We start from the raw sequence: 69864 nt of genomic DNA on the forward strand, positions 1-69864 counted from the left end.
TAATTTTACATGATGAACTTGATTCGTATACCTCGCATGATGTCATCAACTCAAACCCACATAAAGTGGAACATAATCTTTTCCTTTTTACAGAAAACACCAAAATTCAGTTTGAGGTGCAAAGCATTTTTGCTGTAACACCTTTATCCTGCATATAATTTTTGCAAAATTGGTCACTCATTTACTTAATGTAAAAAAAAATAAGGCAGAAAGAAATATTTAAGATTAGTTAGAATGAAAATATGTTTAGCTAAGTAAGCTATGGCATGCTAACTTGTCAATTGCTATGCTTCCTTCATGCAAATAAATGCTTTGCGCAATGTAAGAACAGAAACACTGTGACTACACAATTGTCCAAATGTATATTAGATGAGATCAGACAAATGAATGCTGACTCATGTTTATTTTCTTTTGATTGACTCAGTCAAGCCTTCGTGTCTCTGGGTCTTCTCATAAACCTCGAAGAATCATCAGAGCTGCCCCGAAATTAGGAATGAAAATAAGAGAGCTTCAGATTTTTCTCTGTTTATCTTAAATCCACGAATGATTTATTTTTTGCTTTTCTTCATTGCTGAGTTTCTTCCCTGACCACCATCAGAAATAATTTCATAAAAGATTCTGCTCAGCATGAGGACATTATCTGCACTTCAAGCTTTCCACACTTGAACAGCCTACCCCAATATTTTCAAAACAAGACACAGAAACATGCCTTATTACGCTTTTTGAGGCATCAATTGTTGCCTGGCAACTGTGCAGCCAAGCATCCCTTCTGCTGACGTAATTTATGACCTCTCTATGGATGCTGGAGAATATTTTTTTAGGAGCTAAAAGAAAAACAGTCTGATATTCTGATAAAAAAAAAAATAAAAAAATCTATGCCAAACAGATCAGATACCCAATGCAAACTTTATTACACACTCATATTAATGTTTATATATTTATATCCATATGTTTCAAACTTCTTCATTGGAAGAAAAGGCCACATGTAATGTGATATCTTAACTATTTTAACCAAAGGTCACGGCTCTTTAGCAGCATCTGATCCATGAGAGAGGCGACTCAAAGTTCACTTCTCCAACTTGTGACAGCGTCAGATGACCAAACATCAGCTCCCGTGTGTGACCTCTCCAAACAGGGTCAGAAACCGGATGTCCCGAACAGCAGAAGGTCAGACGGAGACCTGACACACGAGCGCATGACGGAGGGCACACTGACTAACGGCAAACATACAGCCGGTGTACCAGGCTGAGCGGTTGTTTTTGTCCTCCAGCTCACTTGTGACTCATCTCCACCGCACAGCTGTCGTGGCCTCCAACCATTTCACGACGCTTCTCGTCTCAGTCTTTTCCACTTTACGTCAGCAGAGCTCAGTCTTTAAATGACCATAATGGACCCTTTAATCTTTTCAGCCTCTTATTCCTAACAACAGACCACCGAAGAAGTTTATGCTCAATGACAGAAAATGACTTAACCTTGAGAGATAGTCTCTAATGTCTTCATTCCTTTGAAATCACAATTAGTAAGTGATTGCCACTAAAACCCATTATGTGGATTCCCATAAAAACCAGTCAGAAGTTACTGGTCATGTGACAAAACATTCAAAACACAATTCAGAAGGCAATTTGGCTGAATCCCATTTACTACCATTACTCTTTCCACCAGCTCTCCTAATCCCCCACTTCCTGGGGAATAAAAAACAGGGACATTATTTCAAGACCCATGAAAATGTAAACACCTGGAATAACAGAGGTTATTTTTCAGTTTTTGTGGCAGAATATATTTTAGCTAATATTAGGAGTCCACTCCCCCTTTTATTAAGATTAGAATTTAATTAAACAATGTACAATAATTTGTATCAAACTACACTTTCTACTGAAAGTAAAACATTTTAGCTTGAGAAGAAGATATAAAGTGATTGGCAATAATCAGTTACACTAAGTTTAATGTCAGAAAAATTTAACCCTTTCATACATAATGCTCACTGCAGTGGGCAGCAATCTAGAAGCCATTTTTTCCCATGTGTTCTTATGAATTTTTATGTTAGAAATGCACATGAACCACTGACGTGGACAATATGGCATCAAACAATATGCTGTCATATTGGCCATTTTTGTTAAATCCAATATGGCAGACAGATGAAAAAACAACTCAGGAATATCCAGTCCCTTTTTCTAATGCAGAGGACTTGTACAGGTAAAAAAATATATTGTGACATCAAGTAACCCTTTAAGACTAATACTGCTGTACTAATGTGTTTTACAAAAAACTTTGTATTTGGAGAAACTTACAAATGATCATCTACAAAAAAAATCTGGAATTTATTTCATTTTTTTTTGTAAACATTTTTCCCCCCAACCTTATTTTTGTGCCTTAAGAAAATGAACAAAAACAGTTTGTAAAAAAATAAAATAAAATGCTGAACGGGTTAAATTAGACATAACAGCGGTGATTGTGCCTTAAAACGCACATTTGCAAGCCTGATTACTTTGTTTCCAAATGCTCTCCTAAGAAATGTCCTGACGCCACAAAAACAGCTGCTTCACTTTAACTTTTAGAAATGTTTGATGAAGGGCCAAGAAAATGGGATTTATCCCTACTGCGGTAACTACAAACCAGTCAAGCTTTATAGTTTTCTGAAGCTGAAAACCTGTAGAAAAGAGGGTGTGTATGTTTTGTATCAGCCATTGCCATCAGACATGATAATTGCAAACTGTGCAGCTGATCTTCACAAAGGACACACAGATTTACTTTAAAAAGCTTTTTGTTTATTGTTTTCATCATGTCCATCTGAATTATAAAGGAAAGAATCGGGATGGTTTTGAGATGACAGTGATGCCAAAAAATGTAACAAATCATAGTTTTAAAGCTTGATAGCTTTTAAAACCCAGTGCCCCACATAAATATAAACTCTCTGGTAAAGCTGTGTAAAACCCCTTAAGATGAAATAATATTTTATTGCAGTTGCATATTTCCTCACTAAAAACATACGCCCAAAAAAAATCCATCCATTAGCATGACATCATTTATCTTATTATTTTATGTGCCCGCAGTTCAGAAAACAAATCGCGCACACACAAAACATGTGATGCATTGTAACACTTCCACTTCATTTTTTTAATGTGGTCAGAACGTCAATCGACTGTCAATAAGTTATCCGTAACTTCTTGTTTCCTGGAGTTAACGTTAAATGCCATTAAAGTTCTCTTATCCCTCCTTCAAAATGGGAAAGACAAGAGAACAGACTGCTGTTGACCTTCATAAGTCAGGAAATGGCTGCAGGAAAACACTGCCATGTCTATGCCTGCCCATACCCGCAGTCATTTATTAAAAAGCATCAAACATCTGGAACTGTGGCAAACATCTTGCACTACATTGTGACTTTGCACACTTCAGGAGGATGTCAGGGAGGCGAGAAACCTCGCAAAAGAGATCTGCGTAGCATTTTCTGTGTAACATTATGCAACTGCAAAACAAAATGAAGTCATTTTAAGGCGCTTTACACATTTCTACATGTGGTGCCAGTAAACATGGACCCGCACTTGTTTAGAATAAACAAAAACATGAAACTCACTTCCACAAGAAGCATAGTAAAGCTTGTACTTATATACACATATATGTTCCTCATATTATAACACTGGAGTGCAAAACTTTCCAAAAGGTTTTTCTTTTTTTTTGAAAGGCATAAAGTTGAAAAGCAACATTCAGATCGAGGCTTTGAGTCTTTTCTCTGCCTGTGCTCACTGTGCGTCAGAGATCAGGAGTGTATTGAGCTAATAAACAATGACGGGTGATTTTTGAAAGGGAAAAAAAAGACTCCTGCAGTGCTTTGCTTTGACAGATGCAGATTGAAGAGACAGAAAGCCAATGGTGTCTGTACAGCAAGACACCATTGACAAGAACCAGTTTTTGTCTTAGCCAAAAGATTGAAAAGGGAGCGACATTACGTTTCCTTGAAATGAAAAAAATATATACGCTTTTGTTGTGAATCATAAAAATCGAATCAAAATACGAATGTCAGGTTCAGCAGGTGTGTCACCTGGCTTCCTGGAAGAATAAAAAAAAGCCCGACCAAACCAGCCGGGGAAGCTTTCACGAACAGGTAAGAATGCTGCGCCTAATTGTAGCCGGCACATAAAATTAAGTCATTGCTGCGAGAAAAGTGAGAAAACAACACCCATCGGCCAGGACACAGAGTCCCACCACTTTCGGTTTGTAGCCAATAGTAAAGTAGAGCATGCAAATTTGTTGTTTTGCTTCTTTCCTTTTAAAAAAAAATATATATATATATACTGGTCAGGCCTCTGCAGCTGCACCTCATAAAGCCTCAACTCAATATTCTATCCCTCTGACGTGTGCACCACACGACTGGTGGACACACAAAAAACAGCATGTGCAAACCCTTCTTCTCTTGTTGACTTGGAACAAATATGTGAATATGCAACAGTCTGGTAAGTGTGACACCAATCACAGGCTGGGAAATGTCCTTGTGTTTGCTTGGTCAGTTCATAGTACCGTCCGCCTCTCTATCTGTATTTGGCATCAAAGAAAAGACAAGCCAACTTTACTAATAAACAATTCCACAAATTATTTCATGAAAAGACAACTTAAATAAATAAAGAGTCTTCAAAGAACTGAATTTGGAAAGAGTTCAGATGAAGCAGAAGAACTTCTTCCAGCTGCACCTCGAGAAAGCTTTGGTGCGCCTGTCGGAAAACCTCCTTTTCTTCCCCTTGCGCGTTTTGTTCTTAATGGCAGCAAAAATAGCCGCATCAAACGCCTCCTTCAGGTTCTTCTGTGTCAGCGACGAGCACTCGATGTAGTCCGTGGCCCGGATCTTGTCCGCCAGGCTCCGGGCCCGTGAGCTCAGCACCGGCTTGACTTTGCACTTGTCCAGGTCGATGAGGACGTTGACATCCAGCAGCCGGTCCAGCTGAGTCCCAACGAGGATGATGGGGGAGGACGCGTTGTGGGCCCGGATGTCCGGCACCCACTTCTTGGTGATGTTGTGGAACGAGTCGGGATCGACCATGCTGAAGCACAGGAGGAAGACGTCGGCATGGGCGTAGGACAGAGCCCGGAACTCGTCAAACTCTTCCTGCGAGGCAAACAAAGACACACAGAGCTGTTTGAGTATCACTCAAGATCTCTAGACACGACCGGGGAAGCGGCAATCACTGACTCACTGGAAGTGAGCGAAAAGATTAAAATTAATTGAGAAATCTTGCTACTGAGTCACAAACTGGTTTCAACAAAGAATGTCAAGGTTTTCAGGCATTACACCTTGAAATGATAAAAATCAACCTAAAAAACCTTTTATCCTTTTCATACTTAAAAAAGTAACCAATATTATGCTTTGAAATTATAAAGTAAATTCAGCAAACAAATAATGACAAATATATTTATAGCTGTTAGGATATTGTGCGTGTGTAAAAATATCCAAGCATGCATTTCCATAGGATTTTACTGTCCAGCTTCGTTTTGGAAAATAATTCAGATAATTTCATAGAAGGCAAATAGCTTTTGTCTGACATGGTAATACAAAACACATTTGCAAAATTGGAAAAAAGTCTAAGAATTGTAACATAAAAAAATACTTTTTCTTTTTTAAGTACTGTAGATTTTGTTTTGTAGACATACAGGCTTGGAATCCCACTGAAAATAAAGGAATCACAAGATCGTCCCATTTATGTATCAAAGCAAATTATGTTCCTTCAAATTTGGCTCTGACGAAACTCAAATGAATGTTGGTTGATGTGTGGCTGAAGTTCTTATTTTTGACGCATTTAATGAGAGGAAAAACTATAAATATTCCGTTTTGACCTGCCAACCACCGTTCAAAGGTGATCGAGAGAAAACTGGCCATTTCCAATCTGTGGCCGACTGATTGGTGCATCTTCATTTGTAACAATAACTTCTTCAATAACCCTTTCAAAAGTATCTACGTTCACAAACCCAACTTGTGTGACAATTCTGGTGCTCTTTGTTGTCCCCTATTGGTTTGGAGGCCCTATGCATCTTCTTAGTTCACTTATGCATTTTATCTGAGTGCTTGTGAAAAGTCAATATTCCAAATGGTTCTTTAAAAGTGTAACTTTAAGTGTCTCAAACAATATCAACAAAATCTACATCATTCAGCATGAAGTACTGCTGAAAACACATGTACAAAATAAGAACCTTACCTGTCCAGCTGTGTCCAGAAGTTGAATTTTTACTGGAGACCCTTCCACTTGGACCTGACCTGCAGCAAGCAACCTGATCAATGAGTTCCAACGACAGACCAAACATTTCTCAGTGGGAGAAACAACTCACAAAAAACAACTCACCAGAAAACACATCAAACCCTGTCTGCTGGTACTCCGCCGGGTATCCGTTGGAGATGTAGCTGATGATCATGCTGGTCTTCCCCACCGCTCCGTCTCCGACCAGCATGCAGCTGATCACATCGGGGTCCAGCTCGTCCTCCCGGGTAAGCCCGCAAGCTGAAGGGACTCGGGACTCGTGGTAAAAGTAATCCATTTGGGGTGGCATGTCGAGGTGCGAGCGTCAAAGTTCGGCACGCCAACTCCGTTTGCCTCCCACCTGCCTGTTCGCTGCGGCCGGTAAATCAGAGAGCGAAGCGCCTGTGCGTGTCCGCGCCGCGCATCACTGCCGCGACTGAAGGGTCGCGACTCCTTCCGCGAGACGCGCAGCAACAAGTGTGGGAGGCGCCTTTCTTAATGCGCCCTTCTGCTCCGACAGGTTGGTGATTTGCATAGGCACTCCCATGAAGATAAGAGAGCTTTAAACAAAGAGGTTTAGCAGAGCATGCGTTTCAAAGTCAGGGTTAAAATCCCACATGATGGTTTAAAATGTATGCCCTTTTTTATCATGTAAAAAATACAAACTCCAGTTTTATTGGGATTTTAAGTCGCACACCGACACTACAGTACATTGTAAATTAAAATCTGATTTCTTTGCAGGTCTTTAAGTCTAATAACTCTATATTTTGTTTATTATTATTATTATTATTATTATTATTATTAGTAGTAGTAGTAGTAGTAGTAGTAGTAGTAGTAGTAGTAGTATTGTTGTTATTATTCATGTCAGCATATACAATCAACCTCATAAGGTATCATAACTTGTAAGTTATATATTCACAACACATACAGCAGGCCAAACAAAACTAAACAAACAAACAAACAAAGAGAAACAAAACAACAACAAAAGACCCACAAATAAACAACCCAAAATGAATCAAGACTTTAGCGGCACAACTTGAATTTATGACATAAAAACAAAACAAACTAAATAATAATAATAATAATATTTTCAACAAAGTAGTCATCTTTAAAGAATTTTGATTTTGATTTTACAAAATGATACCCCTAAATGAAACCCATTAATGTTAGAGTATGTCAGTGCACAAACAGCAAAGACAGGCTATGGGGGGGGTTTGGAAAGAAGGTAAAAGGAAAGTTTGGTGATGAAATGATAGTGAAAAAAAAATTACAAGAAGAAAGTCAGTATCAAAAGAAGTTCAGCTTCCTGATTGGCACGAGGGCTGCAAACATGCGGAAGACAATTGGACTGGTTGGATGACTCTGAAGCTTTTAACGACTATGTTCAAGATGCTTCCTGTGACAAAAAAATAATACACTTCACCCTGAACAGACGGTGGTAACAGTGAAACATAGTGGTGGCAGCATCATGCTGTGACACATGGGTGAATGGGGGTTTAACGTTATCGGAGTTTGTGGGAAAATTGATGGATACACAATACACAATACACACTTAATGTTGTCAAAAAACCTGAGACTCGGGGTGAAGACTCACCTTTTCACAAAAGAGCAACTTTAAACACCCATGCACATAAGAACAATAACATGACAGATCAAAGCATATGCATGAGTTAGAGTGGCCCATTTAAAGTCCAAACCTGAATCCACTTAGGAAACTTTAGTGACAATTGTGTATTGCTCTTAAAGCAGAAGCTCTCAATTCACGATGGCTGAATTTAAATTATTTTGGAAAGCTACAGGGGCAAGACTTTCCATCCTACTTCAATTTTATTTATACTCCATGTTGTGTTGACTATGCACGGAAAACCCTCCACGATGCTTGAAGTTTTTGATGGTAATGGGACAAAATGTGGAAACATTTGTGAACATGTTTGCAAAGCATCCTAAAAGTCCTTAAATTGGCCTTTATTTGGCTCACAGTAAGATTCAGATACATAAAAAAGAGATATCTGCACATTATACACAAATCACATACATAGCTTCATATCGTATTAGATATTACACTTAAAGAGCAACTTTTCTAGTTTTGTATTTTAATATCTCAATTCACACCATTCTAATCTACACTCAGTGCGCCCTCTGTTGGTTTAAGGCGGCACTACACCCACAATGATCACATGATTCCCTGATCACCTGACTCTGAGGTTTCGCCTTGTGTTGTGCAGTCGGAAGCTATTTTGGATGCTATTTTTTTGCACGAGTGACTGAAACGTACTTTCCCCAATGCCTTTGAAGTTTAGGTGAACATTTTACGGCTTGCTGTGCGTATTTATTTCCAATTCAGATAGAAATCGAGAAAGTAAACAGGTTAGCTGAACATAGAACTGTTGCATGTTGCCAAACCTAGCTAGCTAGCTAGCTAATGTCGAGCATCTGAATTGTAGGGGGTAAAATAAGTGTTCCACTGCTCATTTTTATGATGGCTTCTATTCTTGATGAGTATGAGGATTCTCAAAACATCCGGCAAAGTTCTCAGCAACACAGCCGCCTGGGCTCTGCTAACATCGGGCTAACGCATTCAGGTAAGGTTTCCATGCTCTCTTTAGCAAAAGAGGAACCAGTGCATTAAAGAGCACTGCTTTGTAAAGCTACGTTCAAACCAATGTCTGCAAAAGTTGAACCGCTGCTCTTGTCGTCTGCCCCAGGCTTTGTGAATGTCAGACTGGAGGAAGAAAAGCCAATATTCAACAAGCAGAGGATTGACTTCACTCCACCTGAGAGGATAAATCACCTGGCAGTCTGCAACAACCAGCTCTGCATGAGTCTGGGAAAAGACACGTTGTTAAGGTAAAAAGTTCTTTTTAAACAGGGAAACAAAGGCTATACGTTCTTGTGGTTATTATTAAGGTGTTCTGCTGATATCTGTCAGTTATTTGCCATCCAAGTCAAGCTTTTGACAGTAATGTTGTCGGTTCTGTTCAGGATTGACTTGGCAAAACCAGATCAACCCAACCAAACCGAATTAGGAAGGAAAGATGACAGCAAAGTGTACAAACTGTTCCTGGACCCGACAGGTAAACTGTTAAAATGCATAAGGATATATTATCATGAAAAACAAGTGGTCCAAAACAATAATTTAACAACATGTTGCTGCAAAAGTATTATGAACCCTTGTACTTTTATTTTAACAATTTGTCCAATTTGAAGCACACATAATATATTTAATTGGAAATTCATGCAATAATGCATTACAAACAAGTTCATAATTTTGATCTCATATTATGAGATATTCCTACCTTTTCACAAGCAGAATTGGTGCATTTGTGTTTAGCCAGAATTACTCCAAAGATTCACAAAAGACATTCACCAAAGATTTTTGCTTATTATATTTGTTGTTGTTACTCTGCAGCTATAAAAAAGGCAATTTACTACGTCGCTACACCTTTCTGTACTTTATTCTTGTTTTTCAGATGTGTTATTCCAAACGCAAATGCACAAGCTTCACACACCATAATTTATCACAATAATGTGACAGTGGTATGATTACGAGATGCATAAAACAGCTAAATCCTCCTCTGTATTTTTTGTCCGCAGGCTCCCATCTGCTGATCAGCCTGAATACCAGCGAGTGTCTGTACCTTAATAGGAACACCCAGAAGGTGCGCAGTCTGTCCCGCTGGAGAGGCCACCTCATCGAGAGCGTGGGCTGGAACAAGCTGCTGGGCAACGAGACCAGCACTGGGCCCATCCTGGTTGGCACCAGTCAAGGGATCATCTTTGAAGCTGAGATCTCTGCGAACGAGGGCAGCCTGTTCAATACCAACCCGGATCAGTACTTCAGACAGGCAAGTGTTGGATTGAAGTTTCCCTTTCGTTTTTGTGAATGTTTACATTATTTATTCCTCTTGCATGTTTACTTAAATGCTTACTTAATTTTGTCCTGTGGCAGGTCCACTCCCTGGAAGAGGATGGCAGGCCAGCACCAGTCTGCTGCTTGGAGATAGAGCGAAGCCCAGAAAACAAGTACTTCATCATTGCCACCACCCGCAAGCGCCTGTTCCAGTTTGTGGGTAAGGTGGCCGAAGGGTCGGAGCAGCAAGGTCTCAGCACCATCTTCAGTCAGAACCAAGACCTGCTGCCCAGTTTCCAGGAGTTCCCAGCCAACATGGGATACAGTGAGATTACCTTCTACACAGCGAAACTTAGAAACTTCCCCAAAGCGTTTGCCTGGATGATGGGTAATGGCGTTCTCTATGGCCAGCTGGACTACGTCCGGCCCGATTCCCTGCTGAGTGATGTCCAGGTAAATATCTTCTAGATGGTTCTACCTGTTCAAGATTAAAGGCTCCCACATACATGACAGTCAAACTTGGTTGTCATTGATGTAGACACGTGATGAAAATTTCAAAAATCTTTTTGACTGCGTGCCGCACTCGACGCCAGGCCCTGGTCGAACTATTCCAGAAGAACTTTGTGCGAACTGTTGTCTGATTGATCAGATGTTTGTTGCTGTGCTTTATGGGGAAATGCATTCACACAGCAAAGTTAATATTTTCTTTCGACTCGTTCACTTTCCCTGTGCAGGTTTTGTATCTGCAGGAGATATGAATACTTTTGAGGAACGTTTAACTTGTGAGGAATTATGTACGTTTGTAATATTCTTCACTATATGACTACTATAATTATATGATTGGTGAATGGTAAGTTACTCCTGGATGGAAATTGTAACGTCAAAATTTCCATTCAGGAGGAGGCTGTCGGTAGAAATGTGTGGCGCTAACTGACTGCGTGCCGCCTGTTCAGCTTCAGATGAAGTATGTGGGGGTCTTAACTTTCTCTGCAACAAACCTTCTGCTAATCTGTTCTCTCAGGTATGGGAATACACACCAGACATTGACATTAGCCAGAACAAACCCATATCCATTGTGCTGACACAGTTCCACTTCCTGCTGCTGCTTCATGACCGAATAAAGGCTATCTGCACTCTGAACGGACAGGTGGTGTACGAAGATGTGTTCCCAGATAAATTCGTCCCCCTTAAGAGAATGATCAAAGATCCGATTGGGGGGTTGGTGTGGATCTACACGGAGCAGGCGGTTTTCCGATATCACATCCAACGCGAGTCTAGGGACGTCTGGCAGATGTACATGAGCATGAATAAGTTTGACCTCGCCAAGGAGTACTGCCGCGATCGGCCCGAGTGCATGGACATGGTGCTAGCTAAGGAGGCCGAGTACTGCTTCAAGAACAGGAGATACCTGGAGAGCGCCAAGTGCTACGCACTCACTCAGAACTACTTTGAAGAAATAGCGCTCAAATTCATTGAAGCAAAACAAGAAGAAGCATTGAAGGAGTTCTTACTGAAGAAACTGAACAATCTGAAACAAAGCGAGAGAACTCAGATCACCCTGCTGGTCACCTGGCTGACCGAGCTGTACCTGAACCGACTCGGGCAGCTGGAGAGCGACGACAACACCCTCATCTTCCAGGAAACCCGAGACGAGTTCCGCCAGTTCCTGAACAGCTCCAAGCACAGGGACTGCCTGTTCAACAACCGCGGCACCATTTACGACCTGCTGGCCAGCCATGGAAACATGGACGACATGGTTTACTTCTCGGTCGTCATGCAGGACTACGAGAGGGTCATATCCCATTACTGCCAGCACGACAATTTCAGCGCTGCCCTGGACGTGCTTGCCAAGCACTGTGATGAAAAGCTCTTCTACAAGTTCTCGCCGGTCCTCATGCAGCACATTCCCAAGAACGTGGTGAATGCCTGGATCCAGATGGGCAAGAGGCTGGACCCGAAGAAGCTCATCCCGGCTCTGATGAACTACAGCCAGATGGGCAGCGCCCAGCAGATCAACGAGACCATCCGCTACATGGAGTTCTGTGTTTACGAGCTGAACGTCACTGAGGAAGCCATTCATAACTACTTGCTGTCACTTTATGCGAAGTACAAGCCAGACTCTCTATTGCAATATCTAAGACAGGCGGGTACTCACCCCTCAGAGATCCACTATGACCTGAAGTATGCACTCAGGTTGTGTTCGGAGCATGGCTTTCTTCAGGCCTGTGTGCTGGTTTATAGAATAATGGAACTACATGAGGAGGCAGTGGATTTGGCTTTACAAGTAAGTGATGCTCTTTCTTGGTTTGTTAAAGGGGGCCTATTATGTAAAATTTACTTGCTGCACTTTCTTGCACTTACATTTGGGTCTCAACTGCTTCCAATAATAGCCCAAGCACTTAAAAAAAACACCCAAGTATTTTGTTGTTGACTTACAATGAAGAAAGCACTTGCTGCATTCTTGTTGGTCATGCAGGAGGCTCCACTTTTGCTTTTCAAAGATGTAGAGTTGTACAATTGGATATCTTTTTGCAGTCATTTTCATGTGCAATTGTAAATGTTTAGTTGGGGGGCATGGCCAGCAGCAGCTTATTTGGATTCAAAGTGACAAGAGGCCCTAAATGAACTCAAAATAGGCATAACTCTCGAGACTAAAATCACACTATTTCAGAATAATTTTGTGAAAAAAATTTAATGAATGTGTTTTGTACAGCCAAAAGACCTATCAGAACCTATTCAAGGAAGCGTATGTCCCCTTTAATGCTCACGCAGCAAGTTCCAATTCTTCACAAGAATTAAATGTGGTTTTAGAAAAGTTTTCTTGTGTCTATAGGTTGACGTGGACTTGGCCAAGTCCTGCGCAGATCTGCCTGAGGACGACGAGGAGATGAGGAAAAAGCTTTGGCTTAAGATCGCCAGGCATGTGGTGCAGGAGGAAAAGGATGTGAAGAAAGCCATGAACTGCCTGTCCAGCTGCAACCTGCTCAAGATCGAAGACATCTTGCCTTTCTTTCCCGATTTTGTCACCATTGACCACTTTAAGGTCTTCATCGTCAAAGATTATTTTTTAATTTTTTTCCGTTAGCCATAATTAATTGGATTAACGCACTTTTTAGTGAACAATGTAACCAATACTGTGTGACAGCCTTTGCACAAGAAAGTAAGGTGCGATTTTAAGAAATGATCAGCTTCCGTGGGATGTGGCGGATACAAAATGACACAGTAGAGTATATTTAGGAACTTTGCTTACCATCGTTTTAAAACATCACAATGTTGAATTTGTTTTGTTTTAGAAATGCAATCCTTTTTTCAGGAGGCAATCTGCAGCTCCCTGGAGGAGTACAACAAGCACATCGAGGAGCTGAAGCAGGAAATGGAGGAAGCCACAGAGAGCGCTAAACGAATCAGGGAAGACATCCAGGAAATGAGGAATAAGTACGGCGTTGTGGATTCCCAAGAAAAGTGTGCGGCATGTGACTTCCCGTTACTCAACAGGCCCTTCTATTTGTTTCTGTGTGGACACATGTTCCATAACGACTGCCTGTTTCAGGTAAAAAGCCTGTCTAAACTTCCTGTTTTTCTGGCTACAGTACAGCTGTAGAAATGTCTCATAGGAAGGCTTTATAAACTGAGAGATCTTTAACCAGTAACCTTAAATTAGCAACCGAGATGTGATTCGTTTTGCGCATTTTGTTTTCCTACCATATAGGAAGTGACCCCTCACCTGTCAGCCTTCAAGCAGAATCGCCTGGAAGAGCTCCAGAAGAAACTGGCTACTACAACACAGTCCTCTAAATCTCGCCACCGTCCTGCTCAAAAGGAGGAAGGGGACACAGCCAGTCTGGGAAAGGGCATTGGGGCAACGAGCCGTGAACAGATCATATCGGACATCGATGACATCGTTGCATCTGAGTGCGCGTATTGTGGCGAACTGATGATCAAATCCATCGACAAGCCTTTCATTGATTCACAGAAATTTGAACAGGACAAATCCAGCTGGCTGTGAAGGAAAACAAAGAGGCAAAAGCCTTTTTTTTTTGTCTGTGAAACTTGTAGGACCAAGGAACCCAGTAGAAAATGATATTTGCCTGATTGCCTGTTGGTAGTGCCTATTCTGATTTACAGAATCCTTCTGATTTTGCTGTCAGTGTGTCAGTCTGATGGAACAAACTTTGCACTTTGAACATAAGTATTTAATGAGCGATTGTCAAGAACTGACTTTGTGAAAGATGATGCAAGACGAAGTAATATCAAACATTTTCCGTCAGTACAGTACATTGCATAAATGTGACAGTAACTGCAGCTGTCATCACACAACATAAGCTTTAGCTTTTAGCATTACGTCGGGTGGTTGTTTCGCACTTAAAACATAACACACAACAGCATCTGTTTCTGTTTCTTGGTCTGTAATAATTTACTATTCAGTAACTGCGGAAAATAAACTGTTACTTCACATTAAAGCTATTTTGGGATTGAATTGCTGCAACATCAAGATTTTGGTTTTTTCAACGTCAAAACCCAAGTTTTGAAGCTGAAAAAAAATGTTTAAAACTGATTAAATAGTCACTCGTTTTAGGCTGACGGTACAAAATTATATGCACATCAAAGTGGCTGTAGAGGGAAATATGTGGAGATGTGAAAGCACAGTATAAGCAGCAGATTAAGGCAAAGATTCAGAAGTTTTTAGTTTTGAGCTCAAGTTTGTCAAATTTTAAGTCACTGAAATCTGAATGTAAATTGTACTGTTTAGATCCCTAAAACATGAGCGCTTGTCTTAACTTGTACTTATATTTAAGGAAAATGGTTAAATGAAAAGCAGTAACTTGTTTTCTTCAATATTAGTTATTGCATATTTATAACAAGCAAAAGTATTCCATCTGTATAAAAATGTATTTTTTGAACTGAGTATGATAAATTTAAAGATTAATGTATCCAGTAAGCCATAATCACAACAAATAATGTAAGATGTATTGTGCTTTCTGGGAACAAGCATATTGTACATTGTAGAAATGAAAGACACGTTGCTTTATTTTACTCAAGCAATTTTATGGAGGGTTTTTTTTTTCTTATTTTACTTCGTATTTTAAAGCAAAATCCGATTCGTTCTACCCTAAAAATCCTTAAACGTTGCTCCTGCCTCATCTTACCAAAAACGGAGTTCCCTTGTGGTGACGAAAGACGTAGTTCGGCAATCTTCGCAGAAAGCAGACGCTATCAATCGAAATCGAAAATTCATCGTCGTGCTCGTATTATGCATATGTATATGACTTGCAATGTCATATGTGAGAGTAATATAACATCTTTTAACCGTAGAGAAATTTTGACAATTTCTTTGGTTGCTGGTGTTGGCTCAAAGAGACCGGTTGACTCTCGTCTCTCTATCTGGCATTGATTAAAGCGCCTGCCCCTTGCTGTAACCTGGCCATGGCGTCGTGTCTCTGCTCTCTCAGTAACAGAAAGTGGCCGCCTCTCTGCTGCTGCTGCCGACTCAAAGCTCACAGACTCGCTTGGTGCCTCAAACCGCCATTTTGGAGCCACAGAACCGAGAGTCGGCAGCAGCGACGAGAGGGACCGGAGGGGGGACAAGGGGCTGAGGTGAGAGACTCCGCGGTGGTTGTTATGGCGAAGGAGCAATGGGGAAGATGGCCAGGAGGGAGAAAGAATTAAAAGATGGGGATCGTGCAGACACCAGGCAGCCGAGCCTCCGCTGTTACCCGCTGCAAGGGTACGAGAGGCGCGGGAGGTGGGCCTCGGTGTCGTAACAGCAAGCAAGCCAACAAATTATTATTAAACTGATATATCTTTATACATTGTTTAGGCTGGGAGGTGGTGGCCTTAAAGAGACAGAACCAGTTTGAATACTTCATATTTATGGCGTGAGACGATGTCCTCGTCAGAACTCCTTCGTTTCTGATAAGCTAGCCAGCTAGCATTTCTGATAATAAACCACGTTAAACAATATTACGACGAACAGTTGTCCCGTTACATTTGGTGGCTACTGAAGGAATCTACCAATGTTGACTTAACTATTAGGGCTGGTTTAATAAACAGCTGTCAGCGCATGTGTGCACCAGCACCTTGACCCCTTTCTATAACTGATCGGAGCCAGCTAACGGTCGTTAGCTTGTATGCTAACCGAACGAAGGTTAGCTAGCAAGAGGAGCCCTCCATCAGCACTCACCTGGATCTGCTTCTCTATAACGAAATATGACAGACAAATAGCAACAATTTATGTGCTATAAAAACAGCAAAGCCTGCATTTAATTTAATGTTTAACACGCCTAAAGCAAACCAGGCATGCCAATTCGCATTAATAATTACAAGTGGCAATTCTTTCTTATTTTGACCCACACATACAAACACACACCCACAACAATAGCATGTTAAAATATATTTCTGGCCTTCTCAGTTATTGTAAAAAGCTACATTGACATCACAGGATTCGAACACTGAACCCTCTTTTTCAATTTTTCTGTCACTAATCTTTCCTGCCACTGCCACAGATTCTTTATGTCTTAGTTTGGACTCCTACAGGGAGACTCAAAATAATTTGTTTCAGTCATTAGAAATGTTTTAGTCAATTAAAAGAATACTTTCAATATTTATCTGCATTTACAGATCCTCAAACAAAACAGAGCAGTTTTACTTATAGGATAATCTTAGTGTTACCAGTTTAACAGAATTAGCCAGTAATACAAAGGTTATGTCATGGATTCTGTTTGACTCATGAGCTACACTTATATTAGCGAGGTATCTCATAATGGGTGGGAAAATTTGATCAGCTATTTAGAGCCTATGCTTCAAAACATATCTTGTTTTTTCCAAATGGACTGTCTGTGTTTTACTCTCTATCCACATCTTAATTGTTGGCACTTTCTTATTTTTCCATAATGTGAGCATTTATTTGTTCCCCCTCCTCTCTGCTGTAATGAGACAATAGAAAATTAATTGTGGTCCAATTTTGGTTAATGTTTACGAGGTTTCAGATACTCCAAGAATAATAAACATTAGATGTGACTTGATCACAACTCCCATAATTTGAGACATTACATGAGCCAGAAATTTAAAACCTTTGTCGCTGAAGCCCTGTAGAACAGCAAGAAATTTGGTAGTGCCAATCCTCCCGAAATTTTGCACCGCATAAATGTGTTCTGCTTATTTTATGAGTTATACATGCTCTCAAAAATCGAGTCATTAAAGAGCCCAATTGTTTAATAAAAACCTTTTTGAGCAAATCAAGGTATATATCCAGAAACTTGAAAGTCTCCAATTACCAATTTGTCTGTGAAATATAAAACTATATATATATATAAAAAAAAGGGAGTTTCCATATTAGAAGCGCATATGTTCACTAATGTAATGTTATGAATTTATATATCTAAAAAAAATAAAATAAAATTCCCTTCTCACCCACCGCGGGTGGTTCTTATCCTCTGCACTTGGGTCCTCTACCAGAGGCCTGGGAGCCTGTCATCAGTCTTTCACCCCAGAGGGTGGGGTTCAAATCCAGTCTAGGTCCTTAGGCATGACCCTTCAAGCTACTGCCTACCTCATACCATGAGAGATACTAAGATGCGTAACATGCCGGCTCAGACGTCGCCCGGCCAAACAAGGTCTGCGTCAGGTGCTGGGGAACAAGAGTGCCTTGATGACAAATGAGCTACTGGAACAAGACGGAAATGGGCGAGAGATGAAAATGTGGATCTGTTGGAATGCTACTTACATGCAAAGACTGGGGAAGGAATGGTTACGTAGACATCCCCAGTCAACACTAAGTGCTAAACAATTAGTAGCTCAGTGTTCCAACATCTGCAAACGACAATTTTCATGCTGAGCCATATCAACATCACATGTCCTCAAAGGGCCAGTTGTGGCAGAATTAACAAACTGTTAGGATGTAGGTTAATAGCTGTCTCCGTACTTTTAGATTTTGAAATATGACAGGCATTCATGCATCACATGCAATAGAAAATGATTGGATTTCTTCTCTCCTAGAATCTTTTACCTTTGTGAAGTAATTCATCTTGGACTCAAGAGGAATGCCATTTCTCTCCCAAAAGGTAAAGAGCCTCTGTGTCCTTGTGCATGGATTATGTGCTTCTAGAATATTGTTTGTCCTGGAATTAGCCTCTCGGCCGCCTCCAGATGTGTATAACTTACTCATCTTCAGTGTGTGCATTTCTTCAGTAAAGGGTTCTGCCCTGCCGGGCAGAGGAGTTTGTGCTGCATGGCGTCAGGGCAGGATGGCGGCCAGGAGGACGGGACGCCGGGGCTCTCTGGCCTGGCCAAGCCTCTCTATCTGCAGCGCTTGGAAAGATCTCTGAAGTTGGACAGTTTTCTGCGACAAACCGCTGCTGTCTTTAACAGAGACATAAGGTATAGTGAAGAGGAGAGGGGATGTCACAGGGACGGACTGCAGTGGTTTACATGCACTAAAGTTTTATGTTATTGTAGCGACAATAGTGACGATAGCGATGACAGCGACGGCGCTTTGGGGACGGGCCTTTCCCTGGACGCCTCCAACCAACATGCAGCATTGTCCGTGAAAAGTGAGCCATGCGAGCAAGAAGATGCACTGTCAGACTGCAAACCCCTTAATGGAGTACTGCAAGGGAAAGGTAAGAGGACGTTCAGAGACGCATGTTTTTTGTCCTGCACAAACCTCAATGCATCACGTTTATTGATAAAAATATAATATTCTTCCTCTCATTTCAATCCAGCAGACCAAAAGGCCGATAAAACGAATCTCTACAATTTTTCAAAGTTGAAAAAGAACAGAAAATGGCTCAAGGTAATAACAGCAGCTTTCGTTTATGCATGCAACCAATGAAAGAACCAGTTAACTTATAGTTAATTATACTGTAATTAGTTAATTATGCTCTAATTAGCAGTCAATAAAGAACTATTTGATAGTTTATTAGTGAAGGATTGACAGTGATACAACTTAGCGATCTGGTATTAATAGTTAATAACTACTTGAAGTGCTGCTTCCATTTTCTTATTGACTTATTTTGAACCGTTTGCATTCCGCCTTAGCCTCCTTTCTTGTGTTGTCTGCAGAACATCCTCCTGAGTGACGACACCACAGACTCTGACGCAGAGTCTGACGACGCCAACTTCAGTTTGTCTCGGGAGGAGCTTCACGACATGCTGCGGTTACACCGTTACAATCGGCAGCATCAGAGCAAGTTCTACTCCGACCGCGAGGTGCCAGCAACCAGGGTCCATGCTAAGAGTCCTGCCCGTTTGAGAGTTCCCCTTCTGATAATTGTGTGCATGTCTCCATGCAGCTCCATCAGTATCAGTACTACAGCACAGGACTCCTGTCAAGTCATGATCCGTTCTATGAGCAGCAGCGCCACCTGGGCACGAAGAAAAAGAAAATTAAAGACGAGAAGAAAATCAAAGGTGAGAAAAGACGTGATGACGTCGCTGCTAAAACGCGTAAAATATTCCACGTTTTTTTTATTTTTTGCTGTTGTTGTTGGTTTTGTTTAGCAAAATTAAAGAAAGTGAAGAAGAAAAAGAAAAGAGGCGAAGAATTTCTTGACGAGGAGCGTCCATATATCACCAAGGTGTTTGCTAAGTTTTCCCACGACGCCCCGCTGCCCATGGTGAAGAAAAAACATCTCACTGTTGAACAGCTGAATGCACGGCGGCGTAAAGTGTGGCTCACCATCGCTAAAAAGGAGATTCCTAAGGTTAGTGTGTAAGAACCAAGGGACAAACCCGCATTTGCTCTACAATGATGGACAAAATATCACCTGAAGATTGTTCTCTGTCCTTAGTAACCTTTACTTTTCTTGATCTTTATCACAGTCTTTCAAGCAGAAGACTTCTGCCAAAAATGTAGTACTCACCAACGCTAAAAAAGTGAGCAAACACACAACTACATGCTAAAAATAAACTTTTACAGACATTGTGAAATTATTTTACGGCAGTAAGCGTTAACAGCTGCTTGGTGTTTTTCCAGCTGGCCCACCAGTGCATGCGAGAGGTCCGGCGTGCCGCCATCCAGGCTCAGAAGAACTGCAAAGAGACGCTGCCCCGCGCGCGACGCCTCACCAAGGAGATGATGCTCTACTGGAAGAAATATGACAAAGTGGAAAAAGAGCACAGGAAGAGAGCTGAGAAGGAAGCTCTGGAGCAGAGGAAACTCGACGAAGAGATGAGAGAGGTAGGTCACCACAAGGTCAATGTGGGTTGAGACATTAGAACAGGGTTTCTACACAGCTGAAAAAGGCATTCAATTGGATTTAACTATTTTCTGACTAAAAAGGACTGAGAATGAGATTTTTTTTCAGCGAAGGAATTTAATTTTGACATAAAAAATGTTTTACAATCTTGGATGCACTGAAGTTTACTCTCTCCGCAGGCTAAACGTCAGCAACGTAAGCTGAACTTTCTGATCACTCAGACGGAGCTGTACGCTCACTTTATGAGCGGCAAGGCCAGCCTGGGGGACACGACGCAGGAGGACATTTTGCGAAAGCTTGAAGACAAATCGTCCCAGAGGCAAATTGATGTGGGAGGAGGCGTGATGATCAATGTTGGACAGGAAGACTATGGTATGATAAGCAGCTTGAGCAACTTATTAGATTTATTAGACAAACATCGTGAGGCATTTTTAAGACAAAAACGATACCAAAGTTCCAGCTTTACTTTGTTTTGCTCACCCACTACCGTATATGGACAATAAAAACCTTATATTTAATTTGATTCTAATTACACAAAACCAAATGATTTTATGTGCTTACAGATAGTGAATACTACAAATCGCAGGCCTTGAGGAATGCTAGAGAAGCTTATCAGATTCACCAAGAGAGAGTAAGCTGATATTCCTCCATCTATTGAAATTCTGTCCTTCCCTACAAAAGGAAGAACTCTTAAATATCCCTTTATCGTCTCTTCACGTAGACAAGGATGTTTGACGAAGAGGCCAAAGACAGCCGCAGTGCCTCTCTGGATGTTGCGGGCTGCATGTCCTCAGGACTGGCCTCTGGGTTTGGAGAGAGCTACAGTCTGTCAAACCCCTCCATCCAAGCAGGCGAGGACATCCCTCAGCCCACCATTTTCAATGGAAAACTTAAGGGTTATCAACTCAAAGGCATGAACTGGCTGGCCAACCTCTATGAACAGGTAAGTCCGTCTGTCTCTCTCAGTAAAAACTTGACTGGAAAACTGAAAGCATTTCTTTTTTGCTACATTTTGGAACATTGTTTTGTTTTTTTGGTTTCCAAATCACATCTTTAGCACTCGCCTAAAAATGTAACCAGGCCTCAAATATATATACATTAGTTTACACATACTTCAAAGAAGTAATATGACTTTTTGTAATTTAATATCATCTGACTTGCTTCACCAGCTGATTATTTAATTTATTTATGACGTTTCATCTACATCATGTAAGGGACAGCTTCTGAAGGTTGAGTCTTTCCAAGCATGGGCTGGGTCTGTTCTCACCAGTATCACTTCACATGACGAATTATCCTTTCGAAAAAACAAACAATGTATACCTCGAAGATGAATAGTAAAGAAAACAAACCTTTGGTCGTTCAGCAGCAGTACTGTGAAATATTGCAGAAGGTTTTGGGAAGTGTGAAAAAAGGAAGAAAAAACAAAATCGTCAGATACTGAGTCTAGCTACACAGTACGCAGCAGAGATGTAAAGTGAAACCTTATTACACAAGATGGAAACCATAAGCAAAAACACTGCAGAGGCTTTCTGGGCACAACCTCATCTCGGATTGTTAGAAGGACATGTGTTGTGTGGTGAGCTGATTCAGCATTGTAGCTTTCCTCAGGGGAAAATGAATCCCATGCTCCCGATTATAACGTTATGATGTTGAAAAAGCACTATGTACTGATCTGGCATCGCAGTCAGGGTTTGAGAACAATAAAAATCCAAAACACACTTTTCAGATAAAAAAAAAAGTGTTTTTTTTTGTTTGTTTTGCTTTTACTTCACAACTGTGTTGCGGAAAAACTTAAAGCGGTACATCTACTCTTGCATATTGGTAGCTTTTCTGTCTGTATTACTAAAACCAGCGAGTGTTTAGACGAGAGAAGTAAGAAACAGGACCATAGTGTGCGGTCAGGGTCCGTCAAAACACAAACCTTAAGGTATTTTAGTTGTGCAATCCTTGCTTTGTATCCTTTTTGGCAAACCGTAAAATTACGTTATTAAACACCCACATGGAGTAATTTAGCCCTCCGTTTGTTTTCTTCTCTTTGCCACAGGGAATAAATGGAATCTTGGCAGATGAAATGGGACTTGGGAAGACGGTTCAAAGTATCGCCTTGCTGGCCCACCTAGCGGAGGTGAGAGACAGTGGACTGGGTCAAAGGGGCGGCGGGCTCATTCACACAAATCCTCCATGACATGCTGGAACATTATCTCGTCTCTATTGTTTTTCACTTGTGGAAACATCAACTGGGCTGCCTCTTTGTGCACCTGCTTCCTCTAAAGAGTTCCTGGCTTTTTTTCTTTTTTTTTTTGCAGGTGTTGGAACATTTGACCGCATTAGTAAATATGTCAGATTTCACAAATGTGAATAGCGAAATTGCCAGCTTTAGTCTCTTTCCTCTTAACAAGGGAAGAAGTGGTAACTAGAGGGTGTGCGGCTTGTTTAGATCCATGCCAGAATGACACACGCTGCGTTCCTCGTAGGACTTCCTGTTTTCGGGTCCCTCTTTCAACCGCATACGCAAAGACCACCTGGTGTAGCAGGTGATGACGTCTGCTCTTTTCCTCCGCAGAGAGATAACATCTGGGGTCCGTTCCTCATCATCTCTCCAGCGTCCACGCTCAACAACTGGCACCAGGAGTTCAGCCGCTTTGTGCCCAAATTCAAGGTGGGAATCTGAAATGCCGACTGAATGCAGAAACAAAAACACCTGGAGAAAATGTTCCTCTAAAAATCTCTATTTATGTGTCAAAAATGTTTAACTGGTTTTTTTATTTTTTGTTCTACAAACATCCATTAGGGGACAGTATTGTAACATTATTTTTTCACTCAATAGAAGGCTATTTTGAATTTTTAAGATTCTTTTGAAAACTAATCTTTTTGCATAGCATAGCTGGCCTTTCTGGCCCTTGGATGGATGTATTTGCCAAAGTTTTCATAACCCTTAGCCCTTCCTTTTTTCCCATTTTTTTCCACATTGCAAGCACAAATCTGAGTGTAATTTAACTGTATTTTACTTGATAGACCAACACCAAGCAGTGTATAATTATGAAGTTAAAAACAAAAGGATACATGCATGTTAAAATGTAAAAAAAAAATTGTTTTCACCACTTTTGTTCCTGTGATACCCCCAAACAAAAGTGAGGCACATTGTTTTCAGAGATTACCTAAATGCTAAACGAAGTCCAAATGTGTGCAATTTAATCTCAGCATAAATACCTGTGCAAGACATTTACTATCACCTACAAGTTGGCTCACACACACACGCACACCCCACCCACACGCACACACACACACACACACACACACACACACACACACACACACACACACACACACACACACACACACACACACACACACACACACACACACACACACACACACACACACACACAATATGTCTTTGTTATGCTTAGCATTCAGCCTGCTTTATCATTAGTTCTGGAAGCAAATCAGTTCCAGTTTGTTTTGCTAATGGGGTGCAAAAAGACCCCATTACACAATCTGAAGATAAGCTTCCTGAACTGTGAGAGCAAACCTGACCGAAAACAATGGAATGACAGCTGCTGTTGAGTTATTTAGCGACATTTACATCTTTTCACATCATGTTTGACATCAGCAGGTTAGCCTGTGATTTACTGTGAGTGCTGTACTCTGAATGTTTCCCCTGTGAACATCCCTGGTGTTTATGTTTTTTTCTCTCTCGCTGATCATCAAAGCCATGACGGGTTTAGAGAAGGGTAGTTTCTGAGGGAGTAGATTAACTCTGTGATTATTTTGATCAGCGCCTGTTCGCCGATAACAGCAATGCAGCTTTTTGCGTTTTGTCACATTGCTGATTTGTGTCCCGCAGGTGCTGCCGTACTGGGGGAACCCCCACGACCGCAAAGTTATTCGGAAATTTTGGAGCCAGGTACTAATAAGATTACACTGAATATATTAACCATTTATTTAATTGGTAAAATAGATGACACTTAAAATCCAGATTGTCTGGTCCTAAAGTCTGAGGGTAACAGGTAGTAAGAGATCAAAATAGACTCCCACTGTTTTAAAACCACTCAGATGTAAAGGAAAAAGCTCATAGCAGTTTATGAGAACAAGATTTTATTAATCTTCAATCTTGTGGCTGTTCTTTTCTGTGTGTTTATTTATTTATTTTTTTACATGGGGACCATTAATAATACAGAAAATGGAGGTAGGAGACGATCCACCACCAGTAACTGTCCTTTTCTAAACACTTATTTTAAATGGAATCTGGTGAAACATTTCCAATCAGATTAGCAACCTGTGTAATATGCAAAATCAGAGACATTTCTTTTTTTGTACAGAATAAAAAAAATTTCTGGCCAGAACATTTTAGGCCTTTCAAGAACCCAAGTGCAAATATTATATGGTGCCTAATCATGAACACTATTATATTAATCTTTACACTGCTTTACTTTTTTAGGTCGTTACTTTAAATGGTTTAAATGTTCTGGATCCAGTTCTTGTTTCACTCATGAAAGTTTTTAGTGCATCCAACCTCCATTTTCCTGTGTAAATGATCTTTGGCTTCTACATAAAAATATGGCTGAGTGGAAACATGATGACTGTTTATAGGTTGTTAAAATAGCATTCCATACAACGGGAGGATTTTGTTGAAATGGCAGAAGTTGACTTTGTCTCTCTCTGTTTAGCTGTTAGCTTCAGGCTAGCTGATCTGGATTTATGCTAAACAGAGATACTAAAACAGATATCTATTCAGATAATAACAGCTTATAATTTTTTAAGCAGTTATTTTCGCTTCTGTCATTTTTTGTGCTCTTGTAGTTTGTAACAGTCTATCTCTCTTTTGCCAATTCTCACTTAGAAAACACTTTATACACAAAACGCACCTTTTCACGTGGTGATCACGAGCTACCAGCTGGTAGTTCAAGATGTAAAGTACTTCCAGAGGGTCAAGTGGCAGTACATGGTTCTGGACGAGGCCCAGGCTCTGAAAAGCAGCTCCAGGTAAAGCAGATTTTTCATATGTCTGTTTTGCTACTCGTGCTTGTTATGTTACTATTTAATCTGGGTTGTTTTAAGACTCAGTTTAGCAGAGTTAAGACAAAAGGAGAAATGTTGATTTCTGCGATCCGAAACGATCTTTGGACAATGAAATCAAACAGAGTTTGCCAATTTATTTTTGAACTCATGCTTTCTAGAGCAGATACAAAAGTTAAGCTATTAGGTGAGGTCGGCACATCATAAATCAGGCAGGATATAGATTTCAGGGACACTGTTCTTAAGCTCAAAATCAACAAAAACATCTGGAAAAATGTTCCCACAGCTGTTCTGCTATGCATCATGCAAGTTTTTATTGGAGACGGATCAAAATGTGCTTACTTTATAAAACACATATTGTAAGTGGTGGATCATATGTTAATATCAGTGACAAACTTTTTTCTTTTTTTTTTTTGTTAGCGTTCGATGGAAAATTCTCCTGCAGTTCCAGTGTCGGAACAGACTCCTGCTGACCGGGACACCCATCCAGAACACTATGGCTGAGGTTTGTAGTGTGTGTATACGTTTAAATGTATGTGTTCTTATCAGAAGTGTTAACAACTGTATGTCGTTACTATTTCTCAGCTGTGGGCCCTGCTGCACTTCATCATGCCCACATTGTTCGATTCCCACGAAGAGTTTAACGAATGGTTCTCCAAGGACATCGAGAGCCACGCTGAGAACAAGTCTGCCATCGATGAGAGTGAGTGCAACAGAAATGTTCCTCTCAGTTTGCTATTTATACTTTTGCATGTAATATGTTGTGTTTGTGTTCTTGTTTTTTTTTCTCTTTTAAGATCAGCTTTCCAGATTGCACATGATCCTCAAGCCGTTCATGCTGCGCAGGATCAAGAAGGATGTGGAAAATGAACTCTCAGACAAGGTGAAAAAAAAAAAAGAAAACTTGTTTGTTTGACCAAACTTCTTGGTCAAACTATCTTTTGGATTAGTTGCAGTTCTGAACTGGCTTCAAGAAGGAATGTGGGTTTTTAATGATTAGGCATATTTTTATTGTAAAAATGTAATGAAAACTGATATATTTTTGAGATGTGTTCAGTCTAAAACTGTGCGGTATAAAACCTCATATCCTAATTGTGTGAATTATTCCGGCTCTCCACTCTTTCTGCCTCTTTGCTCACCTCAGTGACACGTAAAGTGTTGCAATAAGCCTGAGAGTGAAGCTTTTATTGTCAGATCCTCCTGATGTGTGCTGGACTCACACACACTTAAGTTTTGGTATGCAGAGGAGTGGCAGAGTTCATCACTCCCCCACATCTGTCTTTTTTCACTTCTTCATCTCGGCGCCCACGAACAGCCCTGCCAGCTACTTCTTCTCTTCCTTCTCCACACTTATTGGTCGTCTTTTGTTTTGCTGTTGATTTTTTTTTTTGCTTTTCCTTTACTTTTATTGTGCTTCTGCACAGTGAGATCAATGAAAACAGTGAATTGAACTTTTGGGTCTTGAAGATTTAGTTTTTGGAAAATCTGGATAGTTCAGATTGATGTCAGCACACCTAAGGCCACCATCTTGTTTTTAAAATATTTTCTTTCTATACAGCTTCTACTTATTTGAACTCTGAATTCAGATCAACGCAATGACAGAATATTTGGGGGAGGCTTATTTATTTATTTTTATTATGAGAGTAAACTCATGATATTGCATAAATACATGTGTAAAACCATAGAGTTAAAAAAAAGTACAAGAATAACATTGTAACATTGGGAAAATATAGTAACAAAGAAATTACAAAAAATTTAAATGAGCATCTTGTGAAGTTTTACTTTGGTAAAAATAGATAATATTTAGTAGAAGTACTATTAGTTTAATACATCAGTATCAAATTATTATCAGTAACAGCACTTTGAAACAACTGTGTCTAATTCGAAGAAAGAATTACACAATCTGAGCTGGTCAGATTAGAACCTGAAAACCAAAAACTTTGTTCTCAGTAAAATAACTGTTCTTTTCATATAATTTTAAGATGTTTTTTTTTTGGTCTAGTAACATTGTGGCTGTTTTTGGTTAATATTATCAGTATTTTCTCTTAATTGAACAAAAAATTCTCCTAGATAGGCTCCTAATCTGCCTTTCAATTCACAGAAGGTCTGATTAAAATCAAGGCCACTTTTTGAAAATATTTTCTGTAATTTCTCTTTTAGCAAGGAAAGTGAGCAAAATATATAAATCTATCTTTTTAAGACATATCATGATAAACTGAGTCCCGTTGATGAACGTAATGGCTTTTATTGATAGTTACCAGACAGGAAATGGGCACATTGAGGACTATAGCCACCGACCCTTACATCATGAGAGAGGCCCAATCAATGTGCTGCTCAAAGCAACGTTGTCTTCTCCCGCTCTGCAGATTGAGATCCTGACCTACTGCCAGCTGACGTCCCGTCAGAGGCTGCTCTACCAGGCTCTGAGGAACAAGATCTCCATCGAGGATCTCCTGCAGTCTTCCATGGGCACGGCCCAGCAGGCCAGCAGCACCACTTCCTCGCTCATGAACCTGGTCATGCAGTTTAGGAAGGCATGTGCTGTTGCTTTTGTTTTTCTTTCTATCCAGTCTCCAAAGTAAACCAAATTAAGTGAAGCGACTTGACTGTACAAAGTGGACTTTTTTCTTCTGTGTATTTTTCTAGTTAGCCACAAAATCATGTATCCATAAATTGTATTTTCAGAGAGAATCACTTCTAATTGTGCTTTTGTATGCAGGTTTGCAACCACCCTGACCTGTTTGAGCGTCAGGAAACCCGCTCCCCTTTCCACATGTCTGTCAAGCCATACGTCATTTCCAAGTTTCTCTACCGGCATGGTCTCGTCCACACACACAACCAGGCCAAGAACAAGTACGCTCTTCTTCACTCAAACCTTCTGGAAAAAAAAAAAAAAGACAAAACAAAACAAAAAACACCAGCTCAATCAAGGCTGATGCCTAATCTCCAAAGTCGTTAAAAACTAATCATTCCCTTTTTTGTTTACTTCAATCTATTTCAATAGGATTTATGTGATAGAGTAAATGATTGTGTAGAATATGAAAAAGGTTAATGGCTTGTATATTTTTTATGCATGCTAAGCATCATATTTTTAATCCACAAAACATTCTAGAGCGAGCTTTTAACCCAGTCACAGCTACAAGTTTTTAGTGTTTCTACTACTGTTTTTTTTTTTTTTCAAAATACATTTATCAGGTTCAGTCAGATTGAATGGAGACTGTCTAGGAATAGGAATGTTCAAGTCTTGTCACAAAACCTCAGAATTAGTTCTGGACATTATTCTATTTTGTCTTTTTGCAGCTGGTAATAGCTGTAATAGTTATATTGAGCAAAAATTTCACCCACATGAAATTTATTTACTGACTATGGGACTTTTAAATATGATTGGTTGCACTGGATTTTATTTAAGGGTATCAGAATAAAGACGGTGGGTACAAAACCACCCCCCACACTTCTCAAATGTATTTATTTTTAAACGTTTAAAGCCATGCATCGCCTTCTTTGGACCTTACTTATAATTATGCACTCCTTTATGTTGGCTTGTCACATAAAATCTGAATCAAATCCACTGAATCCTGAATATCTAAGGGTCTAAATAGTTTTCTAATACATTGCATTCGGATGGTGTTACTCCTCACAGTTGGTGTTATAACCTGATCTTGCATCTCTTCTCATTTTTCTCAGATTACTACAAGTGCTTTTTTCTCCTTTCTCGCCAAATCACATCCACCAGTCCCTTTTTCATAGGAAAGGTGAGCACCAAGCAGAAAACATAAAACGTGGCAACAACTCCATTCTGTGTGCCAGGTCATTTCCATTTGTGTTTTGGCTGTTCTCTCTCAGATGACGAAAAAGGAAGCTGCTTCTCCTTCTTGCGCTTTATTGATGTGTCACCAGCAGAAATGTCCAATATGATGCTGCAAGGCACCTTAGTGAGGTGAGTATTAAAAGTCATCCATTTACTAGCTTGGAATTTATTATGAGGGAAGCGATTATTCTGCATTCTGCACCCTACTTTTGTTTTGGGGGTTAAATTTTTATAAATAGATTTTGTGTTTTTGTGTCCGTCTCTCAGGTGGTTAGGTCTTTTCCTGTCCCTGAAAGCTGCTTACCGGCTCTACTATCAACGCCTGTTTGACTCCATCGGGGAGCATCAAGACGAAGGCGACACAGGGAGGATACAGCGCAAAAGTGTGTGTCTTTCTCACAGGGATCTGATCCTATGGCTCAACAAACCAACCGCCTTCCCCAACACACAAACCAGTCCTGTCCTCCAGGTTAGTTAAAGAAAACAGATACACAGAGGCACCTTCCGTTTTCTTGTGAAATGTTGAAGAGTTCGTAAAACACTAAAAAACATAATTAAAATTTGATTTTAAGGCGATAATGAATCCAATATCCTCTGGGAAAAATTTAAGGTGTACCGATTTCTGTTTTCGTTGATCCTTAAAAAGCCTGACCTGATGATTTTTTAATGCCATATATAAAGTTGCTAAGTCGACAACAGTGAGTTGAAAACGATTAACTGTGCAAGTACAGATGTGGCCGAGTCTGTCAGTCAGCCCTCTAACACAGCAGAGCAAAATGTGACAGTGCCAGATTTTCAGTCTTACGCAGATGTAGACAAGGCAAGATTGGTTTCATATGTAAGCATTGGTTGATTGCTGATCATTCAAAATTAAGGAATGGTTGTGACTGCATGGCGTAGCAATCAGAGCCCCATACACACAAATGCTGCCTTTAAATATTTGGAATATGCTTCTTTAGGCCGTCAGTTTCATAAAGAAATGTGATTTGTATTACTAAACATCTCACAGTAACTGTATTTTGCTATATTTTCAAATTTATTGATACACATGGGTAAGTGCAAATTTATTGGCTGAATGAAGACTGAACATTTCTGTGAGGATATTGGTCTTAAATTCTAGTCACGATGGTCTTAAAAGGTCATAAATTTGAGTTAGTGGAAGCTGCAGAATTCCTGGAAACGATAAACCAAAATTCCTATCGTAAGAAGTTTATCATGACAAATAGCAAACAATACAATAAATGCCCAGCCTTACACTCGACAGAAATAAACTTAAAACAAGTGTAATTTTTCCCATATAAAATAACTGAAACTTAGCTTGTCTGCCAAACAACAGGCAAATGAGTCTCATAACAATGATTGGTTGTTTTGGTGGTTTGTGGGAGAGAACAAAACATTCAGTGAGAAAAAAACGACATTGTATTGTTTTTTTGTTCCCTTAAAACTGCTTCGGAGTTTGAAATGCTTGCCAGCATTTTACCTTGGGGATAGACGCAGCACAACACAGCTCTTCTCAGGCGCACACAAACTGTTTCATGTGTGTAGGGCTCTGCAGCTGTGAGGTACATGGCTGGTTTGAGACAGTGCATTATTCATAGTGTTTTGGGGCTTTTAAAAAAAATTTTTATGGGAATCGTCGCCTCTGCCAGTTTAAATATACAGACCACCAGGGGACAAAAATGCATCTGATTTGTTTGCTAGGAGCTCAAAGAGAAGTCCAGCAGTTCATGTCCAGTCAACTTTTACCCAGTAAAGAGTTGCATGTGGTCAGATTTGTGTCATATCACCAACCCTTGTCACTTGTGTTTTAATGTGTTGGAAAACACTACTGGGGTAATTTCATCCTCCTCTTCCTCTGACAGCCTCATCACAGCTGAATTACATGTCAATTTTGTCTCCTGGTGCAGCCAAAATAAAACCTGGAATCCTGTGGATACCAGGAGAGTTTAGACTGTACATGTGCTGTTTGACCACGCTAACCCCCAGGCTCTCACGTTTATTCGTAGGAGACGCTCACTCCTGTGATTTTGGCCCATTTCCGACAGCTGCTCCTTTTTCTTGTAAAGCTCGGTGCCGCTGGCACAGAGAGCCATGGCTCTCTTCTTGGCTCATCGGTGTTGTCTGTCTGAATGATTGACATTGTGGTCAGTTTTATAATCGGTTCTTCTGGCGCTCCTGTGGAAGAACAGGGTCTGAATATTCCTGCACGTAACCACTGAATATTCCATTTAGAGTGCCTAGCAAAAGTTCATGTTATGAACACAAACTTCAAGGTTTTAAATGTATTAGACCAACATGGAGTAGTGCGTAATTAGTGAATGTAAATTTCTAAGAGTAGCACACATTTGTTTTAAGACACCCTAATGCATTAGTTCCCAAAGGGAGCCTAACATCAAGTTTACCCCCTTATAGGGAACGCAATGCCATTGCAGAGGGAATGCGAGAAGGGGTGCGGATGAATAATAATAATAATAAAAAAACAGTTAAACAAAAGTGTTTCACTGTAAAGATGGTTTGAAGTGTGTTTTGTCGCAACCTGAAGCGTGAAATGAACTTCAGTGGAGTTTGAAAACAAAATATGTGCATAGGCTTATGTCTGGTTGAACGATGTGTGTGCCCAGTTGATTTTTTTCTTTTTTCTTTTTTGGGGGGGATTTTATTGTAATCCATAGGGGTCCCAGAAGAAAATCTTTGGGAACCCCTGCCCTAATGGGAGTTCTGAGCAACAAATTAGAGCAGTTTTAGAAAAATCATTTTAACAATCGCTTTTATGTTTTAAATTAAAATATTTGAATTAACAGATGTTTTTGTGAGTGTGACTAGCTTTTTAAAATTGGTCATTTGTACCATTATAAATTATTTCTTTTCAGATGAAAATTAGCCCTTTGTTCCAATCTGATTTTTATGGTTGTTTTAATGTTCATGTGTTGATTAACATACACTGGTCCTTATGAAATCATTGACCTCTAAAGACTTGCACTAAAACGTGATTTTAAAAAGCCAAATTCAAGCCACATTTTTTAATAAAAAAACATCATATGACTACAATTTGCAAATTTTGCACGACTTCATTTTGATCTAGCGAGTAAAATCCTTATAAACTACTCTGAAGTTTGGAGCTGTAGTTTGAGTTGCCAAAAAACATATAAATAGCTTTTTTAATGCACTGCATTTTATGTAGAGAAACCATCAGCATTGGTGTCTGTGCCTACATTTGGTTAAATGTTATCTGTGAAGCTGTTTTTCTGTCTGCCACTAGGTGGCAGTCTCACCAAGTGGCAGACCACTACGTGTGTCGTTTCACTGTCGCCACAGTGAGCCTGCACACCAATGGTAAACACTCCTACATACTGCCCGAAAATGAACCTCTGCATTATTCTTAGATTACTTGTTATCATGAAGTACGTTTGTTCCAAAAATGTATTGATGTATGAATTTGTTTCACACCTTCTTGCCCAAATGTCATATTCAGTCATACAGTCAATTTTCACTCTCACACATTTTAATCAACACATTTCAGCTTTGGCATCTTCGATTTACCATAGTGATTTAAGGCTTTATGGGTCTTATTATGTAAGCGTTTCAGTAATTAGTCAGCTCAGTTTAAATATGCAGACAGAGAAGTTAGAAAAATCATGAGCCCCTCTGCACTCAGTGACCCCTGGATACTCTTACTTAGGCTTACAAATCTTTTTATTTATTTATTTTTTACAATTTTTCTCCAAGGTTTTTTGTTGGCTCTAGTGGCCCGTATTTTTTGAAAGTAAAATAACAGGAAAGGGGATGGATAGAGAGGGGAAGACATTCGGCAAATATCGGCGGGCCTGGGAGTCGAACCCACGACGGCCGCGTCAAGGACCAAGGCCTCCATACATCGGCTGTGCAAATGCCACCACAGCATGCCCACAAATCTTTAATATCTTTTTTATTGCTCCATTTTTCCACGGTTCAACTTAAGATTAATTGCGGTTTTAGGGGTTCGGGAATTTAACTTGCCTCTCATCATTTATACACTTTGTGTGTGTGTGTGTCCTTCAGGATCTGGTATTTACAGCCTCCAGGCCCGGTATCTTGGGTCACGCAGATGTGAGGATCCACAACAGAAACTCTGCCACCTCTACGCTCCGACCCTGTGAAGCCATGCTGCCACCCAAGTTTCTCCTGGCCGCCACGCCCAAGGTCAGTGCGCAAAGAAAATGCGCCAGCACCGATTTGTGTGGATGGCCGCTGTTGTCGGTTTGACTGCGTTTGGGTGGTCGTAGAAGTAGAAGAGGGAAGCGCTGCTTTGTGTTGGTTTTTAACAATGAGAAGCTGTCATCTATGAAATGTGTGTGTGTGTGTGTGTGGGGGTGACCGTCAGGCCCTTCAGCTGCACTTTAAACAAACAGCCTCAAAAGAAAGCTCTCCACACAGGTTGTTCTTCAGTTGTTAGGCTTCCTCCCAATGTACCCCCCACACACACACACACACAGAAACACACATGGACACACACAATCAGAACCTGCTGATTCATTAAAACCGTAATGACATTTTAGTTACAGGAGCATGCATCTAATCTAATTTATTCAGATTCAATTTTATTTTAAAAAGAAAAAAAAACAAATCTCAATCTCTCTCTATCACTCAAATTATCTCTGGTTGCCTAGGTGACGGCAGTTCCCATGGAGCGGTATTGTGCCGACCGGAGTGCTGAGTACGAGTGGCGGATGATGCGCGGCGGTGGGGGGACGGTCTACAAGCAGTGCTTTCTGTACGGCTCCCCTGACCTCGCCTCAGATTGGCGCATGAGGGCTAACACCATCCACCCACAATCCCCCGGAGGGCTGATGGCCCTCCAGCCTCGCCACGGATGGTCCTTCATACGGATACCTGGTAAGCACTGGTCGCTTCGGGACACAGGTTTTAGTTCTCCAGTTTGAAACAGATTACTTTGTGATTTTGTTGAATAGTGCCAATTAATTCTCCTCAACCTTTACAAGCTAAAGAGCCATATTTGCTTTCGGGACAGCCAAATAAAACTCAGAGCCGCAAATGTCAGATGACTTTTTGAAAAAGACAAGTCAACTTATAGATTCATATAACGTGTCATTGTTTTTATGGAACCACCATTTTATTTCTGGTTTTAGGATTTAAAATGAAGATAAACATAAAATAATATAGATCTACTTTTTTCTAGTGGGACGGAAAATGATGAAACACATAGATAAGAAAAAAATTGATCTAAAAGCGTGTCACTGGTACTTTTATTGTCAGTTTTTGTGGAAATTTAGTGCAAATGTAGTGGGAAGACTTAAAAAAACATTAAAAACCTGCATTTTACATCTATATTTGAAAACACCAATTGGCTATTTTAAATTTCATCATTAAGTTATAAAGTTATTAAGAGCCGTGTCACTATGGAAGGTCATCATTGGCTCAGTTACTGCATTCAAATGGACTGAATGTTTATTCCGACATTCGAAAAATTTCAACCCCACCAAGACGAGCAACCAAGAGGCCCATGGTAACCAATGGTAACTATTCTAAACCAGCTATGATATCTCTTCCACTTTCTTGTTAGTGTTACCTCATGGATAAAAAGCCCATGAAAGTTTGTTGCGAAGAATTTAAAAAAGTAGAAAAATTCAATGGCTATGAATACATTCCCTGGCACAGCAGCTCTCAACCTAACATCAAGTTTACCTGCAAAAGTCGTTTGCTGAAATTCACTCGCATCAATCAGAGCAGCTCATTGGCTCAAGGCATTAGTGCCAGTTGTGTCCATGTGCGGGTTTTCCAGTTTACCAGAATTTTATCAGTGGGGCGGAGGGAAGGGGTCGGCTGAAGTGGAGTGGAAGATGATTTGCTGCCAGGGTTCAGAGGACTGATGGATGTCTGAGGTCACGGAGGCCATTGCCATTTTACAGACAACATGTCCGTTCTCACTGACCCGCTTACCCGCTCTCGCTATGATAAAGCGTCTGTCTTAGATTCTGATGACTGCTCTTTTTTGTGATGAATGTCTGCACAAGTCCAACTTGCCAGGTTTTAAAATGACTAAATCATATAGCTGCAATATCCGAAGGCTTTTTATTCAGCCTTTTTCCTCCATCTCTGCAATGCATCTGCTCGTAACGAGTGTTTGTATGTAAATGTGAGAAACCAAACAACTATTTGTGTGTCTGTGTGAGAACAGCCTGAAAGCTCTTGTGAAGTTCTACGGAGGCAGACAAAGCGAGGAAGTTTAGCCACTGCTCATTGTTCAAGTGCGTAGTTAGGTAACACTAATAAATGGTCCGTCCGTGCACGAGTGAGTGTGTGTGTATGCGCGTTGTTTGTGTACAATCTGGCCCATTCAGGGACTTGTGCAGCGCTCACACGGGGGGCCCGAGGTGTCTCTCCCAGCTCGCCGCGCACACTCTCCCACGCTCGTCGGCATTGGCTGTCCTCGCACACGAAAACCGAAGACGGCCTCACCTCTGTTTCTGGATTGAAAAAAAAAAGAAAAAAGGAGCAGACAGCACCAAGCGCTGTTCTGGAATCGGTATCTGGCCCGTGGCCTCTCGGCCCGTCTGGTCTCCCACTTCTTTCTCAGCCCCAGTAGGAAGGAAGTGACCCAACGCGCCGGCACCCGTCCTGCGCTGAACACATTGTTGCCACATCAAGGCTCAGATATGTACAGTAGCTCAGCTGAAGTTTCCCACCCTCCCCGCTCCTCTGCGCTCCCAGCCCCACACCTTAGGAACAAATGGCAGAACTGAATTACTGTTTGTTTGAGCGCCATGGCGTGAGTAGGGCTGCCTACTGATATCGATGGAGGAATCTAATCAGAGGACCTATTAGGAATCAGGACACAGAGGAGGAAAAAACAATTGAAGCTGTAATGATTTGGGCCACAGATTTTGTTTGTTTTTTGATCTTATTATGCAGGCAGGATTTCCATGACGGAAAGATGTTTTATAAAAAAAGAAGCACTTTTTCTAACAACTGCCTTGACATAAGTAAAGATGACCAAGATCTGACAGCTAGTCCCATGGATGAGGCAGGATAGAGGACACAGTTTGATTTAGAGAAACTGTCACACAGTTGTTTGGTTCATGGGAATTGAGTCGTCTTTAGGCCGCAAAGACAAGGTTATTTGCACCAAAGAGTGAAGAGGAACATTAGAAGTGATCAAATCATCTGTTCTGTTCTTCCAAATAGAAATAGGAGTCTCTGATGGAACCACATCACACTAATCTTCAGCTGCCTGTACAAATTCTCTTAGCGGAGTCGAGTTGCGATTCTACCTGGGCTGCTCCACAGTTTTACTTTCAGTCAGATGGAATATGTTGGCAAAATTCAAGTTTTACTTTATACATAAATATACCAGGGGTTTGAATAATTGTGGGCTTAGGAGTACAAATTGTTTGTAATGATAAAATTTGACTCACCTCAGCATGCTGGATACTGGAAGCTGAGAATGAAATGACAGCATGACTAATTTCTATCCTATTCAGGGTAAATTTAATTCCCAGTTTGTCAATTCTTCCTTAATTATAGACAGTTAAAAAGAGACTGTGACGTCAAGGCAGGATTAATATTCGCCTAATTCAATTGATAGGTGTGAATTTCACTATCCGGATCCTAATGATCATGCACAATTCAAACAGTCAAGTGGCTGAAGATTTCTTGTCAGCATAATATTTTGACTTTAATCTCAAAAAATGCATAAACCAAACTCCTCCTGAAGTTGATATTATAATTTGAAAAGTCTGACAAATCAGAGTATATCCCAAATGGCTGCCTTGTATATAAAACGAAGGGTGCAAGTCTGAACTACTGTATTTATTAGCGTCTCTGAGTGTTTTTACTTTGTTACACCAGTGGCACCGGAGTTGTGAAAAACCTTGTGGACATCTATCTTCAGTGACTGAATGCATAAAATTGACACTTTTGTATTGTTGTTGTGTTTTAAGCACACACAATTAACAAATCCACAGTGTTTATGACTTGCAACTCAAAAGCGTTTTAATCAAATGCAGCATGAAAATGAAAAATCCAAACACCTTAAAGTCAAGGCACTTTCTATGTTAATGAATATCAGCCTACAACAGAAGAAAAACATGTGAAGAACTTTGTTCCAATTGTGCGTCACAATCACAAATCAACTTAGAAATAGTCGATTGCATGGCCGTTGTTGGCTCTGAGCGTTAGCTGGGCCAGGACAGAAGACAGACACAGCCAGACAAATTGGAAGGAATGGACTTTCTTCCTGGTTCAGATCAGGCCAAATACAAAAAAAAAAAAAAAAAAAAAAAAAAAAAACATTGTGGTTTCACAGATCTGATGAACAATGAACCAAAACATGCTGTGAAGTCATTACAAAAGCTTTATTTTTCTAATTAAACAAGTTCCTTTTTAATCTCAAACAGGCTGTACTGCTTTTTGAAGTCTTGATGACATGCCTAAAGGAAGAAAGCCACAAACAAAAGATGAACACAGACGCTGTAAAAGGCCTTTTGGAAAACAAGAATTAATCTCAGTATTTCTCAAGTTGAGCTGGAAAATGTTGCAAATATCAGCTCTTATTGACATGCTTTGCAACAGTATGCAATCATATTTTTATTGTGATTCTATGCCTAGTTATTAATTGAAAGAAAAACATTGATGGATATTTATTCACTTTTTTTTTTTGCAAATTAAAATCTACCCATTTACTCTAATACACCTAAAAAAGAGTCCAGTGCAGCGATTTCCCTTCAGAATTTCTGCATTAGTACATAAAGTCCACCTTTGTGTAATTTTAATATCAGTGTAAATACAACTGTTCTGTGAAGTCCTAAGAGGATTGTTAGAGAACATACCTAAATGTAGGAACAGTCAGGAGGCACATTTTTACTTTTTTAGCCTTTTTTTTTCACTTTAAAATTAAGCATTACATTTCTTTCAGTTTTTTTCTGGAAGAACAAAATAATTCCAGCTCATTATGTAAGGTGATAAAATGCAAAAGGTTGTAGTCGTATAAATACTTCTGCTCGAGATCGTATTCAGTATCAGTCAAATTAACTCTATTTAAAACGAAATACTTGTAAACTTGCATGCAGCAAGAGCACATTGTGGTGCGGCTGGCCTTGCTATCTGTGTGGCCTGTGTCTCACATACAGTAATTAGAAGCAACCTCTTAACAAAATAACAGGCTTTCCACTGTAAACCCGACTCCTTGCGTGTTTGTTTTTAGCTTTATTATACGAACTGCAATCTGTCTACTGTGAAAGTCTGCATGCATGTAGGACACGGCAGACAACTTTTTTTTTTTTTTGAAATAGTCCACCAGATTGTTAAGGAAGCTTTGGTGCCTCGGTATCAGCCAGACCTCAAGGAAGAAAGAAAGAAAGAGAGAGTGAGAGAGGCTTGTCGCTTCTAGGCCATGAGGCTCACATTAGACTGTGGGAAATGCAGTCCTGCCTTCCTGTCCCTTCAAAGAAACCCGGCTCTCCGGCAAAATGGCAGGAAACTTCCCCGGCCCTCTGATAGACGGGCACAAAACAACACAGACAGTCAGCCTCACCACACCGCCGACTGACTCTGCGTTAAACTGGCACCGCCAGCCGTCTGTGGCATTTTTTTTTTTTTAACTCTCAGCATATATAAGGAAACAAATTAGCCAGCTGACTGTTCGTAAGAGAAAGTTTCCTGCTTTAATTTATGGGAAATAATCAGCGGCAAAAAAAAACTTTTGAAATCCAAAGCAGCCTGAAGGGGGAGACATTAGCCACACGATCCTGCTATGACTCTGCTGTGGAGGCTCTGATCTGCGCTCCTGTGGCGTTTCAGTGATAATATACCTCTAATGACAGAGGCGCTGCGGTGTGGCATGACTGTCTGCCTCTTTCTTTGCTCCCAGACTGCCAGAAAGAAGAGCTCCATCTTCCTTTTTTGCGGAGAGACGGCGGATCGTGTGCTTGTGTTTGTTCTCATCATTGCAGCTCATCGCTCAATCTGTACCCTACTCTGTCACCCGGGCGTATTTTTGGGCTTATGGGAAATGCATGTTCTTTTAACTTTGTACTCTCTCTCTCTAGAGGCTGATCTTTTTTTTCTTCCTGTTTTCTGTCTGTAAACCGTCACCAAGGTAAATACCCTCCTGTTTTCTGTCAGTAACCCCGCCGCTGCCTGGCCCCCAAAGCCTCCCACTGGCATCTGGCTCTTATCTCTCCCCATCGCTGCTTCTGGGAGGAAAAAATTAAGTTTAGATCTGATTTTGTCAGTATGTGCAGAAGCAGCAAAGTTGTTTCGAGCTAATCTTTCTTTTATTGGCGGGTGGCGAACAAGTGTAGCTCATTGACTTATTGATTGCACAGTGTAATGTGACATTATACAGTGAGAAGCTGATGCCTGGTTCGATCGCAAATTCGACCTGTTCCCTGGCCCCCCATCTGTCTCTCTTTCTCACATAACCGTCCATCCATCTTCCTTTACCAGCTCTCGGCCCGGACCCAGGCTGTCGTTCGTCGTCCTCTCTTTCGCTTGCATCTGGCTCGCTCCCCTCGCCGCTCAGGGAAAGGTCTGCTTTTCGGCAGAGGGGACGGGGGACAGGACAGTAGTAGTGGCATATTAATGAAATTAACACCGTACTTGGGTTGGGAGTATCAGGCACCAGGAGCTGTGGCTCGGGTTAATTAGCTGGCAGCACGCCTCTAATTGGGTCAGGACCATGTCAGGCCCCTGGCTTTGGCCCTGCAGGGATTGAATTACAATGTCGGGGGACAGCAGCCGTGGGGAAGGGGCGGCGGGAGTGGTGGGATGGGGGGGTCTGAAGTGGTGGAGGAGAAGCTGGAGGGTGGATGAGGCAGAAAGGGGGAGTGTAGCTTAATCTGCCAGCAGGCGTTGAGGACAGGAGGAGGTGGGGAGGGCTGGGTGTATGAATACCGCTGTTAGGCTGGATTGGACTGAAGCGGAATGAGGGGAGGCGGAGATATGGGGGTTGGGGGTGTTTTGAAAGCGGGACAGGGCAGGTGGTGTAGCTTGATATGTGTACCCATAGCAACGGTAGAGTGGTGTGACTGCATTTGCTGTGGGGTGTGGCTAATATGCTTGATTTCTTTAGTTTAGCTTTTTAAATTTTTTTTATTTTCTTTGCTATTCACAGTTCCAAGTAAGCTAAAAAGTCTCAGTGATTTCAAGTTTGGGTTTTGGATTCAGGGGATTAAATTGGGTTTAATTTCACCTTCAGCCTCCTCATAATGACAATGCTGAAAATTTGCGGTGAATTTGCATTCTAGCCTCTCTACTGGGATAGTCATAAATAAAAGACATCACTCAAAATTTACCAAATTAATAAATAGATTCCACTCATGTGTAAAACCACAGCAAACAATTAGTTTAGTTGTAGGTCATTCTGATGATTAATCAGTTTATATATATGTTATTCTGACGATGCTTGTGACGATTAATTGATTATTCGGTTAAAAAAATTGTCGCATTGTGCAGATTTTTCATTTATGCCCTTTTCTATGCAACATTATGAGTACATTAAAATATACAAATAATTCAATTCCCTTTTTAAATAAGAACATAAAAAATGCAACATAGTTTAGTTTATACTTGATTATTTGTAGCAAAGAATGCATAAATAATACTTATAACATGCTGTGAGAATCTCAACCCTTTCTGAGTGTTAAATTTTTTGGGATTAACTGATGAAAAACTGGATATCGAAAGGTTTTGCTCAATTTAAACTAGATGAAGCTAAAACTGATTGAAGGACATGAAGGGTAGAAGTTTTTTATATATATATATTTTATATGAAAAATGTATTCAGTTTTGTAAAGTTTCGCTTTAATGTGTGCTGTCATTGTTCTTTCAGCAATAGGACTTGCGATTGTTAATCACGATTAATCACAATTTGTCCGACCTAATCCGATTTATCATTTCAGTCCTCCTTGTGTGTAAGTTAATCTCTGTATAAACCAAACTGTTGTGCGAACATTAGGGAACGCACACCATCGTGAAACTCCAGGAGCATAAAAGAAAAGTCAGATGTAAATCTGCAAAGTGTTCCTGACCAAGGTTAGAGTGTAAAACCAAAACTCAGAGCATTTCAAGGAGCCATCATGTTCCGTCCATCATGTGCCTTTCCTTTCACTTCCTAATTATGCTCTGCTTAACGTTGCCCAATAACATAAAACCCCAATAAAACACATCAAAGCTTGTGGTTGAAAAGTGAAAGAAACCGAATGTTACGCATTTCACATGGATTGATCTTTTCAGTTTAAGCTTCCCCGAGCCCCTAGTAATTCATTTTAAAAGCATTATTACTGCATGCAGTTTGCAGCGGTCATGCATTTCTCTGCAACCACATGTAGCTCATAACGTGAGCCATAAGTGTTATGGCAGAATCGCCCAGACCACTGAAGCCCTCCCAAATTGTAATTATTCATTTTCTTGGCATCCCTGCGTAGAGTTCGGCAGCAATATTTAGATTGCACGCAGCAGTAAATGTTTTTGAACTCAACCACCTCTTTCTATGCTTAGAGAAGTTTGAATGGTTGTAGGGATGTTTCCCCCCCGTCTATCAACACAGTTGGATTCAATCTGTTTCCCTTCTGCCGATCACTTCCTTTATAAATTGAATACTGCCCAGTATTATTAAATAGGTGAATACACCCAGATCTGAACGTAATGGTATCACCGTGGTTGATTGAGACTGAGAGTTTCAGCGTCTGGACACTTGAATCTGCTAAACAGAAACAGATGAGTTTCAAGAGCTGAGGACTATTGCCTTATATGAGCATTTATATCTGTGCCAAGTGGTGAATGTGTCTGCTTGCATGTCAGTGTGCCCCACTGTCAAGGGTCAAGGGTTTTAGAGAGCCCTTGACTCAGCACCAGTGATTGATCGACTGGCAACTGTGGTGAGGAGCCCCGGTCTCATCCAATAAAACAACAACACCACCGCCACCAGTGGGGCTAATGCCCCCTTTTCACTCTGTCTGGACCATTTTCTCTCCTCGTGTGTAATCCGCTGCAAGTCTCACTGTCTCCTCCGCCTCGCACTTTTTAAGATCACTGTCTCTCTTAATTCCAAGAAGGGTTCTGTGGAAACAGAATCGCCCTAATACTCCCCCGCTGCACTGGCTCCTATTGCAGCGAAGGCAGGTTTAGGGTGGTTATCTGAGACCTTGTCTGATGCTGACCTCCAAGTACACACCAAATTGGAGCCGCAGTGGAGGATTCATGCCAGCAAAAGTGCAAAACGTGTATTTTGTAAAATCTGCTTTGGATTTTGATCACTCCCTCCATTTCCCCCTGTTTTTCTGTATCACCTGCATATTCACTTATCAGTTATTTGCCTTCGGTGGGTAGTCTTTTTTTTAATTATTTTTATTTAAACTTTATTTTACCAAAACTTAAGATTAAATGAAATATGTTCTGTCAATGAAACAGAGCCACTCAAGAACTACTTCCCGTCTTACTTCAGAATAAGAGTTTCAAATATAGATACAACACGAGGTCAAGTTTAAAACCTAACGTCTTCATATAATAATGGCTTACACTTACTTCATCAGATTACAGAAACTATAAGGCTTTCTTGAGAAAGGATCACTGACAAGAAACATTAACATCCTTTTTTTAAAATGATTTGTCCCACATTTTTAATTTTGTAAAAAGGTGGAGAATCTGAAAACCATCTGTCAGAGGGAGCAAATGACATTAACTAATCCTGTTTTCAAGGATATTTACATTCATGTAACCAGGATTTAAAGTATTTACCAGGCTAACACCTCTTTGCTGCTAAATGTCATTGAGCTTTTGAGAACCTCCCCAGAGCATTTTGCCTATTCATCTTTTCCATTTGTTCCTCTTTAACACTTCTGCAGGATGTGACCTTTTTTTTTAGGGGATTATCCTACCGGGGTCACAGTGCAGAGTTCAGTCTGGGTACAGATTAGCATAGAGTTCTATTGAGTAAATGTCAAAAGAATCAGAATTCTGAATTCTTCAGAGGTTCATATTTTTATTAAAGTGCAAGAAATTATCGAGAAAGTGATGTAGAATACAGTTAAAATTATTTCATATCAAGTTTTTTTTATTTTTATTTTTTTATTTAAGGACACATGAGATCTGCAAGGTTGATTATATCACTTTGTAGGAAGAAAAGCACCTAAGACTTGTTTGTAGTTTAGGTTTAAACTGCAAACAAGTGTTTTGAAGACTTTTGTCAATTTAAATCCAAGATGGACAGACTCGACTGCCCCATTGGGACCCTCTCGTAACCCCTGGCCAACAAGGTCAGCCTTAGTTTGTCATCTCCCAGTGCCACGACCCCTGGGTCAAACACCGAAGTATGCCTCTCTTTGGTCGATAGCAACGTGACCTTTTCCTCATTCTGCCATTGTGCCACATGTTGTTAATTCCTCATCAGAGAACCATTTCAGCAGCAGAGCCGGGGTCAGATTGCTGCCCGGTCTGGTCTCGCTGGTCAGTTGTTCCGAGTCAAGTGAACACCTGATGTGCCATCAGCTCAAGCTATAAGGCTTAGTTGTTCAATGTTTGTGTCGCTTTCTTAAAGTGCAATACTGTATTGTCAGCTGATAAGCACCACTGCTTTGTTTACTTAATTTAATATTAAATGCTAAAAATAAATTGGTACAATTAAGTAGTAATACGTGAGACAATCAATTTGTTCTCCACAAAACAGACACCTTTTGAGTGTTCCTAAAGAACAGGAACTAATTTGTGTCACTTGGAACTTTTCATCACATGTGGAGTAACACAAGGTTTAATCCTGGGGTCCCTTCTTTTTTTCTTTTTTTTTAAGCATCTTAGTCTTAGCGTGTGTCGAGTGTGGACGACCATGACCACTGAGACTCCATCTAATGTAGAAGGCTAAATACGTCATGGGCATGCAGAGTTTGTATTAATGACAGACGTAACAATAACAAATATTCGTCATTTGTAATGGCAAGATATGCATCCATATCTGTTTAAAAAGCAGACATTGGTGCAAACATCAAATAGCTAATTTAGAGAAACAAAATAAACACAGTTAGTTTTTCATAAACAGACTCCCAACAATTCAACTTCCGTATTTCTTGATCTTCTTTCTTGAATGGTTTGGGGTTAATTAATCTATTTCTCTCTTTTTTTTTTAGATAAAGAAAGCCTGATTACAGAGAGTGGCAAGCTCCACACTTTGGACATCCTTCTAGACCGACTAAAGGCCCAGGGCCACAGAGTCCTCATCTACTCCCAGATGACCCGCATGATAGACCTGCTGGAGGTATGAACACAAACACACACCTGCAGACACTCCTCATTTCTGCAACCTGTCTGCTTACATACACATTTATGATCTGTACTGATGAGTTGAATCACAGGCCTTCTGTTACTTAGTTGTTGAGCTCCAACACCCCTAATAAGCCACCCTGTTCCTCGTTAGATGGATAATTATCAGGTCAGAGCTAATTAGAAGGGTCTCATCTGCCAGGGAACCAGGCAAATGGGAGGGATAACTACAAGTGGTGAAGAAAGAAGGAAGAGTTAGAAGATGCAAAGGCCCTTGGGTGGGAGGGGGAAGAAATGCGATTCGATGGGAAAGAGATGAGGTGAAAAGATCAGAGTTGTTTTTCGCCCCCTTAGGGTAAAACCAGAAAAATGATCAACATGGTGACGAGCGCCTGTCCTTTTGTTTTGTTCCTACCTGCATTGGATAAATGAATAAACAGATATGTTCCTGTATAATCTTGGTATTTTTGACTCTAGAGCTGGAAAAATATCTTTAGATCAAATACAGCGCCTCTAGGTTAGCCCTGACCTGATCAGAGGTCGGGAGCTGTGAAATTCATATCCAAAATGAATTTCACACTACCTGGATGGTGATACTACATCAACAAATTTGATGCAGTTCTCTATTGTTGCCACCATATTTGTTGCAAACATCACAGTGGAGCCAAAAATCTCCGGCATGATGTCACTGGGAATTCCTTCCCCTTTCGAACACAGCGCAGCGCTGTTTCCGCAGCCAAATTTCTTGATGGCAGATGGACTCGACCCAGGTGGTTAAGGGCCGCCTTCCTGTGTGTCTGGAAAACAGCAGAAATACCTCCCCTTTAAGACCGTAAGACTGGAGGACTGATAAAAACACTTAAGATGGCTGAGATAAAGCAGGCTAGCCACTCTCTTTTAATATCCCTCTTGCCAGCTTTCCCAGCGCAGGTTGTGTGCCTCGTGAATCACTGAAGACTGTTGACAAGTGACCTCACAATGTAATGGAAGGGAGCCTAGGGTAGGTGTGACAGCATCTAGTTCACTAAGAGGCAAAAGGTATCCGGAATGAAATCATACATTCACCCAATCCGGCTGTGGTGTTCGTGCATTGTGTTTTTTTTTACTGGTAAAAGAAAAAAAAAAAAAAGAAGAAATCCTGCACCTGGTTTTGATTTCCACAAAATGAGAGCTCCTTTTTCCAGCAAAGGAGAGGCTGATGGTAATCTCTGTTAGATTTTATGAGTTTGTGGCTTGTTGGCTGCTGGTTTCTTGAGTGGCGTCATTTTGTCGAGTGATGGACAACCGAGATCAACGCAGCCTGAAGAAAATAAACCCGACAGCAAGAATGACCTACCAAGACGATACCTTCAATTTTTTTTATTTTTTTTTTGAGTTGGCTGCTTAGAAAACAAGTTGCCAGTTAAAAACCTGTAGCATTACTTACAACAGGGGTAGAAGAACATGACTGAGTGATGCCAACATCAGGATGGGATTTTATTAATAATTTCAGGAATTAAATTTCCCTTTCATCTCTTCTCACCTTCTGTTTATTTGGCTTATACAGTCGAAATCAAATATTTAAATATACTGCACAAAAAGACTCAGAGTCTTATTTTCAGACTGTAATGTTCTTGTTTTAGATCATTTAGTGTTAATAAAAGTTCTTCTTGTTGCTCTATCATTTAAATACTGGCTACAAACATCCAAATTAAAAAAAGGCAAAAAACAGGAACTGTGATGATTATGTTAATCATCAAGTCATGCTTTCTGTATCCAGTACTAAGATTCTTTTATTATTATTGTTATTATTATTTAAATTCAGTCCCTAACGAGCTTTTGATGGTTCAATGAGGAAAATAAACCGTAGAAATTGAGCATGACCTAAACGTATTCCTTAAATCATATCATCTATGTTAAACTACCCACATATTATGTCATCTATGCTTTGTAAAAAAAAAAAAACAACCTAAAGCTTAAAGAAACTTAGCAGCTGTTAGAGGTCAAGCTCTCAGTCTCTCTGCTCTCTCTAAGAAATAACGGCCAAGATGCTGTCCTGAAACTTCCGCCCCGATCATTTCTGTGTTGTTCTTGGGCGACTTTGTTCTCGGAAGAAATAAGAACCTTATCCCGGAAGATTGGGAGCATTTTTGGAGACCAGAACGTGCTAATGGTTCCTAATGTAGTGTTCATTCAGAGCAGATGGGGTTGTTGGGAACAGAGCCAGACAGACCAAGGAGGGCAGGCCCTGGTGGGACCGAGGGCCCGGGTGTCATAACGGAGGTCTGGAGGGGGTGGTTGGTGTGTGTGTGTGTGTTGGGGGTAAGAGGGTCGCAGAAAACATGGTGTCAAATCGTTGCTATCATCGCTAATGATTGCGTGAGGTGAACCCTGATTGGTTTTAGTGATTGTGACTGCTTCATTGCTTTGGAGGGCATCGTAACGAGGAGGTCGCAAGTTCATGGCGGTACTTAAAGAGGGATTGGCGTGTCACCTCATCAACGCTCCTGCTCCTCAGACCCTCACACACCCCCGCGCCAACACACACACACACACACACACACACACACACACACACACACACACACACACACACACACACACACACACACACACACACACACACACACACACAGGGCAGCTTAGCAGACTTCTGGGAGGATATAGTGTCGGTGTATCAGTGTCTACATTTCTTAGTGTCTCCCTGGGTTTAGCAAATGAACGCAAAAAAGAGGAGAATTATGATATTTTTTGGACAAAAATGCTGCCATTGCAGACAGATTATTGTGATAAAGTGGAATATTTCTCAACTCTTAAAATGAAATCAATAGCACTTCTGCGTCTATCTGTTCCTTAGAGGAAGACTTAAGTAGAATTACATATTTGAGATCCTGTTAAGGTCAATCTGCAGTCGCTGTGATGTTGTTGTTTTTTTTATTATTATTGTTTCTGCAGCAGAGGTTAAAAAACTTGGATTTCAACAAGTCTGCAGGAAAAACGTCAGTAGATTTCAAAATCCGATCCTTGAAGGTCCACCGACTTCCCAACTTTGTGCTTTTTTCAGAAGCGTTTGACCTGTTTTATTCATTCTGTTTGAAAAGTGGAAGCAAGCACAGTTGTTTGTCTAATCAGCAGGTACTCTGTCATTTCCCCTGGATCATTCGTGACGACTTTGTTTTAACAAACTTTTGCCTTCAAATCACTCCTCTGTCTGTGAGGCCTCCAGACCGCAGAGGTCACTGATGTTTGGTTGTTCTAAAAATTGAAATCAGCAGAAAACTGTACATCCTCCTTCCATTTTAACACTTCCGGTTGTCTGATTTTCTCCCAGGAGTATATGGTTTATCGAAAACACACCTACATTCGCCTTGACGGGTCCTCCAAGATTTCCGAACGCAGAGACATGGTGGCCGACTTCCAGAGCCGGTGAGTCACGTGGTTTTTGTCTGCGGCTAAGACCAAATGTTTCTCCTTGCTAATAACACCTTGTAATTTGGCCTTTCTGTATATTATAGCAATCAGTAAACAGTTTTATCAAATGTCCAGATATTATAAGCATGTGTATCTGCCTGTGTTTTGACGTCCACGTGTTCTGGATCGCATTAGTGCATGGCTCACGGGCCCCTGTGTTACTCCATTGTTTGCATTCAGGACGGTGGTTTTCAAACTGGGAGGGCAGAGAGTTACTGGAAAGAAGTGGGAGCGTGGGAGTGACCAGAGGAAAATTAAGAAGATGATTTATGTGGAGAAAATAAACAAAATAGAGTTCTCTGATTCTGTTTTTTTTTTTACACTAAAATTTGCTCCAATTCCTTTCTAATTATTTTTTTTCTTCTACTATTTTACTAAACTTAAGGATATAAACTCTCAATGCAGCTTTATTGTTCAAATACACTCTTGTGAAGCATTTAGATTTTTAAAATGTTTTTAAGAACTGAAAAAATACCTCAGTTTCATTGGCAAATAAATTATCACCAAATTATAACTGACACAAATCTTATCTAAAAGTGAAAAACCTTTAGATTTTTCACCTTTTTCTTATGATTTTTATTAGATTTTTTTTTCGGGGGCAGGAGGGTGTAGATTTGTTACATAACACCCCAAATGATGTCATTTTTAAACAACTGGCTGTTCAGTTGGTTAAATGTCCGTCACAGAAAGCTGACCAACAACAAGCTCAACATTACCTGGTCAACTCCTAAGATATTCGATTAGCTTTTTCCTTTGTTTATTTTGAAACGAATTAAGAGAATGTGTGGGAAATTAGATGCAGTATTCATATATAATTATTTTATCTTTTTACAGTAAATCAAACCTCACCTTTTCGCTTTCTGCCCCCCACAGTACGGACATCTTTGTGTTCCTGCTCAGTACGAGGGCTGGAGGACTTGGCATCAACCTGACTGCTGCGGACACGGTGAGCTCCACATTTCGCCGATTAAACAATTTAAATTAGAATAACTGCGCGATCGACTAACTTCCTTGTTCTGGTCTTTAGGTGATCTTCTACGACAGCGATTGGAACCCCACGGTGGACCAGCAGGCCATGGACCGGGCTCACCGGCTGGGTCAAACCAAGCAAGTGACCGTCTACCGCCTCATCTGTCAGGGCACCATCGAAGAGAGGATCCTGCAGCGCGCCAAGGAGAAGAGCGAGGTCCTTAAAGTTCCTACAAAAGGCTAAGTGCATGCAGAGATGAGCCAATCTCATCAGGTGAGATTTCTGTTTTCAGATCCAACGGGTGGTCATCTCCGGAGGCAACTTCAAACCGGACACGCTGAAGCCCAAAGAGGTGGTCAGTCTGCTTCTGGACGACGACGAGCTGGAGAAGAAACGTGAGCGCACGCCTTTCAGTGCAGAAGTATCGCTGGGAGAGATGTTGGGAAGGAAGGGAGATAAACACATGTCTCTTCCGGCAGTGCGCCAAAGACAGGAGGAAAAGAGGCAGCAGGAGGAGAGCAGCAAGGTGAAGGAGAGGAAGAGGAAGAGGGAGAAGTACGCAGAGAAGGTATCGGCACAATGATAAAACAACACAACATAGACGGAGATGTTCAAGGTCTGAATTTGTGTGGAAAGAAAATAATGAATGGAAAATACTGATTTCTCAAGGCTCCTTGCGCCACAGCCGTCCAATCGCCTGCTTAAGGTTTTGTGGTCCTTCAAAATGGTTGAATTTCAATTTGGTGTTCTCAAGGTTTTGATCTGTGGAACTGAAATATGTCCGATCTTTTATTTGTTAAACAAAGTTATTAAAATTATTTCCTTTTGTTAAATTAGTGTATTAGTGTTAAAGCTTTCTTGCCTTTCAAATTTACATTGTCTTTGTGGAATATAACGAGACATTATTAACAGTGATCAATTATATTACATAGTAGGGATGTGAAGCTGTTGTCTTTTGTTTATTTGCATTGTTTTTATCCCCGAAGTGTGCTACTGTGCAATTTTGAATACTTGCCTTGAAAATGCTTGAAAAGTGCTTGAATTTCACTGTGGGAAAAGTGTGTGAACTCTGCTGCTTCCTCATATCCATCCATCCTTCCTTCTGCATTTTTCTGCGGTTTCCATATTCAAAACCCAACCACCATAGAAATATCCGTCGTCAACTCACGATAAACCTTGACCTCTGTCTGGAAGAGTCCTCAAAAAGGAGTCTGGAAAAAGTAAAACAAAACTCTAAATGAATCCTGACAAATCCACCATGTTCATCTCCAGCTCTCCTCTTTCTAGCAGAAGAAGAACGAGGAGTCGGAGAACAAGAGGAAGAAGGAGATGAACCTGGTGATCTCCCACGCGCCCTCGGCCGATAACTCCAACCTGTCCGCAGACGGGGACGACTCGTTCATCAGCGTGGAGATGGACTCTGCAATGCCCAGTCCGTTCAGCGAGGTGAGGCGGTTTGGGACTCGGAGGTTTGGAGGGTTTGTTGAAACCTTGGTCAACAACGAAGCGATAAACAGATTAAATGAGTGCGTCATCCAGAGTTTAGAGACCTGGCTGCCTTTTGCTAGCTTTATCTCCTGCTGAGCAACATGATGCTTCAGATTTTGTTTGCATTTTGAAACCTCTTTCTCTCTTTTTTTTATACATTTCTCTTTATTTGTTACTGCTTCTCCCTCATTTTTTAATCAACTCTTGCTCTCTATCAAACACTCCTGTCGCGCCCTTTGCTTCCTTTCCTTTCCTTCCTTCTCCTCGTCGCCCTTTTGCACTACCGACCCGGTTTCCTGATCCACTCCCTCCCCCCGCCGTGGTTCTGACCCCCAGCCGGTGTGTGTGTCTCTGTGTGCTTCTGTGCGTGGCCAGATCTCCCTGAGCAGCGAGCTGCAGCCCGGCTCTCTGCCGCCGGACGCCGACGCCGACGAAAGCAGCAGCGACATGCTGGTCATCGTGGACGATCCCGTCTCGTCGGCGCCGCAGTCTCGCGCCACCAACTCCCCCGCCTCCGTGACCGGATCGGTTTCTGACAACATGAACGGTGAGGAACCAAAACACTGTGTGCTTGCCGTACAAATTTAGGGTTTTTGTAAATTTGTACGGCATAAAACTTTATAAACAATACTGAACTATTTGAAAATTATGAAGTTGCAGTTAATTTTCAGGGGGAGCAAAAATTTGCTTCTGCTCAAAGGAAGCATTAAACCCACCATGCATCAGTTCATACCTGCTTATGTTTAGGACTGCCTGTTAATGTACTACCATTTACATTAGCAGAAGCTATTTTCTGTAGTATACAGGGCATCAAAACTGGCTCTAGCCCAGGGGCCCAGATCCTTGTAAATCTGGTCCTCGTCACAAGTTTACAGTATTTTTTATTTGGGAGACATTAAAAAAAATAATAATAACTTTCCCATTTTGATGCTCCACTCATTCCCTTTATTACTTTTTTTTTTTGCTTTTTATGATTTTATTTTCATGGAGATTGATAGATATTTACTGTCTTCATTTACTCTGAAAATGGGAAATAAATGACGGCTCTGCCTCAGCATCCACACTTTGGACTCGCTGCCATCATCGGGGCGTCATTGAAACCCACACTAGATTTCTTTTTAGCCGTGCTAAGAGACTCCTGTCTGCAAGATAAATGATGCCCACTGATTATCAGGCCTGGTGTTATTGGAGGGAAGTCGATGCCTTCCGAGAGCCGACGATGGCTTAATGAAGGGTCTGAGAGATCTGTCACGGATGGAGGATCCGCTGGCCAACTTGGACATATAAGGGAAACGACAGAGACGAGCGACTTTTAAGCAAGAATGCATTGAGAGGAAAGAAAATGTTCACGCATGCCTTGCTGCTGCTGATATTACAGGCTGTATAGCACATCAAATGGAGCAAATCATTCAAATAAATTAGACCACCAGTGTGATGTGGGCAGTGGGAGAAGAAGAGAGGAGAAGCTAACCCCGGAGTAGACGCACTGCCACTGAGCCAAGCACTGGATCCGATTTTGCAAGCAGTATGGAAAATGGAGAGTAATATTTTTGCTCGAGTCTGTATTTATGGCAATTATAAGATGATTAATGTTTTAAAGTTCTTTAATGCCATAAAATTACCGCAGTATGTTTTGCAAAGTGAGTCCAAGCCAAGTCAAGCAGCAGCTCTCGTACATTATGTATGGGATTTCTTTGTGATTTGATTGCAAAATGGTAAAGACAGGCCTTTTACAGAAACGACACGTCCATGAAGTTGATAAATTTATTGTTCTTACGAGGTTTCATATGATGTCTTCAAAATTAAAAAAAAAAAAAGAAATTATGGAGGGAAGGTTGAATTTCCAGACTTTACTCTTATTTTATTACCTAAAATATAAAAATCTAGTTTTCTGTAAAGAAAAATATGATTTTTACTTGAACAGCATAATTTATCTTTACGTTTAGCCCAGTGCAAATGGAATATTACCTGTTAATATTTAGTTGCCGTCAGTGAAGTTACAGAGGGAGGCGCGTGTGCTCAAAAATCAAAGAGGAACATTTTCCTGCTTTTAGTTTGAAACTAACCCTGTGGTTGAAAATAATGAAATTAAAAGTATTGCTACTTTTTATATTTGTCAAATCCATATTAGGTGATGATCTCTTACAGTTTTTGTAAAAGACATTTTCTCCAGTGACAAAGTTAAAAGTTCACTTCCACGTTTTGTCGTTTCATACTTCAGTGTCAGAATATCTGGAAATCCGAGCGCGGAAAAGCGTTTTGAAATGGAGAACTTTGCTGGAACCCAGTATTGGAAGATAAACGAAGCTCTTTTTTTTCTCTCTGTCTCCCTCTGCGTCTTCAGGTGTTTCAGCCTCCGACTCGATCAGCCCGGGCAGAGGCCGGTCCGGCCGGAGTCGCGGGCGGCCCAAAGGATCCGGAGGAGCCGCCAAGTCCGGAGGGAAGGGCCGGGGCCGGAAGTCAACAGCTGGGAGTGCGGCGGCCATGGCGGGGGCGAAGGCTGGGGCGGCAGCTGCCTCAGCAGCAGCTTATGCTGCTTACGGATACAGTGTTTCCAAAGGTTGGTTCGTACGGCAACACGTTTTGCTTTTAAATGCGGGCCTTAATTTGGAAACCGTGCCACTGACCGAACCAATACTTGTTTGTTTATGTAACTTTTGAAACTGATCCATAATCTAATTCCCGAAACGTATTTTACAGTTTTATTCTAAAACTTTAAAACCAGATTTGTTTGATTTCCCTTCATTCGATGTTGAATCATTCTGAATTAAAATGGCGTCTAACCTCTGTGGACCAAGTGGTGTTGCATGACAACAAAAATAATTTGAAATGGGATCTTTAGAAATAATTTATCCCAGTTTTATATGAAGATCATCTTCAAAAACCAACAATCATTTTTCTTCCACTTCACAACCAGCAAAAGACATGAAAATTTGTTACAATGGGAAGGTTTGAATAGAGTAATTTTGTCCCTACTGCGACGAAATAACGTTTGCGTAGAGCTGTGAGGCAAGATAGATTTGATAAATTATGTACTTAATAAAACGTTTCATTTTGAAAGTTCAACTTTTTTATCTAAATCAGATTTTTAAACAAAATGAATCATTTAACTTTTACATCGAAAGAAAACAACTCCAGCTGAGTGAGTCCTTTCCTTATAAAAGAAAAATTAGAAAAAATAGGTTGTCCACTTTATAACATAAAGCACATAATTTGAATAGAAAAATTATTTTTAAGCTTTGTACTATTGGTGTCTTTCTGTTGTACATATTGTTTGTTGTTATTGCATAAGAAGATACAGAAGAGCTGCTAAAATCCCTCTGTTTCCTTTATAATCCAAATTATTTCATTGGTTTTCTAAGGGCCAGTTCGGAGGGGCCGGAGAGCCACATGTGGCTCTGGAGCCGCAGGTTACAGACCTCTGCTCTATGGCAATCTTCGCTGTTGTTACAAAATAATCTGACGCTGCTGAAACTGTTATCTTTGGCCGCCAGCGGTCTTAGTGTTCCTTGTAAAAACAGTTTTTCTTTCGACGCCGCTCCTTTTGTGTTTACGCCCGTGCCACTGGACCACCGTGCTGGCCCAAGAGTCTCATTGTTTCCTTGGGCTGTGATTTTTTTTTTTTTTTTTTTACAAGCAAACTCCCTGTTTCACATTAATTGAGCTTACAAACAAACACTGAAGATCCCGTGACCTTTTCGGTTTGCCTCGTAGAAAACGTTCCCCTGGATAGTGAAAGAACGTCTTTGTGACTTAATAGTGGAAACTGTGCACTAAAACTGTTATTAGGCTATAACTAGTTAGTTTCTTTTTTCTTTTTTTTTTCTTTAACAAGCAGAGTAACAATGTGTTTTCTGTCCCTCCGTTCAGCCGGGCTCTCCGCCGCCGGCCCCCTGCAGCCCTCCCTGGCGCGACCTGCCACAGGCCCCGCCTTCAACCCCAGCAGAAGCTCCTCCCCCCTCGCCAAAGGAGCGCCCTCCGGCCACGGCTCCCACACGCAGCTGACCCACGGCCACCACCACAGCAGCCACGCCGCAGCCAGGAAGGGCAAGGGCCCCGGCGGCCCCGGGGCTCGATGATGAAGGCACAGACTGGTTCCTGACCTGCTGCTCACTGTGAATCCCACCGACGCTTTATGCCTACGCTCATAAAGAGAGTGCAGTATTTACTACCCACTTTGTGGAAGACATCGCTCTGCCTTTTTTGGCCCCGAAACCGAACACACACACACACACACACACACACACACACACACACGCATATCAGTCTGATGGTTGGTCTATTTTCCTTGTTCTAGTTTTGTTTCGATGTGTATTAGTTAGCCGAGGCTTGGGCGGTGTTTGTCGGCGTCACAACGAGAGTGCTTCCAAGACCGATCAGAAGCCGCAGGTTGGTGACAAGCTTCTGTCACTGAGCCACGTCTTCCATTTGTTTTGGGTGTTAACTAGTATCATAGATGTGCACTAGGTCATTTAATTGTTCTGCAGACATGTACGCTCAGTTCGAAGCTGTGGAGGAATCCGAATTTCTAACGTCGACCTCCTCTCCCCCCGCTGTCCCTCCCCAAGTAGATCTGCAGCTTTTCTACTAAAGCCGTTATTTTTCTAACAGAGGATTTAAGTAGACGAACCAACATGGCGACGGAATACCTTTTCAACTGCGCTTTTCCAGTATTCCCAAAATCAACGTGAAAATAATATTTTTGTCCAAAAGAAGAATAGTGTAAAGAAATTTAAAAGATATATATTTCAAATGGAAGTGTGCTGGTCGACTCAGCCGTGCTGCTAACAATTAAAATACTGATTCAGATCATTTGGTTGTTTGCTATTGTAAGTTATTATTACTTTTTTTTTGTTTTTATTTTTGCATTTACAATGGGGAGTTTATATTAATTGTGATGGAAGTCACATGTACAACTGTAAAATGTGAATTCAGCCGCTGTTTTTACTTTTCATTACATTTCTGTGACGGCCTGTTTGTGGATTTTCTCGTGCGTTTTAGAATCAAAACAAAAGGTTCACGTTGAGTGTCCCGACCTGAGCACTACATTCGTTCCGGGGGTTTTGTTTTTCTGTTTATATTGTGATGAAAGCTGAAAGTTCTATATTTGATGTACATAAAGGTGAGAGCAGCGCTGTGGCTCTTTTCTGTCGTTCGCCTGTTTTATTTTTATAGATTGGGTACATGTGAAGAAATGGATCGGCTGTTTTACTCCGTGGAGGCGTGAGGTGGAAAAATAAAGGTGCTTTAATTTGAACCTTTTCTGTTGTGGGACCGCTTCTGATTTTTCCATCCCTTTATGTTATGTCCAAAGAAATATATATGTATAAAAAAAAGAAAACTAATACATTTGAGGAAGTTTTTTATCTTTAGAGAATAACCATTTTATTTCTATTTCTAAAAGAAAGACTAACTCTTGCAAAAAGATATATATCCATCGTCTTATGTGTTGATATTTGCACATAGTTTCCTGCCAAATATTGACAGAAATGGATCTGAATAAATGTTACGGGTAAATCTACAGCAATTATTCAATGGAAAAACTGCTAAAAGCAACTTTATATATGTATTTATAAACTTTACTTGTTCTTAATTTTTAGCCAGTTAATGAGAGCCATTGTATGTAGAAGGGCCAAAGACCCACATGTGGCTCCAGAGGCAGTTGTCACAGACCCGATTTATTGTGATTATGCCCAAACTTTCACTTATGCTTTGATAAATTGAGTTATTGCTCCGGTATTTTCACATTTTATTTATTATAGAGAACACTGCTATGTCTAAGGGCATTTTTTATACAGTAAAAAAATGCATAAAATAGATGTAGTACAAGTTTGACTCCCAAAACAAAGTCAAATAAACCATGGTGTGGATCTCCCAAGGCTTAAAGTATTAAATTTGGTGAAACTTGGGGAGTTTCAATGCGATTGCTTAATCCAATGCACTGGGGTTTAGATAATTTTACGTCAAGACTCGGTCAAGCTCTTCAGAACCCTCTATCAACAGATCAAGCTTGTAAACACAGGACTTCCAGGTCTGGGTTTACTCCAGGCCACTTACACAAACCTAGAGACTACTTGAATGGTGTCCAAAGTACAAGCTGCCCCGGTCATTTTGGGAGTGTCCAACCCCGTTACATGTATTCCTGGGGTCACACATACACACCACACAATCCAGTCAAAGCCGGACCACGATTGAAAAGTATGTGTTCCAGGCTTTATCTTGTGTTTCTAAAGCAAAACTGGTTAGACCACAGGTCAGTGGGGTTAAATGAACAGTTTGGTATAATAGATGCTGCTTATCCAACCCTGCACAATAAAGAGACATTTTTCTTTTCTTTTCCAGATTTTTATTGGTATTTTGACATAAAACTGGATGGACGTTGCTTCACAAACACCACAGCCATTTAGTGATTTTTGTTTACAGTAAACATTTCCTGGTACCTGAATGACCTGGACGGCTTCAGAGCTGGGGAGAAACTACCTGTGTTCTAAGCCAGACTTCCCCTTTGTTACGCCGGCGGCATTCAAATACTAGCACGTCTGAACCTACAGAAAATAACTGAACTGACATGACGGGTTACAGCTTCCGAGAGTTTGGCATCCTACGCTACTGAAAGGGTACGAACAACTGAGCCGCCCACAGATAAGACACCGCAGTCAGAGCGGCCGTCTCGATAGCAAACAGGTGGTGATCCTCCACGTGAGGGCAGCTGCCCCTCATGAACTCCGCCAGCCGGAGCAGGTACTCCAGGTTGTGGCCGGTCTTCCCTCTGCACACGGCAATCTGGGCGCCGATCTCCTCCGGGCTGGCCGGCCCCAGGTAGAGGGGGTTGTCGGCGGTGGCGATGTACACCAGCGCCTGGACGGGAGACCGGTCCACTCCGTGCGGGAAGAAATCCACCATCTTGGTGATGTAGCCGCCGCGGACCGTCTCTCGGACGGTGAGGTACTTGAGGGACTCCTCCAGCTGCGAGCCCGACACCTCGAAAGCCACACCCCAAGTGGTCGCCTGAGGGGGGGGGAAAAAGACAGAAAGAAAGTCAGCTTTGGTGTGGGTGTGGGAACAGCGCAGCTTCAGAAGAAGTTCCACTTACATCATCGTCTTCGATCAACGTCACCACTCTTCCGGGCTGAGGAGAGGAACACAAATGGGTTAACACCATTGCATATAATTGATGTTAAACTCATTCTAAGGCAGATATAGTGCCAATTTTTATTCAAAATGTCTGGTTATCATCCAATGACCGCAACTAGGCGCTTCACGGACCACAATGGGGGTCCCGAGCCAATCTTTAGAAACCCTAGTCACGACACTCAACATGTCAAGCGCCTAAACTCGTCTTTCAAACTCACCGACTCAGCATTCCCGCGATGGAAATTGTCTCCATGCCAGAAACGCCTCTTGTAGCCTTCGATGTAGCCGACCTCGCTCCTCTTGTACTTGAAGTCCGGCTTCCACACCAGTGACCCGTACCCGAAGATCCACAGGCTGCTCTTCCCTGCGATGACGTCTTGAGGTTTCATGTTGATCGGTAGCGTTGACGTTCAAATGGAATCGATGGGATTTTTAAAAAGAAATCAGCCGCGGGGCGACTAGCTGGTGGTTAGCGTTAGCTTCCTCCGGTCCAGGAGGAGAGGTACCGGTTGGCTCGCCGGGATACCGCGTCCGGTATTGGAGCCCAACTGCTTTGCAGTTGCGAAGATGGAGTTTCGGGGTTGGTTTTGCCTTGCACTGTGCATCGCCATTGCATTAGTGTTGCCGCATTATGCCTTAAAAATCCATGGCAGCCGCTTGGGCCTTGTGGCTCGATGGAAGGGGGGGGAAAAAACGACAAAATTTCTTGGCCAGCCGCTGCGCCGGCCTGTGAAAGTGTTACCTTGAGAGAAATGAATGTATCGATCGAGGTTTTTGAGATGTGACCTTTCGAAATACGCCACTGGCTGCAGAGTATCCCCCCCGCGGAGATGTTTGTCAAGCCTGACGCGTTTCCTCGATAAAATGGCGAGGTGACATTCGAGAATTTATAGAGTACTGGCAAATGTAGGCGGAGTCTCACTAATGCTTTCCACCAATGAAATACATGCAGTCTTTCTTTCCTTCCCTTTTTTAGCCAAACAATTTTCGATGCGCTCAAGTAAGGCGGGACTTAGCTACACTCGATATATGATTAGTCCAAATTCTAGTTATGACGTAGTGTCATTTTAGACTGATTTGTCACTGAACTTTCACTCTAATGTACCCGGTTTTTGATTGGTCCGTCTTGTTGTCAGTCTTTTTACTTGCTCTGGCTGATGCAACGTAGCTCAGCATTTCAGATCTCTTGAAGCAAGCCAATAACTTAACAAGACGTTGCATCATATCTTTATTTATATTTGTATATATTCACTTTATTAATAATGTGAATGTCTTACTTCTAGGCCTCGTGTTTTTCTGTAAATTCTGTGAACTGACCTTTGAAGGATCAAACTGAATTTTATTTGATTACAGTTGTCACAATTAAAACATGTAAATAAAATTCATTTTAAATAAAGTTAAAGAAAGTACAAATGGTTATGATTAGGTTAATGGGAGTTTAATCAGCGCTGCCATTTAATGTAATGGATGTTTACATTAGGCCGAAACATATAGGAACTGTAATCTGGTTTCACGGCTCAAGTACCAAGAGTTGGCTTAAGATCAACCTTCCTTTCATATCACACCTCTTGAACTTGGAGAGAACTGTTGAAAGAAGTGTTTATACACATATATATCTGGTGACATTTTCGGTATTTGTTCAGTCCAGCAGAGGGTCACAATGACTTACTCAATGGAATATGTGTAGCAATCCACTGGGTCAGAATGCAGTAAACAGGAAATTTGTTTTAGTTTCCTGCACACACACATGAGCAGGTTCTGTTTATCCAAAAATGTTGGGTAATCATTATTTTGTTTTGTAGAATACCCATCTGGAATAAGAAATCCTTCTACAATAAAATAAAAGAAAAACTGACTTCTTTTCAACCAGTGGCCACCATGGAGAACATTCTGGACGAGGAGATGACTGAACAGCTGTAGGGTTTGTTCAAAACATACCAAGATACCTCCCTCTACCGTCAGATCTTAAATACAGTGAACAGTACAAGCTCATCTCTGCTCAATAAATAGATTATCTATAAATAGGTGGCATTATCTGTTTAATAAGAGGCGAGTCAAGTGTATCATCTCCTCATAGATCCAGTCCAGGAAAGGTTGAATGACCCTCGACGAGACACAAGCTTGCAGCCCCTCACACCTTGCTCTTTCATCTCCATGTGCACCATATCTCAGAGCAGGTGACTTCGTTAAACGTTAAATAAGAATGGAACTTTACCGTATGTCTATGCAATACATCGAAGTATGATCAATCAAAGTGTTTGGACAGAAATGACCACCTTTACATTCTTAGGGACAAAAAGGGATAAAGTTGCAAGTCTGAGAACACCGTTTCACCTGTAAAGCAGATGGAGGCATCAACAACACTTAAGGACAGTAAAAGATGTTATTTTGGATTGATCTGATCCTTAGTCCATTATAATTTGCATGCAGAGCTAAAATGATGTGAGAGCAAGGCAGGCTACAAACCTGTCTGAGTGACAACCAGGAAGGATAGGTCAAAATTCTAGCAAGTTAATTTGATAAGCTTGTGGAAGAAAATTCACGTGTCTGATCCAAATTCAGAATTTCTCCTCTGTAGGTCAATAAAGGCTGTTTTCATTTTTATGCTATTACCTTCAAATCACCCAATAAAACGTAAATTTCTTAATTCCAAGTCAAATTTTAAAATGTCTTTTGTTAATTATTCTGGCATTTAGCTAACAAAAGTAATTATAGTCGTCTCAATTGACCTAAAACAGAAAAACAAATGACTGAGTTGGTTCCGGAAGGGGGAAAATGATGAGTCTTTATATTCAGGGAAGCAAATATCTGGTTTCAAAAACAGATCTTCCACAGGGTTCATCTGACTTATACAGAAAGGCATCTTTTCTTGTAATTGAAATGATTTTTCATGGCGAATGCTGTTTGAATAGGCAGAACATGAGAGGGGTTGGAGTTTGGTTTGGTCTTCTGCTGACCACTTCCTTCCTGTGCCTGGGGTTCTTACTGACACCTAGTGTTAATTAAAGAGACAACTGCAGCTGAGGAGAGGCATGAATGCTAGTCAGCTGCAAACAAAACAGCAAAAAAAAAAGAAAAGAGCAAAGCACAATTTTAAGTTAAACCAATCAGACACAACAAAACAATAAAACATAAAAACACACACACACACACACACACACACATACACACACAAAACAACTTAAATTTGAAAGTGCAGCTGTAACCATCACGAGGTGGCTAAAAAAACAAATAAATGTAGTTTAATGAGCTATTGAATTTTTATAATATCAAAGAACTACAAATGCTAAATTAGAAATTTAAAAAAGGATGACAAGCAGCTGTAGCCCCTGCGTGGAAGCAACAGTTCTTTAAAGAAAAGGAAACCAAAAGCAAGGAGCACAGAGGAACTTCCAGATTCCTCAACTGCATTCGAAATGGGAAAAGTTGCTGTGGCAATGACAGAAAAAATTACTAATTTCCTCAGTGTTTAAAAAAAAAATAACACTAATTGAGGGTGTTTGCTTGCAACTCTTTGTATTATTTTGAGGTTGCTTCCTGAGACTTTGAGTCATCTGTGCGATCCAGAGCAGAACGAAGGGAGCGATGCGTGAGAAAAACCGCTGGCCCTCGCCGGCATGTTCTGCAATTTTTAATCAAGGAGGAAACAGGAACTGATGTCACTGGGTCACAAACAGGATGCTGTGATTATAACACAATGAAAATGCCGGCCTGTGTTATGGACACCCAGAGGCCAAAGAGCAGAGCCCTAGCAAGTGCGAACCAGGGGGTGTGTGCGTCCGCTGATTGGTGTGAGGATGGTGACCATGGGAAGAAACTCTTGAGCGCTATCAGGCTGGGTCAGGTAGCAGACCAAAGTACGAGGTGCTTTAACTGGATGATTAATCATTGCGATGGCATCTATATTTTTCCTGAGCGGAGCAGGAAGTTCCCTTTTCCAAACTTTTCTGTTGTTTTTGCTGTAGTTTTGTAATCTGGGAGATGAGGATGCCCAGGTCAAACTGTTGACAGGATGTGTGCAAAGGGGGGCTAAGAAAAAAAACCCCAAACAAATTCTGTGCTGAGTGTTGATTGCTCTTGATTAGTGGGTGTTGACTCTTACAGGATCTCTGTTAATTGGAGGCACAAGGCATTTTCAAAATCCGGACGAGCGATGAAGAATAAGACGAGACGGGGTCACTTTGAGCAACAATTTGTTGGAGCTGTTAATCAGTTTGTTCTGACAACTTTTCTAAAGCCGGTACCTTTTCATTTATGTGGATTCCTCCCAGATTCACTGGCTCCCATCTGGTTTGGCCCTCCCCTCTGATGACGTGGGGGACCCGTGCCAGGGCCTCTCCCCCAGCTTTGTTTACTGGAGTGGGTGGTATAGTACCGGGCATTGAAATATTGCTCCTAACCCTGAGGGGGAAGCAGGCAGTTGGGGAGCCTGCAAGAGCCTCAGTATTTTTTTATTTTTTTTATGGGAGGAGGTATATGCGCAGTGTGGGTCATGCACACGAGGTGAGAGGCATGGCATATGCTGCTGTTTTTATGGCACCGCAGACTCACTCTGTGAGCTCCCCCCACACGGCATCTGTTTGGCTGGCTATACGAGCATTACCAGAGGGGTGAGGGGCTTGAGGTTCCCCTTTGCCCCGCGCCTTGGCTTTGTTTCACCATTTCCAGCTCGAGGGGGTGGTTTCCCTGGAAACGGATTTGAATTTCAAGCCAATTTAGGGGCCAGAGAGAGAGAGATAGAGAGAAACAGAGAGAGAAAGGGTGGGTGAGTGGAGTAGGAGCCAAAAGCGTTTCCAGGAATTACTCGAGGTAGTGATGGTACAAGCAAGGGAGCTTTTTGTCTCTAAGTGACCTAGTCGCTGTGTTGGGGCTGGACCTCAATGCTGCATCTGACACCACTGATTCCAACCTCTTCTTATCGACAGTAGTTTTGTCGGAATCAATGAATCAATGAATCAATGAATCTTATCGGAATCAATGAATCCAACATACACTCAATATGTCTTGGTAAAGTCTGCCGAGACAAATATGACAACTGGACTTCAGTTTAGGGTAGTTTTTTCAGAAACATTGCTTCTGAAGAGAACCGACTCTAAAAGAATCATTGGGTGCTGCAACGTCAACAAGTCAGCTACAGTCTAGTTGTCGCTGGAGTCTGTTGTTTGACAAAAAACTATGATGTACATGTTTTCTCATATAGTGACAGGTTTGAATGGTACACTGATGACACCCTGCCTTATGTATATGTGAAGCCAGATGTTTTTGATTTGGTACAAAGCCTAGATGTACGTCCTGGGAAAATAAAGCTCCAGATGCAACTGTTGGGAACCTTGGTGTCAATGCAAATATTCTCTTCAGCTCAATGTGGAGGATCCCGCTCTTTCTCTTAGGGTGAGTGCAGCTGTCTGACAGTAGACCATTTTAGCTAGCACACCAGGATGATTTACATCAAGACCTCAATGCATCTATCCATCTCCTGCTCCTTTCTGCCATAACTCGTAACCAGAAACTTGACCTTCTGTTGTAAGAAGACAAAATCTTAAATATTTGTTTCGTAATTTTTTCATTTAAATTACACATTGCAATAAGCTGCCTACATTGTACATATTTAGTTTTGTTGATGTCAAAGCTATCTGCCCTATTTAAATTATTTTTACATTTCATTATTATTGTATACAAACCTTTTAATCTTGACTCTCATTTTAATTCTAGCCCCGAGTTTCACTTCAAAAGGTGCTATAAATTGTGTGAGTGCAGGGAAACAGCTGACTTTCACAACTCAAAATCTTTAAAACCAGACATAAATAAGCACACAACACATGGTATTGTTTCTTGTCAACGTCATTGTTTAGAAAGCACCTCAAAAAATAACTTTCTTTTTTTCCATTTAGTGACAAACAGTTTTATTCCTCAGAAGTTTGGTCCTTATAAATATGCATTATATACAAAATAATATTATAAAACATATAAAGAGCAGTGTCATATTTAAATTAAACTCTGAAAATAATCATTTAAAAAAATTACATTATTGGTTTTTCTACTTTTTTGAAATTTACTATAGGCAGGCAGTGGTGTGATGGTCTTTTCCTTCTCCTTTCGACTCTGTTATTTTTGTCTTTTCAGTTAGCCTGCATAAGAAATACATTCCTATGCACACTTTCTCTGGGATTTTGCTGGCACTGCGCTGACTGTTTGGGCTCCTGTGGTTTTTCTCATGAAATCCCTGTTGATTAAGAAGTGTTCTCTTGTTTTCCATTCTAGGTTTTTTATGGTAGTGCAAATGAACAAAGAACAGACAAGGGCACAAATTTAGCATTGAAACCCCTCTTTTTAAGGCTTCTGTAGTGAATTTGGGCTGCATACAATCTCCACCCTTGCGCTGACCAAGTCCAACTAGTCCTTTCTTTGTCAACGCGATGAACAGCCAAGGGATATGTTCGCATATTCGCAGCTCTCGTTGTTGCCGACGTTGGACCGGGACAGCGGGTGAATTCACTCCTTTTGACCCTGAGTCTTGCATAGCAGGCAAAGCTGGCAGGAGTGATTATTGAGGAGGGAGCAATAGGGCAGGTGGGGCTGGGGTGATTTGGAGAGTCAGATCTTAGGCACCTTTTATTTCTGATTGGTTGGCTTTCAAAGTCATGATTATCAAACAAGGCCAGGTCAGATACGAGGGGCAAATATCCACCTTTCTTTCTTCTATTAGCTGTCCAGGTTGGCTGAGATACTAAACGAGCATTTCAAAGATGCTTTGTCCATCTTCAAACCGCATCTGGTCAGTCTTATTTGCCTTCCGTCCATTGGGGAAGGTCCATCATTGTACACGCTCTGCATACAAACACTTGGTCAACATTAGGTCGGTCAGCCCTGTCCTCCTTCCGCCATGTTTCGATTTCTTTACAGGGCTATCGTCTCGGCCCTCAACAGTTCTTCGGTGTTTCAGAGCAGCAATGAGCATCTAAAACAATACCCGGACTCCTCTCAGCATTTTGTAAACAATCCAGAACATTACATTCTGTCTCGATTGTGTCTCAGTTATGCGTCCAAAACTTCTCTGACCCCTCGCAGTTTATACCTGTGGGAGAAAAAGAGAGGCGAAAAGAAGTTAGAGTAAAAGCCAAGTCTATTTGGTTGTTCTGAACTGTATGAATCAATTAAAATAAAAGATTTTCCAAGCGTCGTAATAGTTCACGAGTTATTCTCTTTTATATTTAACTTGGAAAGATAAAAAGGATTCCGCCAAATGCCACAAAAATAAAATACAGCACCTTTGAGACCAAGCAGAGCCAAAAATGTGTGAGAAAACATTATGCGTAAGGTTTTTAGGTTATCATGTGGCCAAGATAAAGAACATTCAGTCTAACTTACAGAAACCAATAATGCATATATATGGGGTTTCCTGAACTTAACTCCAAAAATCTACAGTTCTTCCATAAATAGCCTGATCATTATTGAGGTATAGTGCACTTGGGACAAAGTAATGCGTTTAAAATCCAAGAAAATGCTTACCTCAGTTGCTATGACGCACTCCCTCCGCTCCTCCGCTATAACAAATACCGACTGGTACATGGAGTCTCTTGAGGAACATATTGTAGATATCCTACACTCTGGCTTTTCACTTCAAACACAAAGTGAAAGTTGTGTTAATGTACGAATACTCACAAGGGACAACTGTGTGTTAGCAACTGCAGGTGAGGAACAATGCAAAGTTTTCCTTCCAAGATAGTAAAAAAACAAAAAAACAAGCTGATGTGTTCACACAAACAAAATCCTGGCCTTAAGTAGGAAGGAAATCTTCTTAGCATTTCTACTATAGCAGGACATCATTGATGCGGTTTGTGTGCTTTATATGTGTTCTTCAAATTCGTTGAAGGGAGGTTGCATAAAAAGTTAAAAAAGAGCAAGTTTGTCCTTTGTAGTGGATAACAATATAGGTGTTTCTTGGCTATTATTTTTGTTTTAAATCTGGGGTTAAAGGTAATGGCTAGTCAGAGAAGGTCAAGATTAAAGGGGGCTTCAACGCATTGAAATAAATCCAATGACCAATAAGTTGCTCTCACTTACACTGAGTAATATAAAAGAAACAAATAATAATAATGCAGTGAACCTTTACAGTTAAAAGATTCATAAAATAGCATTTACGCAAATTGCTAAGATGTTTTTCATATTTGAGTTACGTAAGCATGCTTTGGTGTTGGACCATCCTGGACTAGCCGTTAGCTTTGTCTTCCTGGACTTTAAGACGCCGAAAGATTTATCGACTGAAAGTGCCAAATGCTTAGAACCTTTTAACAGAACGTCCCTTAAAAAAAATCCCGAAAGTGTTATTTTGGAAGAGTGTTTCCCCTTACCTGTACATTCTGCTCAAAGGCATTTTATCTTCTAAACTCTTGTCATAAATAAGACTTTTATCTTCTTGTGACTTTTCGTCCTTAAAATCCTTTGTTTTAGAGTTGTAAGAGTCCAAGTGATAGTTTTTGTGGATAAAGTTAGATTTTTCTGAGTCACAGTCCACCTCCAGACTGAGTTTCTGGTTGGTGTTTTTCAGCTGCGATGCTGGGATCAAGTTATCACTTTGCACCTTTGAAAGGTTGTTCATAGTCTCCGTTTCTGCACCTTGACCCCGCGCCTGCCTGTGGATGTGCCTTAAAGCAAATCCCACCATGCACAGTAGAACCAGCAGCGCAACCAGACCCACTGCCAGAGAGACCGCCACCCACTGGAAGCCATCGTCGCCCGTCACTGGAGAGGTGAAGGTGGCAAAGGATTCACACCGAGGCCCAGTGTAGCCTGGAGGACAGGTGCAGACCGCCGGAGTCTTCCCTGGGCCACTGCCTGTGGTGCAAATGCCTCCATTGAGACATGGCCGTACGAAGCACTCGTCCAGGATTCTGTCACAGTTTCGTCCACCATAGCCCGCAGGGCAAATGCAAGCATAGTCATTTATTCGGTCTTGGCAGGTTCCTCCATTAAGGCATGGGTTTCCAGCACATTCGTTGATGTTGATCTCGCAGCGCTGTCCAGTGAATCCTGCGCGGCAGCTACACATGCGCATGCCGCCTTGGAGCAGACACAGACCACCTGAAAAGGATGAAATGGACAATGATGACTAAGTGTAGACTTTTCATAGTGAGAAACAATCACAAAGAACTTAATCCCTCTTGGGTTCACACATCTTTGTCAAATTCATTGGGACCACAACACTGTGCATTGTTGTCCTCAACAGAGAACAACGTCTTAGAGGGCTGCATGTTTACAAGACGACACAAAACTGAACTGCATTTGGATATTTATCGCCTTTCACCAGCAACTGCAGCAAGCTGTGGTGACATTTACAAGCCGTTGCTCCGAGCTGCCAAATGTTTATGTGGAAGACAATAGACACCAAGTTCTCAACAATTCCTGTTGTTTCACACTGCTTCCAGCAGCAGGAATTTAAAAGCTTGGTGAGACAGAGGGGTAGCAAGGGGAAGTTCAGAAAAGGGGGGTATGGGAGGCCAAAGATCAGAGGAAGACCGTACCATTAGCACAGGGAAGCGACGTGCATTTGTCCACTCTCTTCTCACAGTTGAGTCCGGTGTAGCCAGGAGGACACTCGCACATGTAGCTGCGGCCATTGTCTTTCTCCCAGCATTTGCCGCCGTGGAAGCACGGGGACTCAGCACATGTTAGAAGGCTGTGCTCGCAGTGGGAACCCTCAAAACCTTGGAGACATGTGCACCTGTATCCGGTCTCCAAATTCTTAAGAAATGCAAGAAGAAAAAAAAAAAAGTAGGCCTCAAATAACAGAAGCAACAATCGGCAGGTATGATCCCTTATTCAATCAACTTACAGCGCATATGCCTCCATTCCTGCAGGGGTTGCTGTCGCATTCTTGCATCTCCAGCTCACAGTTCACCCCTGTGAATCCTGGCAAGCAAGTGCACGTGTAACTCCCTTGGCCTGTGTTCATGCAGGTGGCACCGTTCAAACAGGGATGGTGATGGGTGCAGAAGTTCAGGTCTGAAGAGGGGAGGGCAGAAAAGAGGGTTTGTTTACAGAGAGGCAAAGGGAGGGAAAAGAGCTGCCTACCCTTGATGTGTGTGTGGAAAGTTCTGAACACGCTTTAGGGAAAACCTAATTTACTAATGCTTTCAAGTTCGTAATATGAGAGCATCTTTTCTCAAAAGAAACAAGTGGTAAAAGTTGTGTGTGGCGTACCTTGGTCACATAATAGGCCTCCCCAGCCCTCCTGGCAGTTGCACTGCCACGGCAGCTGGCAGGTACCGTGCTTGCAGGCCGGGTACTTCCTGCACTCATCGCAGAACGTGCCCTGCCAGCCTTCCCTGCATCTGGAGAAATGACAACAGATGTTTCTGGATTACTCTCTTCTAAGTAACATCAGAAATTTCTTTGTGTACAAAACATCAACCGTTTTAAACATGCAAGCTATTGACTTTGATTGATTAAAAGCAAACAACCATGTGTTATGGTTTAGTTAGGAATTTACTGGCTTGAACCTAAAGAAATGAGAGAGCAGTTCTGCAACATTAGCAGATGTTCCATCACAGTTAATTCCCATTAATACTGCATGATGACTGAAATCACTGCAGCACAGTGACAAGTTGCATAGTAGACTTTTGCTGAAGTGATGCAAAATCATGAATAAGCAACTTATAATTATAGACCAATTGCTATGCGCAGTCAATATTATTTTTATACGCTGTGCTGCAACTTCTGCCAAACCACCTGAACCAAAGAAGGAGCATCACATTGTTTTATATCTCAAGTATTTTATTCCCAGTTGGGGACAGTTTTTGCACAGCAAATGATGGATTCATGTCTAAAACAAGAGCAGCAGAAACTTGAGGAGGAATTTCTCCCAGGGATGGGGCTGAGTGTGCAAATTATTCTTGCTGCTGAGCAATGGGACGCGGCAGTGACAGGAAGAGAACGTGGGAAGAGGAGAAGTTAGTGAGAGCAGCGTGTCATTTACAGAATTTGGTAGATCTGAACCTCTTTTATTGGATTACACTAAAACAGCTTCTCTACTACTTTTCTTTTCACGATTTTAAAGATAAATTGCAAATTTGGAAGTTATGGTTGTTTTGGTGAAATCTCAGTGAACTACACTTTTAGTTTCTGTGTTTTTATAATTAGTATTATGCTGACTGTGACTATTTTTTTAATTTCATGCTGTAGTCTATGTATTTTGCTGGTTATAGATTCTTTTAGATTATTTTTTGTTTGTTTGTTTTAGTACCTTACGTCCTTTGGTGTCTTTTTCAGTCTTTGTTTCATTACTTTAGTTCAGATCTCGTTTTTTAAGGACATTGATGACTGCATTGGTAAAGATATTACTAATATGCTGACAAGTACGGTGCTGTTTCTCTTATTAATAAGCTATGATGCATGACGAGAAGCACAAGCAAATGTGAAAGCAACAAACACTGTTCTCATAGCCTGTGTCCCAACACATATTTCAACACTTCATAATATTTGATACTTACACACACTCCCCAGGATTGGAGCAGTTCCCATTCCTCTCGCTACACCCCTCCAGACAGATAGCTGCAGCGTAAAGAAAAAAAACAAACAAAGATAAGTCACTTTTTAAAAATAAGTGCTAAGGCACTGACTCTGAAGGAAAATACAATTGTTTAAAAATAACTGCTGGGTTGTAAAGATGTCAGGTAATCCTTTAATACTTCACAATAACAACCATGAAGGCTAAAGAGGTGGTAATTTCTCCAAATAGCACACTGCGGGTGTCCACGTTTAAGTGCGTGAGGCTTTAGTCTTTTTTAACTTTGGTCATGAATCTAAACCTGTCCGACACACCCTAGTTACAGCTGCCCCTTAAAGAGAGGGATGGGGCCGGTGGGGGTCTGCGGTGGGTGGGCAGGGCAGGGCAGGGCAGATAGTTTGTTTGTCCTGTTTTAAGTGCCCCGGTCTTGCATGACACCGATTCGCAGGACAACATATCAGGCGGCTGACAGTAAAGCGGCCCGCTTTAAGTCCGGAACAGATGCTTGCTCTCAATAGCAGACAGCTGTCACTATTGTTGTTTGTGGTCCGCCGCAGCCATATTTGCAGCTGCTACCGCCGCGCGCCCAACAATGGAAGGGGCTAAACATCGGTGGCGCGTGGCGGACAATAATGCCGCGATTAACCTTGGCGCGTGCTGTCGCCCGGACTCCTCCTATCGATGCTCGCGCCCCCCTCCACCTCCTTCTTTCCCGCCTGCGGATTATGTTACCGGGCACGCGCGCGTACAGTGTCCCCTGAAGGGGGAAACTGCTTACTGAACGAGGGTTCGCTTCAAAATGTCTTTTACACGAATAGCAAATTCGCAAATGATTTCTTTAATCGTATTATGAAACGGATATCGAGGGTGGGTAAGAAAAATGAAAAGTTCAGCGTCTGTATCAATTTGCTGGCCCAACACGAGGAACAGCTTTTGATTAGGGGTGAGATGAGGGTCCTAATTGCTATGAAGTACT

The 69864-nt window shown here is 41.2% G+C and overlaps 5 protein-coding genes across 10 annotated transcripts in view; 2 read left to right on the top strand and 3 right to left on the bottom strand.

Moving 5' to 3' along the window:
* Window positions 1-4257: 4257 nt before the first annotated feature.
* Window positions 4258-6680, bottom strand: rhov (ras homolog family member V). Its single transcript, XM_055044664.1, has 3 exons — window positions 6324-6680; window positions 6180-6238; window positions 4258-5095 (listed from the first exon to the last, which is right to left on the bottom strand). The coding sequence occupies exons 1-3, from the start codon at window positions 6526-6528 to the stop codon at window positions 4649-4651; spliced, it is 711 nt and encodes a 236-aa protein (XP_054900639.1). The 5' UTR covers window positions 6529-6680; the 3' UTR covers window positions 4258-4648.
* A 1734-nt stretch (window positions 6681-8414) lies between these two features.
* On the top strand, window positions 8415-14545 carry vps18 (VPS18 core subunit of CORVET and HOPS complexes). Its single transcript, XM_055044518.1, has 9 exons — window positions 8415-8800; window positions 8924-9065; window positions 9201-9292; window positions 9813-10063; window positions 10168-10521; window positions 11090-12352; window positions 12902-13111; window positions 13382-13618; window positions 13778-14545. Exons 1-9 carry the CDS (start codon window positions 8695-8697, stop codon window positions 14072-14074), a joined length of 2952 nt encoding a protein of 983 aa, XP_054900493.1. The 5' UTR covers window positions 8415-8694; the 3' UTR covers window positions 14075-14545.
* A 963-nt stretch (window positions 14546-15508) lies between these two features.
* ino80 (INO80 complex ATPase subunit) lies at window positions 15509-55505 on the top strand. Of its 6 annotated transcripts, none has more exons than XM_055044253.1 (37): window positions 15509-15663; window positions 18064-18128; window positions 18256-18444; window positions 18523-18686; window positions 18789-18859; window positions 19129-19275; window positions 19359-19476; window positions 19567-19769; window positions 19888-19941; window positions 20042-20245; window positions 20444-20636; window positions 20828-20895; window positions 20986-21207; window positions 22309-22389; window positions 22828-22923; window positions 24112-24171; window positions 25108-25250; window positions 25704-25788; window positions 25869-25986; window positions 26081-26166; window positions 27650-27817; window positions 28003-28136; window positions 28968-29035; window positions 29127-29220; window positions 29359-29560; window positions 33130-33270; window positions 33738-33963; window positions 44208-44335; window positions 47651-47745; window positions 48664-48736; window positions 48818-48976; window positions 49053-49155; window positions 49240-49328; window positions 50048-50206; window positions 50585-50795; window positions 52593-52808; window positions 54119-55505. In XM_055044253.1, the coding sequence occupies exons 3-37, from the start codon at window positions 18296-18298 to the stop codon at window positions 54325-54327; spliced, it is 4737 nt and encodes a 1578-aa protein (XP_054900228.1). In that variant the 5' UTR covers window positions 15509-15663; window positions 18064-18128; window positions 18256-18295; the 3' UTR covers window positions 54328-55505. The 6 variants fall into 6 exon arrangements, with proteins under 6 accessions (XP_054900228.1, XP_054900232.1, XP_054900231.1 ...); XM_055044257.1 differs by having other exon boundaries at window positions 50624-50795; XM_055044256.1 differs by having other exon boundaries at window positions 50051-50206.
* A 1066-nt stretch (window positions 55506-56571) lies between these two features.
* On the bottom strand, window positions 56572-58256 carry chac1 (ChaC, cation transport regulator homolog 1 (E. coli)). Its single transcript, XM_055044260.1, has 3 exons — window positions 57601-58256; window positions 57342-57377; window positions 56572-57256 (listed from the first exon to the last, which is right to left on the bottom strand). The coding sequence occupies exons 1-3, from the start codon at window positions 57769-57771 to the stop codon at window positions 56855-56857; spliced, it is 609 nt and encodes a 202-aa protein (XP_054900235.1). The 5' UTR covers window positions 57772-58256; the 3' UTR covers window positions 56572-56854.
* A 5012-nt stretch (window positions 58257-63268) lies between these two features.
* Window positions 63269-69864, bottom strand: part of dll4 (delta-like 4 (Drosophila)) — a 10751-nt gene continuing 4155 nt past the window's right edge. The window contains exons 5-11 of the mRNA XM_055044261.1: window positions 68872-68932; window positions 67583-67713; window positions 67215-67384; window positions 66904-67123; window positions 65734-66463; window positions 64892-65000; window positions 63269-64457 (exon numbers count right to left, since the gene is read on the bottom strand). Coding sequence (XP_054900236.1) covers window positions 64452-64457; window positions 64892-65000; window positions 65734-66463; window positions 66904-67123; window positions 67215-67384; window positions 67583-67713; window positions 68872-68932 — 1427 coding nt within the window. The 3' untranslated portion in view covers window positions 63269-64451. The remainder of the gene's footprint in view (window positions 64458-64891; window positions 65001-65733; window positions 66464-66903; window positions 67124-67214; window positions 67385-67582; window positions 67714-68871; window positions 68933-69864) is intronic.

The sequence above is a fragment of the Poeciliopsis prolifica genome, unplaced genomic scaffold (genome assembly GCF_027474105.1).
Source record: "Poeciliopsis prolifica strain line A6 unplaced genomic scaffold, Auburn_PproV2 SCAFFOLD020, whole genome shotgun sequence".
NCBI classification, from domain to species: domain Eukaryota; kingdom Metazoa; phylum Chordata; class Actinopteri; order Cyprinodontiformes; family Poeciliidae; genus Poeciliopsis; species Poeciliopsis prolifica.

Excerpts from the sequence above, each read along its gene's own strand:
- rhov (XM_055044664.1), bottom strand. The coding sequence starts at position 6,528 with ATGCCACCCCAAATGGATTACTTTTACCACGAGTCCCGAGTCCCTTCA. Across the intron at positions 6,239-6,323 it reads AGGGTTTGATGTGTTTTCTG|GTCAGGTCCAAGTGGAAGGG; the intron begins GTGAGTTGTTTT and ends TGCTTGCTGCAG. Across the intron at positions 5,096-6,179 it reads TTCTGGACACAGCTGGACAG|GAAGAGTTTGACGAGTTCCG; the intron begins GTAAGGTTCTTA and ends TTTGCCTCGCAG.
- vps18 (XM_055044518.1), top strand. The coding sequence starts at position 8,695 with ATGATGGCTTCTATTCTTGATGAGTATGAGGATTCTCAAAACATCCGG. Across the intron at positions 10,522-11,089 it reads CCCTGCTGAGTGATGTCCAG|GTATGGGAATACACACCAGA; the intron begins GTAAATATCTTC and ends CTGTTCTCTCAG. Across the intron at positions 13,112-13,381 it reads TCACCATTGACCACTTTAAG|GAGGCAATCTGCAGCTCCCT; the intron begins GTCTTCATCGTC and ends TCCTTTTTTCAG.
- ino80 (XM_055044253.1), top strand. The coding sequence starts at position 18,296 with ATGGCGTCAGGGCAGGATGGCGGCCAGGAGGACGGGACGCCGGGGCTC. Across the intron at positions 19,477-19,566 it reads AGACGAGAAGAAAATCAAAG|CAAAATTAAAGAAAGTGAAG; the intron begins GTGAGAAAAGAC and ends GGTTTTGTTTAG. Across the intron at positions 25,987-26,080 it reads CAAGTCTGCCATCGATGAGA|ATCAGCTTTCCAGATTGCAC; the intron begins GTGAGTGCAACA and ends TTCTCTTTTAAG.
- chac1 (XM_055044260.1), bottom strand. The coding sequence starts at position 57,771 with ATGAAACCTCAAGACGTCATCGCAGGGAAGAGCAGCCTGTGGATCTTC. Across the intron at positions 57,378-57,600 it reads ATCGCGGGAATGCTGAGTCG|CCCGGAAGAGTGGTGACGTT; the intron begins GTGAGTTTGAAA and ends TCCTCTCCTCAG. Across the intron at positions 57,257-57,341 it reads CGTTGATCGAAGACGATGAT|GCGACCACTTGGGGTGTGGC; the intron begins GTAAGTGGAACT and ends CCCCCCCCTCAG.